The sequence below is a fragment of the Fukomys damarensis genome, unplaced genomic scaffold, assembly GCF_012274545.1.
Source record: "Fukomys damarensis isolate Sample0158 unplaced genomic scaffold, DMR_v1.0_HiC HiC_scaffold_25, whole genome shotgun sequence".
NCBI classification, from domain to species: domain Eukaryota; kingdom Metazoa; phylum Chordata; class Mammalia; order Rodentia; family Bathyergidae; genus Fukomys; species Fukomys damarensis.
In genome coordinates, this window is record NW_022900937.1 from 16,822,960 (window position 1) to 16,876,457 (window position 53,498).

Genomic DNA, 53,498 nt, shown 5'->3' on the forward strand with positions numbered 1-53,498 from the left:
AGGGAGGGAGAGAGAGAGAGAGGAGGAACGAGAGGAAGAAAGAAAAGAAAAAGGAAAAAAAAGAAAAAGAAAGAGAAACATCACAATAAACTGACCAGATGCAGTTGGTTTCCAAACTCTACAAGTGGGGGCCAAGAGCCAGGTGAAAGAACTAGTTTTAGGGCTGCCCAAAAGACACAATCTTCCTTGCCCCAAGGGCTCCCAAGGCATCAGGCTTAAGTTTTATTTCCCAATAGCATCTGGACAGCACCGACCCATGGCGATTTCCTACCCAGTGCCCACTGCTCACCCAGGTCCTCGCCAAACACTGGATGCACTTAACTTGCTCAATGCTCACAGCAACCTGAAGAGGTGAATTTGATTTTCTGCATTTTGTAGATTTGGAAACTGAGGCAGCTTCCTCAGCCAGCTTCTGCCTTGATGTGTGCCTTGCCCTGAACCTAAAGTGACTGGGCCAACTGACAATGGACTCAAACTTCCCGGAGGAGGTCGCACCCTGGGCCAGTCTTAGAGGATGGAGGGTGCTGGGGAAATGTGGGGACAGCTCCAGGAAGACAGGATGCAGAGGCAAAGGCAGAGAGACAGCACGTAGGGTGGGGAGTAAGGGACAAAGATGACCTACCAGGAAGCTGAGGAACTCCACTTTGTCCTGAAGATACTAGGGAGCCATGAAAGATGTTGAGCAGGGAAATGGCAAGGTCAAACTTTTGTAGCCAGAGACAGAGACTAAAATCAAGGTAACAGAGGTGCTGGAGAGATGGCCAGTAAGGCTAACAGCATTTAGTAAACAATGCCTTCCTGAGCCTGGAGTGTGGCTCACTGTAGAGCACCTGCCTAGCATGCGCAAGCCCCTGGGTTCCCTCCCCAGCGCTCCCTGGCCACTGAGTTGCTTAATAAATATTGTATACATGTATCAAATGTGTACATGTGTCAAGTTATCATATTACCATAAATTACCATATATATCAAATTATCATTACATGTACTGATTAACTATATAAGGATATATAAATACTACATCACAATAAAAAAAAAGAAAGAAGGAAAGGAAAAGATGGTGGTATACGTCTCTATTTTTTTTTTTTTTTTTTTTGAGGCAGGGTCTCTCTATGTAGTTGAGACTGACCTAGTACTCACTATGCAGCCCAGGCTGGTCTCAAACTCACAGCAATCCTCCTGCCTCAGCCTTCCGAGTGCTAGGATTACTGGCGTGCACCACCAGGCCTGGCTGGTGGTATACAACTCTAATCCCAGCATCTGGAAGGCTGAGGCAGGAGGATCTTGAGTTTGAGGTCAGCTTGGATTTCATAGCAAATTCAACCCTGGCTTGAACCTTGGGTCAGAAAAACAAAAAGAAGAAAATGGATCAAGTCACAGAAGATCTCACAGGTTATAGAAAGTAGGAGTAATGAAAGCTAGCAAAGATGAGGGCAGTAGCAAAGGCAGAGAGGGGACAGCTGCAGGAGCAACACCCAGAGAAGGTGGAAGAGGACAGAATGCAGACTCTACAAGCAGGAACTGGCTTTTGCTCACTGTTACTGCAACAAAGAACCCCAAATCCAGAGGCTTAAATCGATACTCAGATATTTTCTTACCCTGCTTGTGAGCTGAGTCCAGGCACCATGCAGCTCTTCTGGGTTCTCTGCCTATGGTCTCCCGAGGTAGAAATCACAGTGTCACAGGTCTGGGTCCCTCTGCGGAGCACTAACCTGTAGGTCCATCCAGGTGATGGCAGATCCAGCAATGGTGCATGGGACATCGTTCCTTCCTGGGCCGCCAGCCAGAGAATACTCTCTTGATTAGGTTAGGCTCTCCCGGAAAGTCTCTGTTTTTTAGGGTCGACTGTGTCATAAAATCCACAACAAGTACAGGGGTGATAAGACAGCTCAGCACTTTTACTAGTTCTGGGGTTGCACTGCGGAATCTTGGGAGCCATTCCTTGGGATTCTATCCATGTGACTGACTTTCCTTTTCTTTCCTTACTTGTCTCTCCTTTTCTTTTCACAGTATGGAGAGAGAACTCAGGGCTTTCACATTGAGCTACAGCTCTAGCAGCCCCCTCCCCCACTGTCTTATTTTAAAAACAGGGTTTCGATAAATGGCTAACTTGCCCAGGCTGGGCTCAAACTTGCAATTTTCCTGCCTCTGCCTCAAAGGACGCTGAGATTATAGGCATGTGTCACCTGGATAGGCTACCCACTCTTTAGATAGGAACAGCACCTCTGCTGGGGCAGCAGGTGGAATCGTGGACCGTGTACGCAGCTATTGAGAGATGGATGAGTTTGGTGGCGGGAGTATATTCAGTTGCTCTATCAAAGAGACCCGAAGACAGATGCTTAAATTTTCTCTTTCAGCGAGAAGATCCAGATAAGTAAGCCAGAGCTGGGATGGCAGTTCCAAAATCACCATAAACATGGACCTCCGCTCCTTCTACATTTTAGCTCCGCCATTCTCAATTTAGGTCCAAAACAACCTACCATTCTTACAGCCAGAAGGAGAAACTAAGAAGAACATGCCCTTTCTCTATATAAATGGCCCAGAAAGCATGTGTGTCACTTCCTCCTCTTTTCCCATTGGTCCAAACTTAGTCACATGTCAAGTCCCACAGCAAAGGAGGCTGGGATATGTAGTCTTCGGCAGGAAGGCTCAGCGTACACTTGAAAAGGAGAATGGATGCTGGTGGGGGGGTCATTCCCGAGTCAGCTGTGGGGCCATGACGGTGAGAGAGATAAAAGAATGACTTTTTTTTTGTACCAGGGATCGAACCCAGGTCCTCGCACTTGTGAGGCAGGCCGCAAAACCACTGAGCCAAATTCCCAGCGAGAGATAAAAGAAAAGTGAAAAGGTCTCTGGCCTGTTTAGCAATTGGCAGGAGCAAGGGTGCTCACACTCTGCTGGGCAAAAAAGGATAAAAAGGTAAATATTACTTTATGTGTATTTTATCACAAGTTTCTAAAGAACACGGGTTTGGAGTAAGGAAGAGAAATTACTCAGAAGCAGCCATAAGAAACGAGGGGGCCGGGACCTTGTAGAGAGCAGATTTCCCTTCTAGAATCGAAGGATGAGAGGAGAAGGTAGCAGGACTGAGCTGTGCTGTTGACAGTGAAGAGCAGGGGACCAGAGAGGGAGCAAAGTGTGGGACCACAGAGGAGAGGATGCAGGCCAGAGATATGCAGAAAGCAGTTGCTTCAACTTGGTGGCTGATGAGATGTGGACCAAAGGACCAGGTCGTTCCAGAATGGCACACTGGTTGCTGGGTGACCGTGTGGATGATGCCAGCTCTCCCTGCCATGGAGAATACTGAGATGCGGGCACCTTTGGGTGTGTGGGGGCACAGAGTCCATTTAGGCCATGGCAAGTATGAGGGTTCCCTAGGTCACTGATCAGACGTGCAGGGAAACAGGATGCCCAGGTTGGGGAGGAGTCAGAGGTGGGGAGCCAAGTGGGACTTGAGGCCAAGAGAGCTATAAATGGCTAGAGAGGACTCAGTGCCCACAGGGAACAGCCCGACACCTGGTTTGGCTGTGGGATAGGACAAGGGGGTGCTGTGGTGTCCAAAATACAGGCACACAAGGGTTTTCTAGAATAAAAGAGCCCATAGGCATAGTTACAGACTGAAAGGAAAAGACCAGAGAGGGGCTTCCAAACAAGGAGCCTGAAAGGGCAGAATGCCTCAGTTTCCCTACAGCAAAAGGATGCGGAAAACCAGGCCAGGCAACTTGGGCAGCCCTTGAAAGAGACACTCTCTCTCCCTTGGTGCTCCTAGCCTCTGTTTCCCTCTCTAGTCCTAAGCCCACCTGAGTGACTTTACACAGAGACCCAGGCCCCCTCATCCTGGTTTTGTGTCCTTAGCCAACACCAGTCATCACCACGGGGTTGGCCCATGGGTCTTCTTTCCCCTTTCAATGGGTTCACCTTCCTCCCATTGACCCCACCCTTAGCAGCCCCCAACCTGGGCACTTCTTGGCTGAGAATCTGCTTGTTTAGGTCACCAAAACCCCTTCTGTATGACTCCAAAGTATTGATGTTCTCCAGGGGTTTGCTGAATTCCATGGCCACCTCCCTGCTACATGCACAAACTCTGCCATCTGCAAACCACTGATGGACTTGGTTTTATTTTGTAATAGTGAAATCTTCATGATTTATTATTAAATGTATATATAATGTTTTAATTTTCCAATATAATGATAATATTTAACTCTTAGGCTTAATTTTTATTAATATCTTATAACTCTAAAACATAATAAAATTAATGATACATTTATCTTTTAAAGGGAATGTGGATCACTAACATTAATGGAAAATGATGTCAGTTCCATAAATAGAAAGTAGCTAGAAGTAGATATAATGCAAATAAAGCAATGGTCTTTAATTCTAGCTAGACACCAAGGTCTCATAGAGGTTTTAAGACTCTGGCCTGCAGCCGTTCATTAGAAAGAGTACTCAGGAAGTGTCAGATGCTAAAGATACCAGGGCATAAAAAGGGATTCTCTCCTGGACTCATTCAGAAGGAGTGAAGAGGATTAAAAATAGCTCACTAAGCTGGGTGTGGTGGCACAAGCTAGTAATCCTAGAAGTCTGGGAGGCTGAGGCAGGAGTTTCTCAAATTCAAGTCCAGCCTGGGCAACTTAGTGAGATTCTATCTTAAAATAAAAAATAAAGGGGCTGGGGATTTAGTTCATTGGCTCTGTGCCTGCCTGGCAAGTGCAAGGTCCTGAGTTCAATTCAAAAGAAAAGAAAGAAAGAAATAGGGTTGTAGCTCAGTAGGAAGACCCTGGGTTCAGTCCCAAGAACTAAAAGAGAAAAGTTACTGTCCCCTGTAGAGCCTCTGCTGAGGGAGCTATCCAGCTCACAGTTCTGGGAGACAAACAGGATGGAGGTTATTGCTCCCATTTTACAGATGGGGAAAACTGGGATTGAGAGGAACAACCACAGAGGCCCTCACCTCAGTGGTCTTGTCCTCTAGAAGACCCTGGAAACCCCCTGGAACCCAGGGAGGGGCTGCTTCATGTCTCCCATAGATGCAGCACCAGTGCCCCAGGAGACAACAGTGGAATGGGATGCCCTCCCCTAAACTGGGGTCAGCCTGCGGTTCTGTGCCCAAGGCCCCCAGACCTCTTGTCTCTGGAGATAGCCCTGCTCTGCACTTGGGGGATAAGCTGGTCTCTTTTCATCATTTCCTTCCTGCCCTCCGCAGCGGCCACCATCAACTGCCTCCCACAGCACTGTCACCGTGGGCTCCAGGGGAACAGTGTGAGTCACAGAAGAGGTGCCTGACTGAAGGCTGCAGGTAAGTGGCCTCCTTATTACCCAGCATGTCTCCTGCCTGGTGGCCCCTCCTGCTGGACTGGCAGGGCCAGAGCAGGCCACCTCTGTCCCTAGATTCATTCACTGAGTCACTGAATATTCACTGAGGCGCGCTGGGGGAAAACTCTGTTGAAGAAGAGGAAACAGCCTTACTGCCCCCGCTGCAGGGAACCCATCAGACAGATGACCATGGACACTCTGCTGCCTGACCCCAGTCTTGGTCTCTCCTGGTGTCTGGGGGCCATGGGCCAGGGCTGGGACTCACTGAGCTGTCATTCACGCCCCTCAGCCCAAGAAGATAATGGGGTCTCTGCTAGGTTCCAGAAAGTCCCTTCCCAAGGGCACACTCCCACACTCAGCCACCCTCACTGTCCTGTCTCTGGCGTGTCAGGTGAGGCCTTCAGCCACCACCCTGTGCCACTAAGGAGAAATCTGAGGTCCAAGAAGGGAGGTGAGCATCCCTTGTCCCAGGCCCCACCAGTAGGCCCTTCCTTGTGCCCTTTCTCCCCGCAGCCTGCCTGCCTGATGCCTGCCTGGGGGCTTCTGCTCCTGCTCTGGACCGTGGCAGAGGCCACGCAGGACTGCCCAACCTCATGCAGCTGCCAGGCCCTGGAAACCATGGGGCTTCGTGTGGACTGTGAGGGGCGTGGGCTCACGGTCCTGCCTACCCTGCCCTCCAACACACGCCATCTCCTTCTGGCCAACAACAGTCTGCGCTCCGTGCCCCCAGGTGCCTTTGACCACCTGCCCCAGCTGTGGACTCTCGATGTGTCTCAGAACCCTTGGCATTGTGACTGTGGCCTCACCTATCTGCGCCTCTGGCTGGAGGACCATGTGCCCGGCTCCCTGGCGGACATCCTCTGCACCAGCCCTGCCCGTGCTGCCCACCGCTCCCTGGGCCAGCTGACTGGCTACCAGATGGGCAACTGTGGCTGGCAGCTGCAGGAGTCCTGGGCCCACCTGGGGATCTGGTGGGACTTGGCACTGGTGGCTGTGGCTGTTGTGGGCATGGCTCTTCTAGGTGGCCTTCTGTGCATCTCCAAAGAGTACCTGGTCTGAAATCAGGAGCCCAGAATCTCCCCCTGGCACTGGGGCAGCTCCCCAAAGCCCAGTAACTCTGCTCACCTCAAACCATCGGAAGACCCCAAATAAACTGGCTGCTTAGCCATTTTACCTAAGCTCAGAGTTGTCTGTTTTCTCTCAGCACCTGAATCTGGCTCCTTCTACAAACCTGTGTTCCTCCTCTTTCAAACCAGATAGTGGTTGGGGCTTCTTTGTCCCTTAAATTCTCAGGAGCATGAGCCGTCCTACCTCCCCCACCCAGTCAGCTCATAAGCCACACTCTGGATGTCCCAAACCAGGTTGTGGACTCTGATTCTCATGCCGTCTGCCACATGGGCCTCCCAGGATGATCCTGGCCAACTTCGCATCAGTATTCAGCCCCATCTCAAAGTCCACAGGAAGCTTGGCGTGAGCAGGACAGGGCGTACTGAAGATTCCACGGGAGGCTCCGTCTCCGCAATCTAAGCTCCCTTCCCACAAAGATTTCCAACAATAGCCCCGTGAGTTAAGAACAGCGCCAGCTAAGGTCTGAAGATGCCACTGGGAAGATCAAGCAGGCACAGAGTAAGACTAGAGGTCACTGACCTACAGAAGGCAGGGGTGCCCCAAACTCAGAGTAGGGGTTCAGTGGGGTATGGTGGGGACTGTGGCAAACCTAAGAGCCCATGTTCTGCCTAAAGGAGCTCAGCCAGTTGCCACTGTGTGCAGATGTGGATATGGACCCAGGAGCCCAGGCTGCCAGAGAGGCTGGAGACCTTGATTTTCATCTGTGATCTCTTTCAGTGTTAGCAACTAAATCAAAACTTTAAAAATCTATCAGTAGACTAAATGAAACACATCAATCATCTGGGTGGAACCTAAAGGCTGGGGGTACGGTTTTGGCATTAGAAGTCAGCCGTTATACAGCTGCCTAATTAACAACAGTCAGGGCCTGTGGCTCCAGCTCCGCCTCGAGTGCCTCCCATTCTTAGTCATCTTGGAAACCAGGAGAGCAAGGAGATATCCTCCTCCCCTGGGCGTGGAGGAGGGGCAGGTCTGTCGGCAGCCACCTGCAGAGTCCTCTTTCACACATGAACAGTGACCCCCTTAGAAGCTTATGGGGTCTAGGAGTTTCCTGGAACTAAGGCCCTTCTGCCTCCAACTCCCATGTGAGGTACAACCCAGATCACCTGCCCCTAAATTCTGCCCAGACCACTCCCCTGAGGCTGGGTGGTGGTGAAGGATCTTCAGTGGCCAGCAGGGGTTTCTCAAAGTAGACATTTGGCTCCCATGAGGTCCCCAGGAAACAAGAGTCCTGGGAACACAGGAAGCTCAACATGTGTCTTCTTCCACGGAGCTGCAAGAGCAATCACCTCGGAATGGGGCTGTGGCTTGAGTCTGACGTGTCCCTTAAAGGTCTGTGAGCTTGGTCCCCAGCCTGGAGGCAGAGCCTAGAGGAAGTTAGGTTATAGGGGTGCCCTTGAAGGGGATACTGAGACCTCTCTTGGCTTCCCGGCCACCGTGAGGTGAGCAGCTCTTTCTGCCATGGGGTCCCATCATAAGGTTGACTTCATTGTTGTATTTTAGTAAAGCCTTCTGTATTTGACCTAGATCGATGATGTATTTCATCATTTTTTTATGTTTTAGGATCAGTGACTAGCTCTGGAGCTAGAAATGGCCTCCCACAGGAGGCTTAGTTGGACAAAGGCTTTGAGAGCAATTTTAATCCCGAGTAAAGCAATAGCTAATAGTTTTAACTAAGACTCTGAGGGGTTTTGGCATAATTCTTTCAGAGTGGTTTTAATATGCATTGGGTCTTTTAACCTTATTTTTATGTCTGAGATGCCAAGAGGTATGACAATAACAAGTTATTTTTAAGGCTTGTAGAACTTTTTTGTCACTCTAGAGACAAGATGGTTTATTACTGCTCTAAAGTAACTTGGGAAGTCCAATTTAGGAGCAGTGTCTTTTAACAAAGCTTTAGCAACTTTTTGGGCCTTTTTATTCCAAGTGGGTTTTTTTTGTTTTTTGTTTTGTACCAGTGATCGAAATCAGAACCTTGTGCCTGCAAGGCAGGCAGGCAGCAGGAACACTGAGCTAAATCCCTGGCCCCCAGAGGGTATATGTTTTTATCCACCTGGAGAAGGTGTCAGCAAAAACTAAGAGGTATGTGTGTCCCTGGCAGGGGGTTTCTGGGGGGACTCTAGTGGCCAGTCCTCTCTAGGGAAGGAACCTCGCCTCTGCACTGGGCAAAGGCAGAGGTTTAACTTTTCCTCTTGGGTTGTTTTGGAGGTCAGGGGGCCAAGCCATTGTGACTTCCCAAATAGTGACTTCTCAAATAGTGTATTCAAGGCTTTTCCCCCCAAAAGTACAATTGACCAAGGTGATCAGTATTTCTCTCCCTAGATGGCATAAATCATGGGTTCCTTTAATAATTTTTATTAATCAGTCTAAGGTAATAAAACTTTGTGATCCTTTTCTTTAACTCACTGGCCATCGATTTTTGACTTATATCCTCGCTGCCTTTGTCCGTTCTTTTTTCTTTTTTTGATTTCTGAAAAGGAAGGGCTTGTACTTCTGCTTGGAGTTGGAGATATTAAAGCCATCTGTGAGGCCACTTTTAGTGCTGCTTGTTTGGCACTGTGAGCTGCCAAGGGATTTCCCCGGCTTATGGGAGAATTGTCCTTTTGATGCCCTTTGTAGTATATTAGGGCCTCTTTTGTCAGCAGCCACACTGCTGGAGGGAAAGAACCTCAGGCCTGTGTTTAATTGGGGAGGATTTTTGTTTTTGTTTCTGTTCTTGTTAAGAGTTCCATTTTTTTTCTCTATGGCCCCATAGGCACGAAGGACTAAGAAAGCCTATGGGGAGTCAGTATAGATGTGGACTTGCTTGTTTGTTCCAGGTTGTAAGGCTCAGGTAAGGGCATGGGTTTTAGCTTTTTGTGCTGAGTCTGAAGCAAGTGGCTTTGCCTCAGTTATCTCTTGGAGGCTAAGGGCCGAATACCCCACTGTCTGAGACCCTCACTCATGTAGTGTGAGGACCAAGTTTCCAGGTCACGGTGGGCTCCAAACCCCTTACCCAGAATAGAATAAATGCAAAAGTTCCTTTCTGAGAAATTTCATTCTATGTGACAGTTTCCATTTGTAAGACCTAAAATCTCACTTCCACTCCACGGAGTGTGAACAGCCAAAAAGGCCTCCACAATGCTGGGCCCAACACCCAGCGAGGCTCCGGGAGCTCAACGGAGAACGAGAAACCCAGGAAGGAACACACCAGGCTAGATGGTAAAGAGAGCTTTATTAGTCTGGCCAGACGGCACTCCCAGAGCCAGGTGGCTCAGAGAGGCACCTCGCTCAGGGGCCGAGGTCCTCTTATAGGGAGTAAAAGAGGGGGTTAACATTTTGGGCTCACAGACAGGGGACAAAGGTCTGCTGACTTGAGCTGGTGGTCAGCAGTCACATGTTCAACAGTCACATATTGATGAGTAACAGGTACCACCTATAGGATGTCTCAAAGGTCACCAAGACACTCCAGATGAGCAAACAGTTTGTCAATTAACTTGGGGCTCTATGTCTGGAGTCTCTAATTTACAGGTAGATTCAGATCCGGACTTCAAACAATACAAGAGTGATCCACATTCTTAGGCCAGGGCTGGAACAAAGGTCGGGGCTGTGGCTACAATGGGAGGGGTTCAGGACACTGTCTCCTAGGCCCTTTGCCATTTAGCAAGGGCTTGTAATTTAGGTCCCACACATTCTATGTGGCAATTTCTCTGTGCTTCTAAAAAAAAAATTCCATTCTTCTCTGTGCTTCCTCCTCTTTTAGGGCATCTCCACCCTGCTTCTGTTCCTCTTTTTAAAATGTTAAGACAAGCTTCTTTTTGTATGATTTAATTAATATAGAAATTAGTTATAGCTGATATAGGAATTAATTTAGTTATAGCCGATATAGAAATTAATCACAGTTAATAGAAAAGCTTCTTTTTGTGTGATCTAATCAATATAGAAATTAATTATAGTGGATATAGACAGTTATACATCTTAATTAGCAAAAGTCAGAAAAGAGGAATTAATTGTCTAATGAAGGCCTTAGGTAACTTTCCAATATGTACCCTCCCAGCACCCCATGATGATTTTGCAGATATAAACATTAAGTATTGGAAGATAAGGGAAAACTAAAAATAGCAACAGAAGAATCTTATATAAACTTGGTTCAAAATTGGATCTGGGCTCTCAGTCTGAAGCCGCTGTGACGGTGACACCTGAGAGTCCAGGCTCGAGCTTACAATAAACTCCTCTTGCAATTGCACCGGACCTGACTCCTGGGTGGTCTTTGGGGACTTCGCGACTTGGACACAACAGCAGCTGCTCCTGTCAGTGAACTGGTTGTCTAAGGGCCTGCTGGACTAAACCTGTTCTGCAGTTTGCACACAGAAGGAAGCAGGCTACCTCCACCCAGGGTGGGAGGTAAGGTTGCTGGACTCAAAATCTGATGCGCCTGGAGAGTAATCGTTGAGACTAATAGGAGACCTTGATATTTAGATAGGCATCCTGCAGTCAGCCACTGGTGTCTTCTCATTGAAAACACTTTGAACCCGACTGGGGAGGGTGGGTGTTTGACCCCAACTAGGTGCCCTAGAGTTCATGTAGTGGCTTCATCAGCCAGGAGTGTTGTGGCGGTCACAGCTTGTAAACATCCAGGCTGTCCACACGACAGAGTCCATTTGTTTAGAAAGCTGAGCCTCAGGCCAAGGAATGGCTTCCGATCTGAGTAAGAACTGCTCCCCCAAGTGCTGCATCCTGTCTTTTGGCTCCACGTGGGGTAGATGGCTTATTGAGATTAGGAATTTTTAAAGCTGGAGTAAATAACAACAGGCCCTTGTGGTTTTTGTTTTTGTACTGGGGATAGAACTCAGGTTTTTGTGTTTGCGAGGCAGGCAGCAGAACCACTGAGCTAAAGCTCCAACCTACAGGCCCATGAGTTTTGAAAAGGCTTTTATTGTCTTTTAGTCAATTTTAGGAGCTCATGATCAGGCCCTTGTGTGGCCTTATAGAGAGGCTTTACTATTAGTCTGAATCAGGGAATCTATATCCTATAAAATCCAGCCATCCCTAGGGAGGCCCTGAGCTGTCTTTTAGTTCAAGGTAGGCCTAGTTTTAAAAGAGCCTCCTTTTTTTTTTCAGGGGTAAAAATTTGTTCCTTGGGGGTTAAAATATGTCCTAAATACATAAGCCTTTATTGAACTATCTGAGCCCTTTATGGGAACATGCAGTATCCTGTAGCTCCCAAGAAATTTAAAAGAAGGAAAAACTGGAAACAAAGTTTTTGTAAATAGGGAGGGGTGGGGGGGTAGGAAGGTGGAAGGGAGGGAGGGGGAATTGGGGAAAGAACAAGGACCAAGATCTATCATGTATCGGTACAAATTCCCAATGACGAATGTGATCACAATGTATATCTAAAATGTACCAATAAACTTAACAGAAAAAAATAAAGAGCATCCAGAGTTTTCAAATTAAACAAGAAATTTGGGGCTGGGGATTTAGCTCAGCGGCGCGGTGGCCTGCCTTGCAAGCGCAAGGACTGGAGTTTGATCCCCGGTACAAAAAAAAAAAAAAATTTAACAGTATTTTATTATCAGAGTCTAGCTTTGAGGAGCTATAGAAGCTATAGATAAGGAGATCATTTATATACTGCACCCGTGCCGCATGCCACATTTTTTAAAGTTAGAGACCTTAATATTTTTGCTGGAGCATTTTCAAATAAGTGAGGACTGTCTTGGAACCCACGGCAGCACTGCTTATTTAAAATTAAACAGATACTGAGTCACAACGCAACGGAATATAAAAGAAGGCATCTTTATGATCTAAGACAGTAAACCATGGGGTTCCACCCGGTATTTGGATTAGGACAGTGTACAGGTTAGGAACCATAGGATGAAGGGAGTTATAGCTTTATTAATATCCTGCAAATTTTGAACTAACCGATATTCTTCCCTTTGTTTTAGTATGGAAGGAGGGGAGAGTTGCATGGGGAGTAGCAACGGACCAAAAGACCTTGTTTGAGGAATTTAGAAATTAGAGGCTGTAGCCCCCAGCAGGCCTCTGACTTAATATAATATTGTCATTAACAGGGGGTAGCTGTTTGGATCTTCTAAGGAAATGACAACAGACTGGGCGTGAACTATCTTTCCAGGAGCTTTCGCATCCTAGACCCATGAATTCACCTCAGATACCGGTAGCCGTGCAAACTTCCAATCACCTGACCAAGGGAATGAGTGGCGGGATAACAAAAGACAAGACCTTTACTGCATAAGTGGTGGTCCTGGACGGTCAGAGCGCTTATCAGACACTGTCTCCTGGAGTCTGCCACTATTTATTGAACACACAGCTTCTCGGAGGGGCAGAGGGCGGTGCACGGAAAAGTGGAGCGGAGAGCTCTGACGCAAGCAAGGGTCCTAGCAACAAGGGAACGAGACATCCTAGCAGGACCAGACATTGATTAAGGGGAAACTTGTTTTTCCCATAGATGAATTTCTGCCTCTGTAGGAGTTTTGCGTAGGAGTCGTGCTGCCCTCAGCTGCACTATTGTCTTGCCATCCAGGACATCACAGCGTCACGGATCACTGAGACCTCTGCTGTTACCAGTGATGTGGGGAATTGTTCCTTTCCCACGCACCAACGCCTGGCTCTTCAGGCAATCACTGTGGGCTAACACGCACAATCAGACTCTGAATATGAAAAACCAATCTATGAATGTGCAGCTCGCTCAGGGTGCTTTCCATCACTCAGATAAAAAAAAAAATTTAGGTGTATCTCTAAATATATTGTCTAGTGGACCTGATACTAATGTTCACCAAAAAGGAGAGAAATATTTTGGTGTCAGATAGAGTTCCCCCTAAAGAGCCAAACAAAACAAAAAAACAAACAGACAAACAAAAAACAATCTCTTCCTAATAATGGGGCAGGACATTTTGAGAAAACTAGGCAAGCCCGAGTGAGAATTATTTTCCCATATCTGCTGGTCAGAGGCATTAAAGTGGCCCTAGGAATACCATCAGCACCAGTCACAATACAGGTCTTATTAGAAAGGGGGTCCAGGGGACTCAGGAAACGCAGATTACATGGAAGAGAATGAGAACTTTTATCTGCCATGCCGAGAGTCATGCAAGGCTCCTGTAGAGTGATATCCACTTTGTTGAGAGGGGCTTTGGGAGGCCTTGGACACCTGAGTCATTTGGGACAGCTAAAATGGAGGCAGGTGGCCCCTCCACTCTTTGGAGGAGATGGCAGTCTTGATTTCAGTGTTTTCCCACCATCCCAGGAGAAGGGCCTCGTTTACTGCAGTCCTTGGGTAAGTGTTCAGGCTCTGCAAGGTGGTAGCAGCCGTCTGAGCTCTTTTTTTTTTTTCTTTCCTCTTGGGAAGACTTGGAATCTTTTGGAGCAGACAGCGTTTTGGTTTTATTTATTTATTTATTTATTTTTGAGACAAGGTCTTGTTATGTAGTTCAGATTATTCGTGAGCTCACTATGTAGCCCAAGCTGGCCTCAAACTTATGGCAATCCTCCTGCCTCAGCCTCCCAAGTGCTGGGATATATGCACCACCACATCAGGCGTCCTAATCTTTGTATAATTGACTGATTTGCTCATGTATTTATTCACCCCATCAATTAATGAATAATCATTTCATCATGTTTTTTGTGGTCCTCATTTTCAATCTGATAGTATTAACCAGGGTCCCCCATAGGCACATACTTTTTGTCATTATTTTGAGTACAGTGGCACCTCAGTTCACAAAATTATTTCTTTCTACAATTCTGGTTGCAAAACTACTTGGATGAGAATTGGATCAAATTCACTGGTTAGGTTCAATTTTGACCTTATGGGGAAATGGGATTTGGTTCTTGTCCAATTAGGTTTGCAAGCAGAATCATGGAAAGAATTAAATTCATGGCCGGGCGTGGTGGTGCACGCCTGTAATCCCAGCACTCAGGAGGCTGAGGCAGGAGGATTGTTGTGAGTTTGAAACCAGCCTGGACTACATAGTGAGTTCCAGGTCAATCTCAACTACATAGTGAGACCGTCTCAAAAAAAAACAAAAACAAACAAACAAAAAGAATTAAATTCATGAAACGAGGTACCACTTGATTGATTGGCCTTAGCCCGTGCTGCAGCCCATGAATGGACTTTTTAAAAAAGTTTTTAAGGGATGAAGCAAGTAGAAAACAGTACATGAAGATCTGTCCAAGTTAGGTCATAAGTTATGGTCAGAGTCTGAAACTCCTCTATGAATCTGTCTGGGTCCTACGAGAACTGTCCCAGTTTTTGTTTAGGCTGGGGCAGATCGCTCACAGAGAAGGGGACATGTACTGTTACAACACCCTGTTCCCTCTCTGAGACTTGAGGCAGATACACAGTGACTTTGAATAATTAGGGAGACAAGAAGTGCCACTTGTTGTCACACCAGCAGAGCTGGATTGTGTTGGTAATGGGGGTGCAGCTAGCTTGTTGAGGAGGTGGGATGCAGAAAGTGGCCCTGGTAGAAGGCGGGCCAGAGGAAACAACTGAGCTAGATTTTAAGGTCTTCTTAGGGGCCAGGGGAGCCACTGTGGGCTCTGTGGTTGGTCCCATAGGTACCTGGGGTATTCGGGTTGGGGCACCCAAGAGTAATTTTATCGGGTTGGGTTCCCTTTTAACAGGTCCTTTTGGCACATGGGCATCACAGATTGCACAAGACTCATGTAAATTTGGGTCTTGATAAAGGGTCACAAAAACCTGAGTATACAAGACTTTTTTTTTCATCTTTTTCTCCCTTCTATAGAATAAATCAAGCTAGAATATCATGTAAAATTTAGGGTCCCATTCAGAGGCCATACCTCCCACTTTTTAACTTGTATTGCCCCTATACTGAGTTCTAAAGGAAGATCATCTCTTTTACAATAGTCCCAATTTTGCAAAATATAATATAAAAGTGACATTTCAAGGATAGATGTGGAGTTACTCATACTCCAGCAAGGTACACTGGATGCCTTCAGGACTTGCCTTGTGTACTTTGGAAGAAAAAAAATTTTGCCCCATTTTCCAGAGTAGAACCACCCACAGGGGCGGTTCTTCCCTGTTACCCCAGAGGCGGAACTACCCCCAGTTGACAGCTTGGTCTTGTTTTTCCTCACAGATTACTCCAGGAACCCCATTAGTCATGCAGAAAACTGATGTTCCTGTCTACAAGAAGCGTTCTTGTTTCTGGCACACAGCTATTCCAGCCTTTAGTGAGGGGATGAGAAAATAGGGAAGGATTGGGTTTCACTCAAAAATCTACCCCAGAGATCTTTATGTTTAGGGACCTATAACACGTGTGTAGAACTCACAGAGGTCTCAAAAGTCCAAGATCTCACATAGCAGCTACAGGTCAAAATGATGCAAAACACAGAGGTCACATAACCCCTCCCAACCCCCCGCACCAGGAGTTTTTGGACAGATGAAAGCCAGGGTGGGAGAGAAGAGACAAGAAGCGAATTGGGGTTTTCTTAGGGGAGGGAGGAGGGGGAAAAAGTAAACCACTGGGACCCTTCTCCGCTTACGTCCACAGACTTTACCAGGTCCAGTGGATGGTGTCAGCTAATGGGCACCTGGATTTGCTGGCTTAGGGTGTGTTCCCAGCCACTCAAAAAGAGGAGCTGTGGCATCAGGCAGACTGAGCTCCTGCCTTCCAGCTGTGGGTGGAGTAGAGATCAAAGCAGTTTAGCGGGAAAAACATCAGTTTAGAGGACTTCTCTTGAGCTAAAATGTTTAGGACCCACATGTCCATCACTTTCAGAGATTTCCCGGCCCCCAACATGACCCCAAAACCAGTTGTCCCCTCCACTGTCTCAGGATTGGAGTTTTCCATGCAGGCTGCATAGAAACCTGGCTCCAGACACAGGATTTATCCTTAAACTTTATCCTTATTTTGTAGTTTTTCTGGACAAGGAAGCTTGTTGAAGTCCAACCTAACCCAGGGATGGAGTGTGGGGATAACATAAAGAAATACCTCAGGAGGCCTCTTTGCATCCTGGAGAGGCCTCCTGACCCCTCCTCCCATTTCTGGGTGGTGGCAGGGCCAGTGTCCGTTGGCTTCGGTGCTTTTCTGTACAAGCACTCATATACTAGGAGCATAGGAGTCGCTAACTGTTGGAAAGAAAAAAAAGACCTAAGTTGAAGACGGGGAGAAAGGAAGAGGAAAACAAAAACAAAAACTATGTTTCAGAGGGCAAGAAGTTGGGAGAAGTGGCGAAGAAAAAATAGTGAAAACCCTTTTAGTGAGATGCACCAAAATCATCTTCTCAATGTCGCACCCCTTTAACCTCCTGCCAGTGGCTCATCGAGAGAAAATGTCATCGGGCTGACTCTGAGAGTTTCCCAGACATAACCCACCTGCTACAGCAGGCTCACTGACTCCCATCACCAAAATACAATTTTTAGGATGACGGAAAGGGACGTGAGGAGGGTTTACCAAGCAAAGACAGGCACAGAGGGCACAAGAGGGGGTACGGGTGCTCAGAGCAATGGGACACATTATGGTTTGGAACTGAATCCATTTCTACCTTTCCTGAGAGGGTGAAAACCTATGGGGGAAATGCCCACTCACTTTCCACACTCCTGGAGGAGCTCCCTACTGGGCCAGGAGGTCCGGAGACCCACAGTGAAGCAATGGCCATGCACAGGAATCCCTGCCTTCACTGCTCACTAAGCGAAGCACTTCCCCGACTGTTGCTCCCAGGACTGTTCCCAAAGCACAGCCAGAGGACCCCTGCAGCCCCTGTGGGGAGGTCACCGGCTTGAGAGACAGTGAGATGGAAGTCGGTGTCCCCACTGCACCCCCCAGTGTGGGACTTTGAGCAGATTCTGGAGGCCAGATCTGAAAAAGGGAAGCTGTTCCGTGTTCTGAAACCAGCAAAGAAAAGGGAAGAAACTCCAGTGCTCACGTCTTGTCTAAACCGCACCGCAGAGAAACCAAAGTAGATGGAGAGAGGAAGGTGTTTTTCCTTAAAGTGGCAAATTCCAGCTAACAAATGCAGAAGGAATAATAAGTTGGGATATTATAGTCCCACAGCCTTAATGAACTGACACATGGGACAGTGACCAGCAGTAGCAGCCAAGTCATCAAGAGAGTGTCCTTGTGACAGGGTCAGTGTGACAACGCCTGAGTTCTTGGAGCAGTTGTGAATACAGAGACGAGCGGATGTCAGGCGCCTCTAGAATACGTGATGGGAAGCTCTTGGTTCCTGTGACACGCTCCCGCCTGGAAGATCTAGAGGTAACAACCAGGAAAGCCAGCTAGAGACCGCCATGAGGCTGCGGTCAGCCAAGGCCAGCCTGGGACCACAGGGCAATGGAGCCTGCTGCTCCGTGGATACACAGCTAGAACAGAGGGAGAGACTGCAGACATTCCAATCACAAAGCGCGGACTTTACAAAGCATCTGAATAGACCAAGTCAACCATAAAAAAATTTTTTTGGGGGGGTACTGGGGATCGAACTTGGGACCTTGTCCTTGAGAAGCATGCAATGGAACTACTGAGCTAAATCCCTGGCCAACTATAAGAAATTTTGGGGATAGTTGCAAAGGGGAAATTGAGCATTAGATGAGATGATGGGATTATTGGTGAGGATTTTTGTTGTGTTTTTCTTTTGTCTGGTTGGTTGGTCTCACTATGTGGCACAGGTCTGGTTCAAATTCAGCAGCCCAAGTGATCTCCAGCCTCCCGAGTAACGGGAACGCTAGGCTGGGGTCCATGTGCATTTACTGGTACACTTTTAAGTGTGATGATGGTATTATGGTTACTTTGCCTTCTTCATTATTATAATAGCACATAGTGTGCAGGTTAAGGGGACCCACTGTGATATTTCCAAGCTGCATACATGGTGATTGGTCATGTCCATCCATTCCTCTATTCTTGCTCCCAGAACCCTTCCAATCTATAGTAATCCTCTTATACCTTCAGCTTTGTTTGTGTTTGCCCCACACAGACACACATACAGAGAAGACATGTTATTTGTGCCTGGCTTATTTTATGCAACATGATCTTTTCCAGTTCCATCTGATTTCCTGCAAATGACAGCATTTTATTCTTCATGGCTAAATAGAACTCCATTTTCTTCATTTATCTGTTGCACTAGGCTGATTCTGTATGTTGGCTATTATGATGTGTGCTACAATAAATACAGGTTTGCACCTCTCTCTCTCTCTCCTACCACAGGATCCTGGTAAATTGCTTAGGCTGGTCTTCACTTTGTAATCCTCCTGCTTCAGCCTCCCAAGTTTTTGGGATTACAGATGTGCCTCAGTATAGCCAGCTGTTAATTCTTTTAAAAAATGTCTAGATCATTTGCCGATTGCGGCTGAATTACATTTTTTAAAGTTTTTTGTTCTTTATATATTCTGGATATTAACTCTGCCAGAGTATTTTCTCCTGTTCTGTAGGTTGTCTCTTCACTCTGTTGACTCTTCGCTGTGCAAAACTTTCAATTCGGTATCATCCCATTTGTCAATCCTTGGTTTTATTTTCTGAGCTATCAGGGCCCTTTTCAGGAAATTGTTGCCTGTGCCATTATCTTAAAGCATTTCCCATATGTTTTCTTCTAGTAGTTTGAGAATTTCAGGTCTTTCACTAAGGTAAAGGATCAGATTCAAGCTTCAAGCTTATGCATGCAATGATCCAGTTTTCCCAGAAGCTGCTGTTAAAGTGGCTGTCCTTCCTCTGGTGTATGCTTTGGGTATCTCTGTTGAATCGGCTGCCTGTAGATTCATTAATTTATTTCTGAGTTCTCTATTCTGTTCCTTTGGTCTGTCTGTTTTTATGTCAACAACATGCTGTGTTTGTAGCACGTCTTGAAATCAGATATTGCACTGCCTCCAGCTTTATTTTATTTTGTGGGGGCTTTTTAAGATGTTCAGGCTGCCCTTGAACTCACTAGGTATCCCAGACTGAGCTCAAACTCACAGTGATCCTTCCGCCTCAGTCTCCTAAGTGCTGGGATTACAGGCATGTGCCATATCTGGCTGCAATTTTACTGTTTTTGCTCAAGATTGATCTTTTGTGCTTCCATATGGATTTGAGGTTTTTTTTTTCTTTCTAGTTTTGTGAAGAATCTCATTGGCATTTTGATTAGGAGTATACTGATCTGCAGATCACCTTGGGTAGTATGGACATTTAAAAAATATTTATTCTTCTAATCCGTGAACATGGAAGGGCTTTTACTTTTTAGTGTCTTCAGTTCTTCAGTGTTTTTTAAGTCTTTTATTTCCTCTTTTTTATTAGTTTTATACAGTTCAATGGGTTTCAATTTGGCAGACTTGTATATACGCAAATATACTTTTTTACCCCTCATAATTCTCCACCAGCCTCCCCCTTATTTTCATATTGTTTTTGAGATGGGGTCTCATTATGTAGTTCAGGCTGGCGTTGAACTCATTGTGTAGCACAAGATGGCCTCCACTTGTAGCAATCCTCCTGCCTCAGCCTCCAGTGTGCTGGGATTACAAGTATCCATTACCATGGCCAGCTCAGTTTTACATTTTTAGGGAGTCTCAATGCATATGTTTTGCTTATATCCTTCATTACCCACTGTTATACCTCTCTCCTTTTTTCCTTCCTCTTGTCTAATGGAAGTTTTCCCTTCTACTTTCTTGTCATCCATTTTAGATTTCACATATTTGAGAGAACATGCAGTATTTATCCGAGTCTGGCTTATTTCACTCAACATGATGGTTTCCAGATACATCCATTTTCCTGCAAATGATCCATTTTCCTTATGGTTGTACAACATCCTATTGTGTATGTATACACCATTTCTTTGTCCATTGGTATGTTGATGGGCACCTAGGCTGGTTCCATATCTTGGCTCTTGTGAATTGTGCCGAACTGAACGTGTGCATTATATCCCTATAGTATCCCTTTAGTTGCTTCAGGTATATACCAAGGAGTGGACCCAATGCTAGCTCTATTTTTTGTTTTTTGAGGAATCTCCATATTGATTTTCTTAGAGGCTGTACTAATTTCCATTCCCACCTGCAGTGTAAAAGACTTCTTTGTCCTTGCATCTTCTCCAGCATTTGTTTGTTTTTTGTTTTTTGTTTTTTTTTTTTTCTTTTGCTATGGAATCAAAGTTGAGGCTTTGCGCTTGACAGGCAGGTGTGCTGTGTTACTGAGCTACATTCCTACATTGCCAGCCCTTCTGGCTTCTCGATGATAGCCATTCTGACTGTGGTGAGATGGAATCTCAACATAGATTTGATTTGAATTTCTGTAATGTGTTTTTCCATGTACTTGTTGGCCATTTGTACTTCTTTTAAGAAGCATCCATTCAATTCTTTTGTCCACGATTAGGTTTTTTTTTTTTTGGTGTTAAGGTTTTTGAATTACTTATATACTGTAGATGCTAATCTTCTGTTAGAAGAAGAGATGGCAGAGTCTCTCATTCTGTAGCTGCTCCCCCTGCTGGAACAGGAGGGCATGGACTAAGGGAAGACATCCTCTGTCGGAATCCGTGGGGTGGCAGAAGGGTGACTAGGGGACTCAACCCCCGAGGGGTGCCTGCTCAACGTTTTATCTTGATCTTTGGAAGAGGAAAAGAGAGAAGAGGACACTGAGAAGAAACAGGAGACAGAGTTGTCATGAGGAGAAATCTTTGACACTTTTGTGTTAAAGGCATCTCTGCCAGTGCTATCTGTGCTTGCAGCGGCCTGGGGTCTTCAGGTGGGGGGGTCAAAAAATCCATCTCCAAGATGCGCCTCTGTAAGTGCTGCACCCACAAACTCAGGACCTTGCGCTTGAGGCAGGTGTACTGCGACTGAGCTACATCCCCGGCCCTCCATACTGATTTTGATAGTGGTTTTACCAGTTTACCCTCCCACCAACAATAAAGAAGGGTGCATTCTCTCCCACAGCCTCACTAGCATTTATTACTATTTGATTTCTTGATGGGGCCTATTCTTTCTGGAATAAGATGGAATCTCAGTGTTGTTTTTATTTGCATTTCTCTAGTAGCCAGCAGTGTTGAGCACTTTTTCATTCATTGGCCATTTTTATTTCTGGGAAGTATCTGTTCACTTCACTTGTCCATATTTTGATTGAGTCTTATTTTTGGGGGGGTCTAATTTTTTGAGTTCTTTATATATTCCAGATATTAGTCTTCTAGCTGAGGAATAGCTGGCAAAATTTTTTTCCCATTGTTGATTTGTCTTTTCACTCTGTTGATTTTTTCTTTTGCTGTGCATAAGCTTTGTAATTTGATCCTATTTGTTGATTCTTGGTACTATTTCCTGTGCAACCAGAATTCTGTTCTGAAAGTCCTTGCCTATGCCTATGAAGTCAAAAGTTTTACCTATCTTATTTTTCTAGCAAGTTAAGTGTTTCTATTTCAACATGTAGTTCTTGGCTCCACTTTGATTTTTTTATTTTAGTATATGGTGAGAAATAAGGGTCTAGATTCAATCTTCTTCATGTGAATCGCTACTTTTTCAAACACCGTTTACAGTATTAGAGAGGTTGTCTTTCCTCTAGTATGTTTTTGGCTGCTTTGAAAAAGATCAAATAATTGAATGTGCTTGGAGTTGTTTCTGCATCCTCTATTCTGTTCCACTGATCTTCATGTCTTTTTGTGCCAGTACCATGCTGTTTTTAATCACTATAGCTTTGTAACATAACTTGAAGTCTGCGATTGTGATGCCTCCTGCTTTCCTACTGATATCCAGCATTACTTTTGCTCTTCTGGGTCTCTTCTGGTTTCACATGAATTTTAGGATTCTTTTCTCCAGTTCTATGAAGAATGCTGTTGGTATTTTGATTGGCATTGTGTTAAATTTGTATATGACTTTTGGAAGTATAGCCATTTTGACTCTATCACTTCTGCCTATTCAGGAACAGAGACTATCTTTCCATTTTCTAATGTTCTCTTTTATTTATGTATTTATTTATTTTTTGTATGTCCATTTTTGGAGATAGGGTCTCACTTTGTAGTTCAGGATGGCCTCGAATGCACAGCAATCCTCCTGCCTCAGCTTACCAAATGCTGGGATTATAGGTATGTGCCCCCATACCTGGCTCTTTTATTTTATTTGTACCAGGGATCAAACTCAGGTCCTTGTGCTTGTGAGGCAGGCAACGGAACCACTGAGCTAAATCCCCAGCCTCTGGCTTTTTGTTTTGGAGAGTATTGTAGTTTTTGCTATAGAGTTCTTTTACTTCCTTAGTTAGGTTAATTCCTATTTTTCTTTGTGCTATTGTAAATGGTATTTTTTTCTAATTTCTCAATGAGTTCATTATTCTGTACAAGAACACTATTGATTTTTATGTATTGATTTTGTATCCTGTTACATTATTCTAAGGATCTCCTGCTGTTTTGGGGTGGAACACTCTGTAGATGTCTACTACATCCATCTGTAAGGCTTAGTTCAACTCTGATACTTACCTTTAATTTTTTTGTGCTTCTTTTTGTCTAGTTGACCTAGTTATGATATTGAGGTATTGAAGTTTCTCAATATAGTTGTGGTGGTGTTTGAGTTTTTTAAATGTTTAGTAGTGTTTGTTTTATGAAGTTAGGTGCACTGGTGTTTGATGCATATATGTTTATAATTGTTATCTCTTCCTACTGAATCGTTTCCTTAACAAATATGCAGCGACCTTCTTTGCCTCTTCTGATCAGTTTTGCCTTGAACTCCACTTTTTCTGAAAAAAAGATGGGTGATCCTCCTTTTTTCCAAGTTCTTGCTGCATCAAATATTTTTTCCATCCACTTATATTTTAATTGAATGTTTCTTGTATACTGCATATCGTTGGAGTTTTGTTTTTGATCCATTCTGTCAGTCTGTCTTCTGATTGGGAAACTGAGATCATTCACAATGAGAGTTATCACTGAAAAAGGTACTGACCTTTTGTCATTGCATTATGTTTCTATTGCTGATCCTCCTTTCCCCACTGCTGCTTAACTACTCAACCTGTCTGGTGTATTTATTTTAGCGGATTTTTTGGGGCATTATTGGCTCCATTCTCTCTTTTTAGGGTATCTTTAAGAGTTTTTTGTAGTGCTGGTTTTGCGGTGCATGCATTTCTTGAGGTAATCTTTGTCATGAAACATCTTATTTCTCCATCTATTTTGAAATAAAGTTTTGAAGGATATGCAAATCTGGATTGGAAGTTGTCATTGTGGGCTTGAAACACATTACTCTTAAATTCTTCTGGCCTTTGAGGCTCGTATTAAGAACTCTCTTGTAGTTCTAATTGGTGCACCTTTATAAGGGATTCACTGCTTTTCTCTAACAGTTTTAAGGTTCTGTCCATGAGTACTGTTAGACTATGATGTGATGTGGAGAGGTTCTTTTTCAATTGTGATTTGATTTTGATTGTGATTTTTTTGATTTGGGGGTCTATATGGCTAATTATTTTCCAATATTTGGACAAGTTTTTTTGTTACTATTATTTCTGCAAAGTTTTTATGCCACTTGAGCTGCCTTCTGATTTTTCAGTAATTCTAGCAAATCTTTGATTAGTCATTTAGTAGCTGTTGAATACAGCTGGCCTCAAATAAGTAGCAATTCTCCTGCCTCAGCACCCCCAAATGCTGAGATTACAAGCATGCACCACCATGCATGGCTTTCATTTCTGAGATTTCTGACTCTTTTACAAAATCTCTCTGCTAAAGTTCCTGTTCATATCTAGCTTCATTTAACTGTTCATCTATATTATCTTGGGTCTCATTGAGCTTTTAAATATTCTTTTGAGACAGGCAGAGGCTAGGGATTAAACTCAGTATATGCTGGGCTACATCCACACCCTCCCTCCTTTTGAGACAGTCTCACTAAGTTGCTCAGACAGGTTTCCAACTTGTGATCCTTCTGTTTTAGCCTCTGAGCAGCTGAAATGCTAGGGATGTGCTGCCATAAGTGACTTTTTCAAATTATTTTCACTGACCTTGGTATCTTTGGAATCTGTTACTAAAGTGTTACATCAAACTTTAGGAGGGGTCATATTACCTTGTTTCTTCGTATTTATTTTATATGTCTCCCTGTCTTGAGGTTTATGCATCTGGCAGAGTGGATATCTCTACCACTTTTATGGGACAGCCTACTTAGTAAGTAGCCTCCTTCTAAAGATGAAGGTCCTGATTTGTTGTACAATGCTGAGTTCACTTCCTGCTAGGTACTATAGCACAGCTCCTTATAAATTCTTTGGCTGTGAATAGTAAGTTTGAGCACAGCATGTACGGTAACAAAGTTGGAGAGACCTATTTTCTCTGCAGGTTACACAATGTGGGGACATTGCAGTAGTTTAGGTAGGTGTGACATAGACAGCAGAGTATGTGGGGCGCACCCTGTGTGGCTACTCCTATAATGGGAGAGCGCCCCCTACCGGGTGGTAGGACTCTCCTCAGGCACTGGCAATACTGGCTCTGTTGCTTGAATGCAGGTCTCGAACTGGCTGCCCTGGTGGCAGTGAGGGACCTGAAGCACCTCAAGGTCCTCTGATTAGACATCAGTGCAGGTCCACATGGCTCGTGTGGCAGGATTCACAGGGTCTTCTCGTTGGCGCTCATACCCAGTCCTGTCAGCAGTGAGTGATGACACCAGGTCCAGGATCTCAGACCTGACCCCAGCCCTGCCACCAGCTATGCACGCCTGAAGATGGGGCAACAGCCAGGGGCTTTACTCACACTGGTGAGTGTGTGTATGAGAGAGAGAGAGAGAGAGAGAGAGAGAGGGAGAGAGATGGGGGGGTAGAGAGTGAATTTGAATCCAGGGCCTTGCCCCTGCTAGAAAAGTACCCTACGACTGAGTTACATCCCCAATCCTGTGACCCAGTATTTTCAACTGTGCCTGCCAGGGTCTGAGCAGGAGTGGGCCATGGCTGGAGCCAGGTAAAACTCCTCCTGGCTTAGCTGCTCTCAGGAGGGAGGCAGAACAATGCAGCTACCATTGCTCAAGATTTCTTTGTAGAACCCCTTAGGCCCCATGCAGCTCAGAGGCAGGGCTATAGGCAGGGCAGTGGCGGTACTGCGCAAGCCTCCCCAGTAAACAGTGCCCTTTCTCCTGTTGGCAACAGTGCCTGTACATGGTGCTGGGACAGTGGTAGCGGTCAAGTGGCTCAGTCCTGGTGTGCACAGTAGCCAAAGCCCCGGCTCAGAGCGAGCTCTCGCATGCCCGGGCTGTTGTGGACAGCACCCTCCACTCCCCTCCCTGTCACAGCCTCCCTCCCACTGTGCAGCGCACTTGGTGGGTTATGTCCTGACTCTGAGAGGCGGCCACCTCCTGAGCCACTGTAGTAGGATATCTTGGGGTCCCTGAGATAAGACGCAGGGGGTTCTGACCCCTAAAGCAGTCCAAATTCAGATTACAGGTTCCCACCCAAGAAGGCTCCTGGCTATGGAACCCCTGAGGGTCACTGGGAAATGGAGTGATTTCCTCTTCCAATCCCAGACTCCTGTGAAGACTCAAAGACTTTTTTCTATTTACACCGTAAACCTGTCCAGACCATGAGACTTCTCCCACAGCTAAGACTGTCACTACCTGTGGTAGAGGAGCCAGTAAGTGCTGGGAGCCTCTATTCACTGCCTTGCCGTCCAAGAACCTTACGGTTTTATGATCATAATTAAGGTGTTTTTTTCTAGTTTTAGATAAAATTAACCCAGTTATGGAAAAGTTATTGTTCTTTGTATAACTGTCATTAATGACAGTTTTCCAGTATGTACATTGAATATAATCTTTCACATCTATGGAAATTTCACCTTGCTATCAAGTAACTTGTTCGATCCCTTGAGCATACAGTGTTACAAGTGGCTTTAGGATAAGCCAGTGATGGGAGCGTGTGTGGAAGTGAGAGCGGGCTTTCTAGCAGATGAAACAAGACTGTCCAGGGACTGGAATTTGGAAAGCTGGGCCACAGAGACATGGCTCATTATGTGTGTTTAAAACTTTCCACATGGAGAAAAGAAAATATGAAGGAAAAGTTACTTGGAACACGGCAGCTGTTCTCTATATAACAGGAACTGTGATTTTTACCATCAGTAAACTTCAGTTTAGGGAGATTAGTGATTTATAGTCACACAGAATTGGCAAAAAGCATGATCAATGTAGCCTGACAGGCAGCAACAATAACTACAAAAACCACTCACTGAAACTGAATTTTTATTCCAAATGACTGTATGATGTCTAGAAAGACAACTGCCGATAGTCAAAACAGTGCCCTTACTTGGAAATTAGAAGTAGTTGATTTGCAAGTGAGCCAACAGCTGGGTGCTAGTCTGGCACTGTGACAATGGTTATGCGCCAGAAGCACAAAAATAACTCATGTCCTCTGACACACGATCCTGATGTGTGGCATTGTAGTAAATAATATAAAAAGCAAGAAAGAAGACAGGAAAAGAAAAGGAAAAAAAAATCCCCAAACCTCAGAAATTAACATTCACTTAGGAACACAGTAGTGAAGACTTCTGGTACCAAAATTTTCACTGTTAAAATGTCTTCAAAAGGACTTCTTCAAATTGAAAAGCTAAAAAAACTGAAGAGGGAACTGTTACACTGGCTTAGAAGTGTTGCCACCCGTCAGGAAGGTGACAATCAGTCCCACTTCCAAAGCAAAGTGAGAACCGGGGCCTCAAGCAGGCTGGCAGCAGCGCTGCCATCACTGATTGTACACAAACACGCTGGGCCACCTCATTCACGGCGACAGACACGTCTACTGCTCCTCCTGGCTGATGCTGAGGTTGCCCTTCTGCACCTCCAGCTCCTCCGCACTGACCATGGACGGATCAATGGCAGCGTATTTGGTTCCGTGGAATTGCAGCAAATGTATCTGTAGTGATGCAAAGTCATTCTAATCATTGTTCAAACAGAATCCCTGTGTAGTGCTAGGGATGAACCCAATGTCTTGGATGTATTAGGCTGGTACTGTACTACTGAGCTATATCCCCCGCTTTTTTATGGTACTGGGGATTGAACTCAGGACCTTGTGGTTGTGAGGCAGGTGGCAGAACCACAGAGTTAAATCCCTGGCCACCAGCCCTTTTTGAGACCAAGTCTCACTAAGTAGCACAGACTGGCCTCCAACTTGCAACCCTCTTGCCTCAGCTTCCTGAGCAGCTGAAATGAGAGGCCTGGATCACTGCACTGCGTGAGAATGATTTTTAATGGGTGCAATGCAGAACAGAATGAACATTGCCTTCCATAGCGAGTTCTGCAGGAAAGCGCAAGGCCCTGAGTTAGATCCCTGGTACCCCCCCAAAAAAACCTGCCTGACAAGTACAAGGTCCTGAATTTGATTCCTGGTGCAAAAAAAAAAAAAAAAAAAAAAAAAAAAAAAAAAAAAAAAAAAGATGCAAGAGAAGAACTGGTAAGCATAGAAATGTCAAAAAAGCATTTTAAAGAGCTACACCATAGCATCTTTGATCCCAGATTGCTTTGTTACCAGTCTCCATGTTCCTGGGGAGCCCATTCACAGGCACTGTAATTGGCCCCAGGCTGCCTGGCCAGTGGGCCACTTCCCTTCCCATCCTCTGCTATTCTGATTACCGCCTGACAAGTATACCTCAGCACACTTTTTTCTACCTTCAGGGCTACTTTCCTTAGGATCCACTTCCACAGGTGGATGAAAGCACTGAAAGGACACAGCTGCATTTTGCCAAACTGCCCAATTAATCACTTGTCACCACTACCGTAATATCTATTTAGGCAGAGGGTGAGGGGTGGGCTGTTAATGCATTAAAATGACATCAAGAAACTGATGAGACTGAGCAGTACCTCATTTGGGCCTGGTGTCTTGTTTGGTTGAATTTACTGTGTGTTCGCAGGACACCAGGGGCACTGCAGGTGTGGACACAGGATGACTACTCAGAGTAGTACAGGGATGGTGGGCAACCGGGTGGGGGTGTGAAGACAGCTGTGTGAAGTCTGCCGTACATGAGAAACGGAGGTGCCTCGTCCCTCTGAGCACCCACACTCTGCTCAAGTACGTCCTGTATCTCTACTTTTTTTTCCAAAACAGCAAAACTGCAAATTTATTTTAAGAATGGGTTAAGTTCCTTATTTCTGTCTTGGGGACTCTTAGACACAGCCCTGAGACATTTGTCTTAGCAAAGAAAATAAAAATATATAACTTTAAAATGTTAATTGTAGTATGCTTTGGGTCTAATTCAAAATAGTGGTTAAGGGTGGGGATTTAGCTCAGTGGTGCTGCCACCTGCTTCACAAGCACAAGGTCCTGAGTTCAATCCCCGGTACCATCAAAAACAAACAAACAAACAAACAAACAAAAAAAGTGGTTAAGATGATTAACCATTAAGAGAAAATATTAAGAGCACATTACATTGAATAAATGTACATAAGACTAATGCTTATACATGTTATCAGTTGTTCAACGTAAATTCGAGTATTGTTGGCGTCTTAAAATTTATAAAAGATAACGAATTTGGTTTATTAAATGTGTTTCATAAATTATTAGTATATATTAAGGTTTAAGAATGCTTTGTTGGCGAGTTTGATTCCTGGTACCAAAAAAGAGACTGCTTTGTTGGGTTGACTGAAAGTTAAGTTTTTCATAAGCTGGTTATAATTAAAAGGTTAAGCTTTCTAGATCTAAAACATTAAGTTTCTTAAGATACAAAGATGGTCTTTAAACTTATAAAACTAGATTAAAAAGCAAAAAAAGTTCTATATTTTACTCAGGTAATTTCTGGTTTTCCATAGTTAATCTTTTAGTTACTAAAAACTGAGTTTTATTTAAGTGTTGACTTGTATTTTCAATAATCAGTTTATGATAGATTAAATGAACAACTATTATCTTAGTTTAGTTTATGACTATGGGATTAGAGGTACATCAAAAAACAAGACATGCCATGAATCTAAACTTTAAAGTTAAGTTTAATCTATACAAAGTAATAAGTGCTCTTTTATTTTACATATATTTATTTATATATTATATATACTATTTATATATATGACATATAAAATGATCAAAAAATTTTGTGTCTCTTTAAATTTGGCCCTGCCATTTAAAACTTGATCTATATCTACTGGCTTTAATGAAACGAGCATTTCGTTATAGTATAAATGAGATACATGTGCATACTGGGTCAATATTTCAAAGTACTTGATATGCAGATAGATTATGATAGTTAAACCTACTGCTCCCACTTCAACACTGGTGTAACTGACTTCTTGTGTGTTCAACAACTGAGGCCTGGAAACCAGAGTGAAGAATGGTAACTGGACTAAGAATACAGGCAATATATTTGCCCTGGTCTTTCAAGGTCACCAGGGACCAAGGTTACAAGGGGACCTCTCTAAAGAATCCTACAATTCTGGTGAGTCACCCGATCTCTGGAGCAGGGAGACTGCTGAACCCCAGATGACAGGAGTCAATCAGTATGCACTGTGCTAAGAGGGGTCACTAAACAGTAAAATGTTCCCATGCTTCCAAGGGAAGCCACATGTCTGGCAAAGACAATAAATAACCCATCCCAGTGGATGATGCTGACAGAGGAGCTAAGAGGTTCTGCCCATGGCCCCAAAGTAATGCCTGAGAAGCCTGACTTTGACAAATTTGTGTGTGTGTGTGTGTGTGTGTGTATTTAGAGAAATATATTTAGAGAGAAAGATTAATTTTGATCTTGACAAAAGTCTTGAGGTATTGCAGAGCCGGCTGAGGAAGTAGGCATCACTTGTTACACAAGCACAGGACAGTTCCCAAAGCCCTACACTTAGCTTTCTCCCCAGAAGTCGAGCAGGTTTTCAATAGGACAGCATACACTGACAGCGGCCTGAGGAGCTGGTGATGTAAGCGATGGTTCATACTGAGCTTCTGCCTTGTGTTCTCTCTTGCACGGTGACCCCCTCATGTTGTGGGGTTTAGGGTATATACTTCCTTTCCTAATTTTATTTGGCCCAAACTCATTCTACACAGCCTGTTTCTTTCCCTACATTTAATGAAGTTTTGCTGCTGTGTGTCCTGTCTTGAGCAATTCTTCGCTCAAGACGGAAAGAATCTAGAAACCACCTATACAAGGAAACTACAGCACCTCAAAACCCAATAACCGTCTCACTTGGTCTTAAACACCCAAAGGGAAAATGCATCCAAAATTACTTATAATATTAAATCAAAAGCTTGGCTAAAAAAGGTGGGGGCAGAACTCTGCCAGCTGGCACCCCTTTGTTGCGAACAAAAAACCATAAATGAAGACTGAGGGAGACATGAGGTAGAATAGAAGAAAAAAAAACTAGATAGAAAGGAAACAAGGCGATCAAGATTTTAAAAATTGCACTTTTAAGGAAAATTGCAGCTATGGGACCCAAGCCATTTTGTTGTTGGTGCTGTTTCTCCCAAAACACAGCAAACTTAGGCAACTCCTAAAAATGGGTCTGCTGTTTCCTTATTTACAAATGGTCCTCTTTCAACTAAGAATAGATCACCTTTTCATCTCATTACAGGTGAGCCATCCCCTCCCACTCACTAGCCAAGAGTATAACCAAATTCCACAGAAAATTTCACCATTGAAACCCATATCAACAATATCAGGCCTCATTTCTCTGAGTTACTGTGCTCTGCTCTTAAGTGCATCTTGTATCTGTCCTTTAAAAAAATTATAAATGTAAACCACATCAAGTCAATGCCTCTTCCCACAGACAACTCTGTCATTCCCTTTCCTAAACAGAACAGCTTATGTTACAAACAATGCTCACCTGTACATACAGATTCACCTCTGCGCTTCTGCACAGGTAGGGGAAGTTGCCTCCTGTTTTAAGGTGCGCTCTCCGGGCGTTAGGGTACAGTTTGTACATTTCCTCTTTAGCTTCGGTTGAAAGTGCACTCTGGTCAAACACCTTCAAAATAACAACAAAGCTGCAACTGACTGGCATTTTAACAAGTCCTTTCACAGAACAGAAAGTCCCACCCAAGATCTGCTTTTTCAAGAAGGAACAACGCTGAGCCACCAAGCAGCCTGAGCTGCCACACAGGGCTGATCCCTAGTCACTTCGTACTCCAACCTAAGACCTTGGCTACAGTTTTTTGCTGTCAAATGTCTCTTGCATTCTTTTCTTGGTTTTGTTTTGTTTCTGGTACAGGAAATGAACCCAGGGCCTTCCCTCTTTATACTAAGATAGGGTCTGCTAGGTCACTAAGTTGCCCAGGTTGAGCTAAAACCTACAGTCAGTCCTTCTGCCTCAGCCTCCTGGAGTGCTGGAGTTACTGGTGTGTGACACCATGCCTGGCTTTTTGCATTCTTTCATTGGGGGAATTCTATCAGGAATTTTCTTTTTCCTCAAATATAGTTAATAGAATATTAATAGTGAACAATCATTATCGGAAATATCAATTTTAGAAAAGATCAGGAAATCTCAAAAGAACTTTTTATTACTGAAAACAATTACATAAGTCATATACCCTCAGAGAAAAAATTCCAGGAGGTATTTAAAGAGTATAAGGTTAAAAAGTCCAACTCCTTCTAAATCCTATGCAATTCTGGACATACTTCAATGTGCATACAAATTTTACTTGTAATGGATAATTTCCTGACCAGAAAAATATCACATTATTTGAATTTAAGAATAAACCAATTTATGAGGCTAATTAAATCCAGGCGGGCGGGGGGGCACAGCTCAGTGGTATATCATGTGCTTACTACGCTCAAGGCTCTGGGTTTGATCCTCAGCACCAACAAAGGGTAAAAACCACTGTGAGATAGCACTCTGCTCTGTGAGTAGGACTAGTATGAGTGCTGTACAGAATATGGAGAAACCGGAACCTGTGTGCATTGCGAATGGGAAGGTAAAATGGCAGAGCCTTTGTGGAAATCAATATGGCAATTCCTCACAAAGTTAAAGAATTACCAGGTGATCTAGCAATTCCAGTCATAGGTATATTCCCACAAGAATTAAAAGTAGGAATGTGGATATTTTTATACTAATACTCATTCACCATAGCCAAAAGCTGAAAACGACCCACATGCCCACTGGCAGATGAGTGCATAAACATAAAAAAGGAGTTTTTCAGCCTTAAAGGAATGACACGGACACGACATAGCATACTCCTACATGAAACAGTCCAGACACAGAAGGTAAATATTTGATGTACTTAGGACAGGCAGATCCATGGGGACAGAAATTAAGATTGCTGGTTGCAGGGGCCAGTGAAAAAAGGAGGAATGAGGAGTGATTAGTTAAGGGATGTAGAGTCTGTGATAATAAATACTCTCTGGAAGTGGGTGCAATTGATGGTTGCACAACACTGTGAGTGTACCGAATGTCACTAAACTATAGTTTTAAAAGTGGCTAAGGTGGTAAACTTTGTTATATACATTTTACAATAATTTGTTAAAGATAAGCTTTTGTGCCAATTGGACTTTATGAAATTCCAGATTCTCTGTCAAGAAGCATCTTCTTGGGCCGGCAATTTAGCTCAGAGGTTCTGCCATCTGCCTTCCAAGCGTAAGGACCTGAGTTCGATCCTCGGTACCAAAAAAAAAAAAAAAAAAAAAAAAAGCATCTTCTCTTTGCTGCCCCAATGTGTAATAGCTTAAAACAACACCTGTTGATAAGAAAGCAAAAATGCTCTACAATGGGTAACAACTAACTACCAGGGCCTCACACATGTTAAGCAACTGCCCTATCACAGAGCTACATCTTCAGCCCAAACTATTTCTTTCAGTGGTGGTTTTATGGTTGTCAGGAAAAACTCAGGAGAAGCAATAAACCAATTATTTGGGAATTGAGAAAGCTGGGAGTAAAATCAAAAGCCCTGGCAGCATTTGGAGAAGCACACTTCAAGTTATAAAATAATTACATTTTGACATGTGCATTTAGAAAGGAAAAGCATCTATGGTACTTAAAAAAAGCTCACTTACATCCATAATAGTTACAGGAATGTCCCGGATTTTATGAGGTTCCACATAAGAATTCTGACAATTCAGGGTCAGTCTTGAAGCCAGTTCACTCTGACCCAGACTTTCTAGCTGCAGAAAGAAATGCAGGTTAAGATTTTTAAAATAACTTTTTAATGTTTACATTAAATCCACAGATAACCTTTTGCTTACAAATGTGCTGTCATACATGGTGGGGCCAGAAAAGTCACAGATGAGGAAAGACTGAACGAGCCTCTGAGCCTTTTTCTAGTTCTGGAACCTCCATCTAATCTGCCTTCTTCAACCCACTGCCTGTGTGCAGCCAGCTCATTTGTGTACCCTGTAGATTGGAGGTGGAAGAGACCTCAGCAGCCAACTGCCCTTAGCTCCTAAATACAAGCTCTGGGTCGGCAGATTTATCTGAGAGGTAGAGGAGGGGGTAAAGTGAAAATTCAGATTCCTAGGCCTGGTGCCCAAGGATTCCAGGTGGACTGCCTGGTTTGAGGCCTTTGTTTTTTGAGATGTGTTTTTTCTTGCAAGTCACCCAGTCTGATCCTGAGTTCATGCTGTTGCTGGGCATTGTGGTGCATGCCTGTAACCCCAGCACTTGGGAGGCTGAGACAGGAGAATAACCATGAGTTCAAAACTAGCCTGGACTACACAGTTAGTTCAAGGCCAGCCTGAACTATATAGCAAGACCTTTTCTCAAAAAACCAAAGAAGCAAAACCAGAATCCTCCTGCTTCAGCCTCCTAAGTAGTTAGGATTACAAGCATATGCCATGGTACCTGGCTATTTTCATTTTTTTATATCTAAATCATTTAGCTGATACACAAAAACATTAATATTGTATATATTAATAGTGTATATATTAATGTGTTGTTTATATATATGTACATATTTTGTAACATTTAAATTTCCTTAAATATTTCATTTGTTCATGGTAAAAAAAAAAACTTTCAGAATTCTTTTCCTCTACCTTTTTTGTTGTTTTTATTTTGTTTTTTATTTTTTTAATACAGGGTCTCACTATGTATCCCAGGCTGGCCTCACACTCATGGCAACCCTCTAGCCTCAGCCTCCTGAGTACTGGGATTACAGGTATACACCACCATGCCTGGCTTTCTAGCTTTTGAAATGTATAATTTTATTTACAGTTATAGTTTATTGTTATGTATAGTTTATTTACAGTTGCCCTGAAATCTGTTTCTGTTTTGCACTACTGGAGATTGAACCCAGGGCCTTTGCAATGAGCTCTATTCCAGGTCCTTTTTTCTATGAGATGGGGCTCCAACCTGTTATCCTCCTGCTTCAGCCTTGCAGAGTGCTGGAATTACAGCATGTGTCACTGCTCCCAGCTTGAAATCTTTATTTTTGAAAGCTTCCTGTATGATATGATGAACAGCTGCTGGGAAGCACTAACGCAGCTACAGCCCTTACCAGCAGTAGCATCTGCTTGGAAGTACTGGAGTGAATACAGCAGAATGTCTGACAAAGATCTTTAACAGACATCACTGAGGTGGATATACCCTCAGGAAACCAGCAGCTGTGAAAGTTCCCAGTACAAGGTGTTCCCACCTCCATTCCATGGTTCTTACCCTGTCCACCATGAAATCAATGGCATCAGCCATCATAGGGTCCACTGGGCCAGATGAAAAGTTTCCAAGAACTATTTTTTTGAGCATAAATGCAGGCATCAGCCAAAAGCTGTAAAGCAAAGACAAAGTCCCAGTAATGTGAACTTGTCAAGAGTACACATAAATGACAAAAACTCATTCAACACTGACACTCTAATCGTTATCTTGAAATCCAGCCATAAAAAGACCTCCTTTCAGAGCCAGGGATGTAGCTCAGTGGCGCCATGCCTGACTGGCAAATGCAAGGTCCTGAGTTCAATACCCACTACTACAAAAAAGAAAAGAAAAGAAAATAGACCTCCTTTGAAAAAGCTCAGCATCTTGTTTCTACATACACTTTCCCAAGCTCTCCAAAGAGTTAAGAGCCAGATGTGGTGGCGCATGTGTGATCCCAGTACTCGGGAAGCTGAGGCAGGAAGATCTCCTTGAGTTTGAGGCCAGTCTGGGCTACATAGTGAGCTCAAGGCCAGCCTGAACTGCATGGGGAAACCCTGACTCAAAAAATAAGAGAGAACGACTATAAACAATATTTCAAAATACCTTCAAATGAGGTGGCCATTCTGATGATTCCAAGTGTTTTTTGTTTGGGTTGCTTTCCAGTAAATAAACTAGTGCATCTAGAAAACTGCACTTTGAGAGAACCAGTCTTTCTTTCCAGTTGATAACCTTTCCATCAACTGGTATTTCAAAATATATTTCAAAATAGCAAAACAAAAGTTATTGAACCTTCCCAAATTTGCTACTGTTATATTCATTCAGGCCCATTCAGGGCAATTCAAACTTTATGGCTTTCTATACGTGATTTTTTGATATTTACTTTGCGAATTACAAATGTTAAGCGGCATCATAGAGGGTAGTATTCAAAATCTATGCTAAAAACTGCAAAACACATAGAGCACCTTCCCATGTATACTGTCTGTAGAAAAGTATTGTTGGAAGTTTACCTTCCCTCAAAGGGGTGACGCAGTCCTCTTCTACTTCACTTTCTAAGCTCTCTACCACCCCCAGCCACCGCTTTCTCACCTCTTTCCTTTTCCTGTGGGGTTGGGGATGGAACCCAGGGCCGTCAGTGTAAGCTAGGGAAGGGCCCTACAGCTGAGCTGAATCCTAGCCCTTTATCTCTTAACGGTGATGGTGTCTACTTCACCTCCATGTCCTCAGTGTGTAGCATACACAAAGCAACTGATATGCAAGGGCACAAACTGGGGACGGCCTTGGCCAATGAGAGCAACAGTACGGGTCATCAATGAGCTTTACAGCACCAATGTGCTTAAGAAATCGCTGCCCTAATGCTGAGAAAATAAACCACTGAAACAACATGCAGCAAGTTCTGAAAAATAGCAAGACTATAATCTTAAGCAGATGTGGAAACCATGCAAATGATGCTAACTTAAAACATCATTTGAAAGCTAACCAGATTATACAGATACAGTTAGTCACTGAGCTTCTGGTTGTGTTTATAATTACCCCTTGCAGGAAGGGCCTGTGTCTCCCCGCACACAGTCTTCATCCATCATTTAAACAAGCAGCACAAATCAACAGATTACCAGCTACCAGGTTTCCTTAACTATTTCCTCCCAAAAATAAACAGAGCTTACAACCTGTGTTACCATGGTCTTTCATTCCTCCATTCTTAGCACTGCTGGCTTACCAAATCTTTCTTTGCTCTAGCAACTTGTCCTTCAAAACTTGTAGAAGAAAAAAACACATATACACACAAAATGTACTGCTGAGAAAAAAAATTAATTTTCTCTCAATGCAGGTTTTGTAAGGATTGTTTCGAAATGTTAATTTTAAGAAAGAAAACAGGGAGAACAGAACCAACAAATGGAGAGAGATGTAAAGAAAGTTGTAAGTATGAGGCTGTATTTTTAGTGAGGAAAGTTACAGAGAGAATGTTTTTGGACAAAGATTTTGTACAATAAAATAATTTTTTGTCCTATACTAAAATGACTAGATTACCCCAAATGAGGAAAAAGATAAAACTAGGGGTCTAAGGAAGTCACACAAGTCGTGATTGAGAGAATATGTGTGCGATCAAGTTAGACACATGTCATTCTGAAAGCCACCCCAGACCAGGGTAATTTCCTCATCAACATTCCTCGTTTGGGGGTGGGGTACAGTTTAACTGTACATGGGTAATCACTGGACTTCTTAGGGTGCATGACCCTTTATCCACATTGGGCTTGTTTATTTAGAATAATTCTCCCTACAGACAGGGACTAGCTGTCCTAAGTTGAAGGTACAAATAGAAGGAAAAGGAAAGATTGGAGGCTTGAAGATGATGGAAAAACAATGTTATTCAGGTATGGAAAGGCCCAGGGGCTCCCTTACCAGTTTTACAGGAGCCCCGAGTAAAACTGTGAGTAGGAACAAATTGATTAACTTACTCACGGACACAGGTGCTACCTATTTGGCAGATACTAACCTGGCATAAGAAACTTCAGAGACCGTTTCTCCAAGAGAAATGTGGGCTTGCCCCCTCCAGGAAGCTTTGGAAAGATGCCCTTGGGATAACATCCTAACAGTTTCTTGGATATGCCAGGTTGCCCACACCCTCTTTTGGGATGAGATCTCCTATGTAAACTAAATACGCAACCCCACTCCTTTTCTCTAGGGTAACTCAACACTAAGGTTCTGCCTGAACAGGCTTGGATCTTGCAGGTGGCCCTTCTGACAAAAATACCACCTGAAGTCATCCAGGAGTTAAGGCAAGGAATGCTCCCCAATATAAACTCCCTTAAACAGATGGGCAAAGCCCCCCACCCCCCGATCAAAAACAATACCCTCTGAAGTAGGAGGCTGGATGAGAGACAAAGCCCATTCGTGAAAAGTGTCTTAATTCAGGACTTGTTCGATCCAGCACTTGTTCAATCCTGCTAATCTCTGTACAACACCCCCATTCTCCCAACCAAAACCATATGTGACTGAACATCAGTGTGACCAAGACCTACGAGTGATAAACAAAAATGTGCAAGTCCTGCAACCATTGTGAGACAGGAGGCTAGGGCATGGCTAAAACTAGCTGGGACACAAAGTGTGACCTGTTAATTACAAAACCCAGGACACGTGCACAGAACAGTTCCCAAAGCCCTGAACATGGATTTCCTGCAAGAACTCCAGCAGGTTTTCAACAGGATAACCTAGACGCGAAGCCAGTGTGGGAAATACAAAAAAAGAACAACCATCACTGAGCTCTCACCATTGTGTCGCTTCACGACAGCCCAATCTCATGCTGTACGGTGTACTTTTAAACATTTTTTTCTTCTACTTTTACTTGACCCAGATATACTCTCCAGACCCTGTTTTTTCCCATCTTAAAGAAATACAAAACCTTATAACCATGTGTGCTTGACTAATGCTTTGCTCAGGACAGAAAAAACCTAGAAATGATCTCTAGAAGGAGACTCCAGCACCCCAAAGCTCAGTAACGATATCACACGCCCCATACACTCTGCTGACAACTATCCCAGGAGGATACAGTGAGTTTTCACTTCTGGATCCCAAGGATTTTTTTTTTCCCCCACAATTCTGGTAGAAAACAAATCCCAAGAACTATTTGCAGTGGAGGGGCAGGACCCAGACACTCAATCTGCCTGACAATACTGGTGGAATGTACTTCCCCCCAGGGTTTTAAGAATTTCCCTTCCTTGTTTAGGGAAATTGTAGCTGAACACTTGAGGTCACCTTGTTTGGGGAAATTCTGTTTAAAACTTGAGATCCCCCAAGTCAGGTCAGGGATTCCCATTGGAATATGTGGCACAGTGAGCCCAACATATGACAAGTGCCTTGCCAACAGGAAGACTCAATTATGTAGCAGGATGTGTATATAAAGTTGTCTAAGAAAAAGGCACAAACCTGCAAGCAACACATCAGTTATTTGGGACCTGCTTTGTCCCTGAGACAAAAATAAGACCTTTTTCCAGACCATAAACTTATTAGGAAGCAACTGAGAGGACTTCTGGGATTGGTTGACTTTTGCAGAATTTAGATTATTAATCATGGGTTTAGAGTAAAACCACTCCATGAGGCCCTTACGGGACATGATCTTGAGCCTCTGGAATGGACTAAGGAATGTCAAAAGGCCTTTGACAGCTTCCTGACTTGCAAAAGCCATTCTTCCTGTGTTCATAAAGAACAAGGGCTGCTTCCACTGCTTGGAGTTTTAGCTAAGCCCTTAGCAAAGGTGCTGCATCTGGAGGCACATTTTCCCCAAACCAGACCACATGGCTAAGAAACGGCCTCCATGCTTGCAAGCAGTTGCAGTCACTTATGACATTCCTCAGGAAGCAGGAAAATTCTTCTTGACACAACCTTTGCCTGTGTTTGTGCCCCACCATGTCCTCTCCCTTATTAGAACACAAAGGTCCTGACTCACGGCAGGAAGATGGAAAATACCATCCTGCTGGACAATCCCAACCGGCCACCTTGCTTGACTTCCTACCCTCAACACAAGGGCCGGCAGATTACTGAATGATTATTACAGCCAGCTGGCTGGATTTCTCCGATCAGCCTTTCCCCAGACTAGAACTAGAACTATTTACACTGGGAAGCAGGCTTATGCTGAGGTTGTGACATCATAGCCTTAACAGGATTTCTGGCTCCCCAAATGGACTTGTTTCAAAGGGGTAAGACCTGGGTTTTGCTTCTGACCCAGCAGTCCCTGGTGGAATGCAGTGCTCGGGAAATAATTTTGGTCCCAGACGCACTTCTTAAGCCTGTGATGAAACAACAACCACAGTCACTTTGGGAGAAATGCCACTACCAATGAATCCCAATTTACAAAGAACTGTTCAATATGTCACGCAGAACTGCCTGTTATGTACCAGAAATAATCCAAAGGAAGGCACAACCAACAGGTCTCCACAGATGGGACTTGACCTTTTAGGGAACAGCCCAACTAAAAACTGGCAGGGTGGTTTTGCTGAAAGGACACAGAGTCCTGGGAAATTACAGGTATCTGTTAGTTTTGTAGACACCTTTTCTAGGTGGGCAGAGGCCTATCTGACCTGCACTGAAAAAGCATCTGAAGATAAGACACCCTTCAAGGGGCCTATTTCAAGATGTAGTTTGCCTCACACAATCCAAAGTGACAAAGGATCTTTGTCTCATCTGTCATCCAACAGGTATCTAAAATACTGCATATCACTTAGAAATTATACTTTTTCTGAAGGCTTCAGTTGACAGGAAAGACAAAAGATGAATCACTTTAAGGAAAGCTACTGCAAAAATCCATCAAGAAATCAACTTAACTTGGACTAAAGCACTCACTGCCAACTGCCACAAATTGAGTCCTTCTAAAATACTATGTAGTAGCCCATTTCAGATCTCTGTCCTCACAGGAGGGAGTGCGCTGGCTTATCACAGGATGAGGGGAGGACTCCATATGTGAAATCACTGGGGATGATATTAACTTCTGTCTATGCATTTGCTTCCAACAGATCCACATATTCCCATGACACCTGTCTATTTCAATCTGGTGACTGACTTCTAAAAACCTGGAAAAGGGGTTGGGGATTTAGCTCAGTAACGCCTCACCTGCCTCACAAGTGCAAGGTCCTGAGATTGATCCCTGGTATCAATTAATCAATCAATAAATAAATAACAGAAAATAAAAACCTGGAAGGAACCACACCATCTGAAGTTCTGCTAAGAACTCACTCTTCTGTCAAACTGGCTGCTGGGCCACTATAAACCCACACGTGACTGAAGTCTACATTCACAATGAGGTGGTCAGATTCCTGGACTGTTCCCCAATAGAGAATCTCAAATACTTAAGAGAAAGTGAAATCTCGGCAATATAAGCTGGTAATGTTTATAACCACCCTAGCCCAACAGGGAGGTAACCCTCTTGCTGACTTGACAAAACCTCTCACGTTTGACCAGGGATGCTGGTCTTGGGAAAGAGAACTTTCCAGTCTCAATGAAGATGGCCCCTTCTCGATATGCCCTGTAGCTATGTTTACTATTTAAGGGGGTGTGAACAAATACTCAGGAACAACCTCCTTTGAGCTCCTAGCCAGAGAGTTTATGGAGAGACTCTTATAAAGAGGCACAGTACTGGAAATAGGGACAATCCCCACAGGAAACAGATGCACTATCCCAAATGGGAGCCCATCTCAACCCTAAGCTGTACCCCACAAAATGATTTAGTTGTGCCTTCCAGACCTAGGGAATGCTTAGTTTAACCTGGCCTAGCATTAATACACCAGGAAGGGCCAATTTTGCCGAGAAGGAATAGCAAACTGTACCCTCTCACCCCTGAGAAACATCAGAACTAAGGTTATAGCAAACATTCACCCGAAGAGACCCAAATCTCCAGCTTAGACAACTTCATTCTGTGCACATCCCTCCTCCACCTCCCAGACGGAGTGCTCACCTCCCCTTATCCTGCAAGACTGAGGGATAGAATACAGATAGCGGGGGGAAAAACTGTGGCCGTGCTTAATGTCATCCTTAGCCAGAATGGCCTGTGCCTCCCCAAGAGTGCAACCCACGTTCTTCATTGAAAGGAGCTGTGTGAATTAGATTAGTAGCTAGATCAGTTCCTTAATCATTTCCACAAGTCCACCATTCTTGGTCTTGCTAGCTTAATGAATAAATGTCCTGCTTTGCCCCAACAACTTATCCTCAATTCAATGAGCCCCTTTTAAGTAGCAAGAAATTCCAGGCTTGGTAACAGGCTTTTTATAGGATAAAGCCTTGCCTTGCTGACAATGAAAAAAGCACATTGTAAGCCAGCTTTAAGACATTCAGTGCCTATCAAACTAATTAAAATGATATGATCAACACAGACATGGGTCCCAGAAAACAGGTACCACTGACTACCCCTAAAGCATCTCTACCATTTCTATCTTTCTAAAGACGCTGACATCAGTTGTCATGATCTAGAGAACATTCGCTGATGGATTACATGCTTTAGTCTTTCCATTTGGGAAACAACCCAGAAAGAGAAGGAAAACAGTAATTTGTACAGAGATTTGTAGCAGGATGTGATGAAACACTGAGAAAAACCAAACACCTAATGAAACTATTATAAACACATAAAACTGTTCACACAAAATACATGGGGCCAAAAGAACACAGTTATCAGCTGATGAACTAAGAAAAACTAAAGCCGTATAAATATATAAACAATAATTTAAAATACAAAAATAGTTGGATTTAGAGTTCATTTGTATCCTTTCTTTTGCAACGGCAATGGTTCTAATTTCAATAGCCAGGGAAGCTACAGAAGACTGATGCAAGTTATGACCTTTCCCTCCCCACTAAGGCCAAAAAACCCTAAGGCCAAATTTAAAAATTTTGCTAAACAAAACACCATGCATTTTTTTTGCTTAATGCTCTGTCCATACCTGTTTGCAGTCCACGTCTGGTTGAAGATAGAAGTGTCACTGAAGGAATTGCAGAGGATGAGGGAATGGACTCTAGGAGATTTGTGAGTGTATTCAGCAAATTTCTGGGCCAAAAAGCCTCCCAAAGAAGCCCCAAACAGATGAACCTAATTATAAACAAATATAAGGCAGATCCTGAAACACCGATCAATCCTGAATATGACTGGTATTTTTGTAAACTGCTTCAGTTATCACTAACCACAGTGTGTTGGGTAACAGACTGAAATATCTACAGCATTTAGAAATTAGAAAACATTATATTTAATTTATACACCCCATTAATAAAACAACTATAAATCCAGATTATACAAGTCAAAAAATGTCATTCACAAGTTGCATTAGAAAATGAAACCAATTAGTTTCAGAAAACTGTGAGAGCTGGGGGTACAGCACAGTGCAGAACACTTGTCTGTCATGAGTAAGACCTTGGATTCCATACCTTATGCCAAAAAAGAAAAAGGTTAAAAAATTATGACTCGGGAATTCCACTGCTAGGGTCATATCTAAGAAAACTGAAGATATATTGGAACAAAACTTACAAATACTGATAGCAGCATTATTCATGATAGCCAAAATGCAGAAACAAATGATATATCCATTGATGAATGGAAAAGCAAAATATGACAGATGGATATATATATATATATAGAGAGAGAGAGAGAGAGATATTATATATTTTATATATATATATATATATACACATATATGTAATATAGAGATAGCCATAAAAGGGAATGAAATATAGGTTGAACATCTAGAAACTGAAAATCTGAAATACCTCGAAACCTAAAACTTTTGAAGACGTGACACTTGAAACATTTCAGATTTTGAAGCAGTTTGAATTTGGGGCTTGGGAAGTCTAGCAAATATTCCAAAATATGAAACACTTCTGATCTCAAGCACTTCAGATAAGGTACAACCTGTACTGAGTCAGGCGGTGTTATGAAAGAACCTCAGACACATTATGCTAAGTGAGAAAAAGCCAATTCCACAGGACCACGCTTGATATGACTACATTTATGTAAAATATCCAAAAGGACAAAGTCAGAGACACAGAAAGTAGGTTAGGCTGCAGAGCTAAGAAGAGAGAGGATGGAGAAAAACTGCTGATAAATAAATCTGAGTTTCTTTTCTTTTTGGCAAAGCTGAGGACTGAACTCTTGTGCATTTAGGCAAGCACTTGACCAGTGAGGCCAATCTGAGGTTTCTGGTACAAGTGAAAAGATGGTCTACAAATTGACAGTGGTGATGGCTGCATGTACCTAGGAATTTCTTAAAGAACAACAAATTGTACACTTTAAAAGGACAAATTATGTGGCATGTGAATTATATAAAAATAAATATTAAAAAAATAAAAAGCATTAGGCTTTACAAGCTAAATGCTGCATTAAAATTACATGTGAATAATTAGTTTCAAGGTACTCACTTTATCCAGCTGTAAATGGTCTAGAAGTTTTCTGAATCCATCACAGAATTCAAGGTGGTCCCAATACACTGGATACTGCAACTGAAATAGTAATTTTAAAATTTATGTTTAAAACTGTAAAAGCACAAATGCAACTCATACCTGAAAATTTTAGGGCTCATATAACCGAACTTCTCATATGCTCAAGTTTTGCTTCTTATTCAAAATATGTAAAAATAAGCTCTCACCTTCTAAACTTTGTATTTTATGTAACAGGCCAAAATTAGAAAAGGCTAAAAAAGTAAAAACACTCTAGCCATACTATGTGAATCTCACATAAATTTTCATTCCAAATAGCTGAGAAAGTCTGAGGTTCAAGGGTGAGTAGAGCAGGAAAGAAATGCTGTTCTCCTTTAAAGCCAATTTCATTCTTAATTGAGAACATGATATTCAAAGAGCTCAAGGGAATGGGAAATAAAATCTATTCAGAGAGCATCCTCTCTCTTTCTTTAAGGAGGTGTTCAATAAAATTGTTCTTCTTTTAATGGGCTTGGTCATTTTATCTGACTTTTTTGTACTTGTGAACAACAACCAAAAAAAGAATGATAATGACCATACGCGCCTGCTGATGAATGCTGGCAAAGACAAGGAAAAAGTACAATTCAAACTCATTTCCAGGGGCGTTGGGGTGTGCCCTCAGAATTCCCCACTTTATACACACAAAAAATCCATCAACATGCTCATTGTGTAAGCTTGGTTCGTCAGTGAAAAATCACTAGAATAGACACTGCATGGGAATTAAGGGTAATTTTGAATTTGATGTATTACTTTAATTGTTAAAAGTCTATTTGATAAGATTTCTACCATTTGGAGACAGGATGGAGAACAGATTCTTCATAACAGAGTATGTAAGATGATGGACAAAAGAAAGGGGATTTTTTCCCCACTCTTTTATTTTAGAAACCTAGGGATTGAAGCCAAGGCCACTAAACTACCTCCCCAGTCTTTTTTTTCTTTTCTTTTCAATTTTACTTTGAGACAGGGTCTCATTAAATTGGCCAGGCTGGGTTCCAATTTGCAATTCATCTGCCTCAGCCTCCCAAGTACCTGGAATTACAGGCATATGGCACCATGCTCAGCAAAGGGGGATACTTTTATGAAGGCTTTAATTTAAAAATATGCACCCCCCTGTTGAGGATACGACTCAGTGGTAGTGTATGTTCAGCCTGTCAAGGCCCTTGGCTCAATCTCCCGCACCCCTGCCAAAAGGATCCGTATTAAACACAGGTGTTACAGTGATATAAAACTTAAGTGTGCATGTGTGCCACACACACACAGGAGCACAAATAAAACGGGGGAAATTTGAATAAGCCCAAAAGACTGTATTAACTGTAATATTCTAGTTTTGATATTGCACTATACTTCTGCAAAATGTTACTAGCAAAAACTAAGCAGAGTGTAAAAGGATTACTTCTCTGCTGTGTTCATTGCTGGGGATTGAACCTAGGATCTCATACACGCTAGGCAAGTGCATTAGCACTCGGTGACACTCCCAACACCTTTTGTTTCTGTTTTTCTGTGGTCTGATGTAGTTTACAGGAACACCAAAGACAGACCACATGAAAAACATGTACTTGCATGTAGCACAACTCACTTAGAAAAGTATAAGAGGTGGATAAAATCTACCATATAACATAAATGCTACGAACACCATTTAGTTGCTGTATGAAATTAGTTTTTTTAAATTCAAAAGAAAAATAACTTAATTTACAATTGTTATGAAGAAGAATTGCTGAAACTTGTTCACTGAAACACTGACTTGCTTTATGCCTCCTCACTTGTATTAAAAATTTACAAAAGAATGTACAAAAACTGTCAGCACCTGAGTTCTGTCTTCTCTTATTTCCCTCTTGCAATCATATACTTATGGCACCTTTTGATCTCATAGAAAGAAAGGAAAAAAAAAAATCTAACATTCAGGACTACCAGTAACAGGAACAGGAATTTTGTTTTTTAAATGTTTGAATGCTTCATGAATTCCCACATCATCCTTGTGCAGGAACTGTGCTAAACTTGGCATCATTCCAGCTTTAGTATATGTGCTGCCAAAGTGAGCGTCCTGTATTTCTTACAAAAGCGTGTGACTCTTCAATCACCGAAATATTCAAATGAAAAAGATCTGTGCATTTTCACTGCTAGATACTAACAAATACCTAGTTAAGTTTCAGAACTTCATGGGGATGAGCATTTTGATCGTATCCTGGAGACAGGGTGAAATCACTATTGGCCTTTTCTTGACTCAGTATCTAGCAAAGGAGAAGGGAAAGCCCTCATCAAGAACCTTCAGGGCTAAGAATTATCAGGTGGCTTTTCCCTGCCTGGGGGACGAGGGTGCGGCACCTGCCCTCTAGAACACCGAGTATGGAGGATGATGGATACTTGGCCCACCGTGGGGCAGAGCTGCAGAGACCCCTCATGCTGTAGAATGACTTGTTAGAGAAATGAAGCTGGGGGCCAGGGCAGCCAGCAGGCAGCTCAGGTGATAAGTTTTGTCAAAGGCAGGGCTCCCAGAAAGAGGACCTGGATTTGAGGCAGCACCAGTTCATGGTAAGAATTTTCAGCTACCTTCCAAGAAAAGAGAGTCAACCTCTCCTTCAGACAGAGGGTAACCCTTGTAACAACAGCAGGACCCTGACAGAACACAAGGGATATGCTAACAGCCCAACTCCCAGAGCCACTGTGAGCTCCAAAGTTAAGAAGGGTCTCTCTGGGCAGGGGATTTAGCACAGTGGTGCTGTGTCAGCCTGGGAAGGTCCTGAGTTAAGGGAAAAAATTCTTAACCAAATGCTGAGGATAGGTGCTAACTAAAGAACACGACCTCAAATGTTAAAGATTTACATGAAGAGCAAGCTTTAGAGTCACCTGAGTTAGCAGATGCCTTTGTCTTATGCTTCATGCTCAGCTTTCTGGAAGCACTGGAATGATGAAATAAGTACGAGAAATGGAATCCCAAGACTGAGCTGACTTTCTCCCTCCTCCATCTACTGGCTGTGTGACCCAGGGTAAACCCTAAAACCTCCTGGGCCTTGGACTCCTCATCCACACACAAGGACAAAATGTTTCCTGCCACTCAGCAGTTATGACCTGTGTATCAGGAGAGGTGCACCTAACAGCTGGGGACAGAGGCTGCTTTGTGCCCTCACAGCAGACTGCTCTGTTCCCTCACAATCTCTGTATGTCTGTGTACACAAACCGGCCAGGGATTTGCCTCACATTTTAAAACAGGAAAACAGCCAGGCATGGTGATGCATGTCTGTAATCCCAGCACACTGGGAGGCTGAGACAGGAGGATCATGAGTTCAAGCCCAGCCCGGGCAACCTGGAAACTTAGTAACACCCTGCGCTAAAATTAAAACTAACAGGCAGAGATTTAGCTCAGTGGTTCCTCAACCTGCCTTGCAAGCGCAGAGTCCCGAGTTCAATCCCCAGTAACAAAAACAAACAAAACTAGAGGGTTGAGGATGTAGCTCAGTGTGAAGGCCTGGGTTCAATCCCCAATACCACCAAAAATATCTTTCCTCAATTAAACAAAAGCGTTCATTACTATAGTTTAGAAACAGATGCACAAACAACACAAGTCTGAATTTTATCACTTAAGCAGTAATACTTACAGCTATAACCCGGTAACCCCATCCAGTCAAAGCCAAAATCTGCCGGAAAAAAACATCTGCTGTTCCGCTGACAGGAGGCAGAAATATGAGAGGACACCTGATACTTCTGGGACCCGCATCGTAGAGCGACCATATTTTACTGTCATCATCATCTACGATAATCTGCATGGAAAGTTGCAAGAAAAAACGGACCACCTCACAGATCTGGTTTTGACATTAGTTTACACGATAATTTTACTGACTACTGCTGCTGCCTTACACAGAGTAACCTGAGATCACAGCAGATTAGCTTGCACAATCAACTGGTTTGGTTTCCTGTTCTTTCTTAGTGCTAACAGATTCCACAGAACTGCTTCATAAACTTCCTTGGGGCTGCTCCTTCTGTTTTTAATTTTCTTGTCCAACCTTGATAATAGGCATTAAACAGTAAACTCTGTAAATGGCATCTTATTTCTCTCCACACTTCTGGCTATGTGCATGCAAGCATGTGTTCACGTGTCTGTGTGTGTGAGCATATGCGTGAGGGTGTGTGCACGCACACCTTGAGGGCATATGCAGTCAGTCTCTAGGGTGCTGGCTCAGGACTAGCTGGGATCAGCAGGGCAAGGGAGGCCCAGAAAGAAGCTGGGTAGAGACAGCCCCGGCCCATGAGATGTCTCAGGATGCTGATCTGGACCAAGCCTTGGGGCAAGAGGAGGGAGAGGTATGTGTCACTCTCCCAGGGGAACACTTCAACCATTCCATCCGGGTGGGGAGTGGACACAAAGAAAAACTGGCTTTGGGGGCAGAGGAGGGGGAGAAAAGCCTTAGAAACCTTCCTGATCTCACAGGTCTGGATCCTTGAAGGGAAAAGGTGAGCAGGACACACAGAGAGGAGAGCCAGGTGGTCAGCAGGTGTCCAATGACCAGCATGGCTCAGCTATGATGATCGTGCACTTCATGAACATCTTCCAATTCAGACCAATACTTATCCATTTTGTTTTTTTTTTTCAAACTTTTTTTTTTGGTACCTGGGATTGAACTTGGGTCCTTGCACTTGCAAGGCAGGCCAGTGAACCGCTGAGCTAAATCCCCAGCCCCGCCAATTTTTTTCTTTTTCTTTTCTTTTCTTTTTTTTTTTTTAATACTTATCCATTTTGTTCTGAAGACAACCAAGGTCTCTGGGTGCTCTGCTACAAGAGGTGAGAGCTGGCAGTGCCAGGGACTCCACGGGTCCACTCGGTGGGGAGCAGCACACCAACCAGAGTCACTGCTGTCACCAGGAGCAGACAAATGGGGCAAAGCAAAGTCCAGAGAGGCTGAACGATTTCTCTTTGGACTTCCTTGGGTCATAGATGGTGACGATATCTCCATGCTCAAGTTTCTGACCTTTGCATTTTGCCCTTTAAAGTTCTGCTTTTCATCTATCATTTTGTTATAACTGTGATTAAAAAAAAATAAAACCCAAAAAACTCTTAATGACCTTCGACAGTGCAAACAACAAATCCCAATCCTGTAGTAATAAAATAAGACCTTCACATCTCTAAAATAGTTTAGGGAATTATTTCAACATTACAGGCTGGAAGAAAACCACAAATGGCATGTTCTGAAATAGTATGTTCTGAAAAATTACAGATGTTCTAAACAGAAGTCATAAATACTTAAATGTGTTTATCTCTATGACTTTCTCAGAGTTCTTCTAGAAAACACAGCACTGTATCTGATAATTTAAAATTGAGCACCACAAAATTATAAGCATGACTTGTGGACCAAAGTGACTGACAGCTGGAAAACATTACATAAATGAAACTACTTCCTACAACTATTCGTAAGAATATTTAGATAAATTTGGGTATTTGGGGGTCTGGTGATTACACTGATGACACAGTCCATCAAGAGGAGCTAGTCTATCAGGCATGGTGGTACATGCCTATAATCCTAGCTACTCAGCAGGCGGAGGCAGGGGGAATCACAAGTTTGAGGCCAGCCTTGACAATTTAGTGAGACCCTGACTAGATAAGATAGAAAGGACGGATGGATGGATGGATGGATGGATGGATGAACGGACGGACAGACAGAAAGGCTGGGGATGTAGCTCAGCAGCACCTGGGTTCAATCTCCAATATAGCCACATACACAAACACAAAAAGTTGATTGTATGTGACAATAAGAGAGGGGTGAATTTTTATGTTCTGTACCCTGAAATCACAATATTGGTAAAATCTTTACTTTCATATTCTTGACATAGTAACTTTAAGTGCTGGGATGGAATGCAGGGCTTCATGAAGTCTAGGCAAGTGCTCTACCACTATACCACATTCCCAGTAACCTCTACCCTCAAACATTATTACTAAGGCATAGCTCTAAAGCATGCACAAAAACAATGCAAGGTTTTACAAATGGGAAGAGTAGCAAAACTATACATACCTTTTTAAGAGGAACTGTACTTCTAAACCAGTTATAATCAGGAGAGACTTTAATCTCTCCCATGATTAGCCGAAATGGAGGTTAACCCTGAAATAAAAGCAAGTCATAAATTTGTGTTTACATGAAAACTAAATGTATAGGCTGGCCTAGCTTTACCAACACTTTAAACCAAAGAAATGAGCCATTTTACCTTGTCAGTATACACTTAAACTACTGAAAACAATTTGATGAAACACTGTAATAACAGAGAGAAGAGAAATAATTATTATAACCCCTTTAGTTCCTTCCAAAGAGGAATCTAATCTAGAAAGTTTAAACAACTTACAAAGGATCACATGGCTAATATGAATTAGGACCACAGAGAGGAATCTTTCCTGACGCCATACTGCCTGTCCCTGTTACATGACTGCCAAGTGCTATACCATCACCTTTTGAAATGATCTTAAGAATGCATTTTAATAAAGATATTTCTGGGCTGGGGATTTAGCTCAGTGGCTCTGCTGCCTGCCTCACAAGTGCAAGGTCCCGAGTTGGATCCCCAGTACCAAAAAAAAAAAAAAGATATTCCTGTCTCATTATAGATAACAGTCCCTGCTAAAGAAAGGAGTTAAAATAAGCCTGTTTTCTAATATATTCACAATATGTCATAAATCTAACTCTAATGGAACATAACTTCAGACACTCACATGTAGTTCATAAAATGCACAGGCAAATTTGCCATTTTTGGTGATGTGATTAAACATTATTTAAAAGCCACTATGGAAGATCAATGATATAAACTGGAAGTCACTAAAACTAGCAATAAAAGTATTTGTCTTCAGGGGAAAAAAGTGGACTTTTGGGAGCTTAATGATTTCTAGTTTGTGGGTTTTTTTTTTTTTAAGGGGAGAGGTATTTTATGGTTTGGGGATTGAACCCAGAGCCTCTCACATACTAGGCAAGCACTCTACCACTGAGCTGTACCCACAAGCTGATTTCTAGCTTTCGTAGTTCTGTGACCTTGGACAAGTATTCCCTTTGGGGTGGTTTCCTCATCTGCCCAACACTCTATCCCCAGACCATAGAATAGTGCCTGACACTGAGCAGACACTATCTGCTGACCAAGTGATGACTATGTCCTGAGGGGACTCTAGTAGGCTCTCCTAGAGTCCCTCCTAATCCTGGCATCTGGCAACTCTGCTCTGGATGAGCATCTGCAATTTAAAGGGTGCCCCTCTTTTTGCTCAGGCCTCTATCTGTGTTATATCATAACAAGAACCGGAAATTACAGTTCCTTATTTCAGATTCTTACTGTCAACTGAGGAACTTTCATCCATCCACTCAGAAGGATAGAAATATTTGTCTTGCACCACATTCTTCTACTGCACGGGCAAGACTCAATTTCCTAGCAGAGCTGAGATGAGTTTTAGATTCCAGGACTTAACTCCTGTGCTGACTCTGAACTATCATCTTGGAAAGGTTCTCTGGACTGGCAGGGAGCAGAGGACACTAAACTTGATAGAACTCTTTCTCTTCTGGGGTCCTCCAAATCTGCCCCGACAGGGACACAGGTCCTCAGCAGTCTCAACTGCTACCTTGAGGAGTGACTAAATTAAACCCCCAGGAGACAGTAAATGCAAACATACCAATATTAAATTTGATTTATAACTCCATTATAATAATGCTTCTCGCCAAACTAAAACAATACCTTTGTTAAAATCTCAAGTTACTTTAAAGTACTAGAGAAATTCATCAGCAATCTTATGCTGAAAACCAGTATGCATAGATGTCATTATTAGTCAAACTAAAAAGAAAATCAATCTTTGAATAATCCATTTTATCTTAAGTATTAACAAGTTTAAAAAAATCAAATCCATTTTAATTATAGTCTTTCTCTAAATTGTTACTTTTAAATGAAAGCAACTTGCACATTAATTCTAGAATAGATTCTATCTGGACAGACTTGATATACTTCCATATCATCTAAACATTTCCTACTGGAGACATTTTCTATTACTGCATTTTTAGAAACAATTACTCCAAAGAAAGTATTAAAAAAACATGTTAAACAAATAAAATCGCAATCAATTTCTAAAGTACCTTTCTAATCAAAGCCAGAAAGTTTGCTTTCAGAGTCAACAAACTTGGGATAAGAAATTATTCATAATTTTGGCATCTGTGACAACCAAACCGCCACATGAACACACGGGCACACAAATTCACTCACGCATCCGCTTCTTTCCAACAAGAAGTAAAAAGATGTTCCTTACCAACAGTACAATTCAACCACCTCAATACAATAATGCGATAGAGCTAATCTTGCTGGATGGAGTGATTCTACACAGCTGTGACTAATGTTTTGCAGGGCCAAAGGATTGTAACACTTGTGCTAGTTGGGCACTAAAGAAAGGTGAGACACAAACCAAATGTTGCATCTGACCAGCTGACACTGAGGAGAAAAAAAAGATCACTGCTGTGCAGGGGAAGCAGCTGTGTGGAGCATGAAAAGCAGTTTGTTCTCTCTTTCATCCGCTGAAGGGCATACTTTTCCAAGACATAAGAGAAACATTCTGTCTATGGCACAGAAGGTGAAATGAAATGGTGACAAAACCGGCCAGGATGAAATAAACACGTGGATGACAGATTAAGCACTGATGTGATCTCTTGTGATTTGGAAAATCAAAACAAAAACACCTCCTTGTGCTGGTGGGTGAAGGGCCAGAGAGATTAACCTTAATCTTAAGGAAACCCCTCCTGGCGGGGGTGGGGGTGGCGACTCCCTTCTACTGCTAGACAGTGAAAGTACCAGTTGTTAAGTCATGTCCTGCCGGGTTTCCAACATATTCTGCCAGTTCACAATCAAGAAACTCACCTTTAGAAAAATTTCAACCATATAAACAGCTTAAAGAGTCACGAGTTTCTGATCCTTTATCCCACTCTACAGTTGATTTACATATGGGTAATCTGTGTGTATTAATAATACCTGCAGAAACACAGTATTAAACCCCAAGAATCTCTAGGTAATACATTACACTTGGGGGCTTTGGTGAGTATTTGGTACCAGGGATTGAACCCAGGGCCTGGAGAAAAGTGCTAAGTGCAATTTTACCACTAAACTACACTCCCAGCTCCATAACTGCCTTTTAAAGGCAGGCTCCAGCTCTCCTACACCAACGTTTAGCTATCCTTTTCACAGTTCCCTTCAGGAAGATTTATCCCTTTTTTCCTTCATCATCTCTACACTTCATAGAAAAAAAAAAAGCTGCCTGTTTGACATCTCTCCTGTTAAGAGTTTTTCTTAAGCTTTTGGCATAAAGGCTTTTGGGAATCTGGACGCCGCTATTATGTTACTTCTCACTCTGCTGACTCTTTGTTCCAAGAGGAGCTGGACCATTGTAGGTGAGACAAAGAAGCCGCATAAACCACTAACTTATAACTCCCCAGGAAAAGCGAGACATTCTGGCCCTGCTACTTTTCTGAAGCCTCACACCTGGCCTGTACTCAGCAATGACAAAGACATTTGTTACTTTCGGGCTGACGTCCAATTTCCAAAACAACTGAGCTCTCCACACATTTCTTAAAAGTTTACTGAAATAAAACGTCCCGGGGCTACAGACCCAGAGCCCCAGAATGGACATACACTGGGATGCCCTGATTAATCCTTCCGCAACTCTCCCTGCCCCTAAGTCTCTTATTAGTCCCATCGGTGACAGACACACAAAGGTAGGGTCACAGGCAGCCCGACCACCCCCATTAACCCAGACCCGGCCACACATACACACACACACACACAC

General features: G+C 43.2%; 2 protein-coding genes across 3 annotated transcripts; one reads left to right on the top strand and one right to left on the bottom strand.

Moving 5' to 3' along the window:
* The first annotated feature begins 2,611 nt into the window (after positions 1–2,611).
* Positions 2,612–6,450, top strand: Gp9 (glycoprotein IX platelet). 2 transcript variants are annotated; one of them, XM_010641144.2, is made up of 3 exons: positions 2,612–2,916; positions 5,198–5,290; positions 5,821–6,450. In XM_010641144.2, exon 3 carries the CDS (start codon positions 5,833–5,835, stop codon positions 6,364–6,366), a length of 534 nt encoding a protein of 177 aa, XP_010639446.1. In that variant the 5' UTR covers positions 2,612–2,916; positions 5,198–5,290; positions 5,821–5,832; the 3' UTR covers positions 6,367–6,450. The 2 variants fall into 2 exon arrangements, with proteins under 2 accessions (XP_010639446.1, XP_010639448.1); XM_010641146.2 differs by having other exon boundaries at positions 2,612–2,719.
* A 20,254-nt stretch (positions 6,451–26,704) lies between these two features.
* Spg21 (SPG21 abhydrolase domain containing, maspardin) lies at positions 26,705–49,812 on the bottom strand. Its single transcript, XM_010641143.2, has 8 exons — positions 49,726–49,812; positions 47,320–47,481; positions 43,670–43,750; positions 42,205–42,350; positions 34,811–34,919; positions 33,217–33,324; positions 31,055–31,195; positions 26,705–27,173 (listed from the first exon to the last, which is right to left on the bottom strand). The coding sequence occupies exons 1-8, from the start codon at positions 49,786–49,788 to the stop codon at positions 27,057–27,059; spliced, it is 927 nt and encodes a 308-aa protein (XP_010639445.1). The 5' UTR covers positions 49,789–49,812; the 3' UTR covers positions 26,705–27,056.
* Positions 49,813–53,498: the final 3,686 nt, after the last annotated feature.

Excerpts from the sequence above, each read along its gene's own strand:
- Gp9 (XM_010641144.2), top strand. The coding sequence starts at position 5,833 with ATGCCTGCCTGGGGGCTTCTGCTCCTGCTCTGGACCGTGGCAGAGGCC.
- Spg21 (XM_010641143.2), bottom strand. The coding sequence starts at position 49,788 with ATGGGAGAGATTAAAGTCTCTCCTGATTATAACTGGTTTAGAAGTACA. Across the intron at positions 33,325-34,810 it reads TTGATTTCATGGTGGACAGG|CTAGAAAGTCTGGGTCAGAG; the intron begins GTAAGAACCATG and ends TTCTTTCTGCAG. Across the intron at positions 27,174-31,054 it reads AGGTGAATCTGTATGTACAG|ATACATTTGCTGCAATTCCA; the intron begins GTGAGCATTGTT and ends GCATCACTACAG.